The sequence below is a fragment of the Sinocyclocheilus grahami genome, unplaced genomic scaffold (assembly GCF_001515645.1).
Source record: "Sinocyclocheilus grahami isolate Dianchi unplaced genomic scaffold, SAMN03320097.WGS_v1.1 scaffold834.1, whole genome shotgun sequence".
NCBI lineage: Eukaryota > Metazoa > Chordata > Actinopteri > Cypriniformes > Cyprinidae > Sinocyclocheilus > Sinocyclocheilus grahami.
Genome location: NW_015506013.1, coordinates 394,523 through 450,668, shown reverse-complemented (window position 1 = coordinate 450,668; position 56,146 = coordinate 394,523). Strand labels below are relative to the sequence as shown.

Here is a 56,146-nt window from a genome sequence, read left to right as displayed (position 1 = left end):
GCCCGGGCCCAATGGGCCCCGACTTTTTTACGCCCCTCGGGCCGGGCTTCGGGACAATTTTCACGTCATAGTTCAGACGCGGGTAGGGCCCCGGGCCTGTTTTTGGCTTTTCCTTTTTTTTTTTTTTTTGTACCTTGCATACCATTTAAATTGTATAATGCTTTTGCCATTTTTAAAGGCTATAGTGTATTTTATGAAAATATAAGTTGTATAAAATAAATGAAGAAAAAAAATTGCACCATAAGATGGGAGAGGAAAGGCTGTCTCTTTTGCAACGTCATAAAGCTGCCAGGTTGTTACAGTTTACAGGACTTTGTTACTGTATGTGTGCTTTGCATAAATCTGCCTCATTGTCCATTGCTGTACAGGAATATTCTAGCACCCTCAATAAACATGGGCAATATTGCATTTTTTATTTTTTTTTGGTCCGTGCAGTGCCAAAAAATGTGCATTTCTGACTGATTATACCAGTTGTTGTGCATACTAATTTACTACACTAGTGTTCAAAAGTTTTGGGCCAGTAAGAGTTTACAATGTTTTAAAAGAAGTCTTATGCTCATCAAGGCAATGCCATTTATTTGATCAAAGATACAGTAAAAGCAGTGAAATATTAAAATTCAGATCCTATAGAAAGCATTCCTATATGCTGATTTAATGCAAGAATTTCAAGAAACATTCCTTTATATTATCTTTGTGGAAAACATGATTCTTTTTTGGGGGGCTGTTGGCTGGTTTGTGCAGTACAAATATTTCTAAAAAGTCTTCATGCATATTGCATGAACTCTGACTTGTTTCTATATAAATTGTTTCTTATAACTTCCCAAGATGCCAGGCTGTGAGTGCATAAGTCAAGCAGGTCATTAGTTGCCTGCGGCGTTGCTATTCGCTTCCATTCTCTCTGCCCTGTGCAGCATTTCAGAAGAAAGTCTTTATCAATTGTGTATCAGTTTAGACAAGGTTAAGATATTTTTATACTGAATATTTCATACTGCATCAAAGTTTTACTCCAGACTTCAGCTGCTCGCATCAAACTCTTGCTTTCTCGTTATTTTACAGGCTCTAAATGATTCACTTAGTTTGTACTGAGAATCACTGACATAGTTGGACATTTATTTGATCTCACTAAACCTGTCCAAAACATGTTTAGGTCACGTTTTCCCTCAAAAATATTAATACAATTAAATATTAAGTAATTAAATTTTGCATGGAGAAAATTCTCTCATTTATTTATTTGGTATTGATGTAGCTTAGTATCTTAATGTTAATAATTTTATTAAGTGATGTTCTTATTTTATTCAAGTTTTAGGCATCACAGCAAAAAATTCTGTGACAACTCGACGTTCATCTTTTTATTCCGATTTTTTAAAGATGTGTCAATTTTAACATACATGCTTGTCATGTTTCCAGAAAGCTTAGTCACAGAGTTTATGTGATGACTGGCCTGAGAATCAGTGTTCTGTCTAATAATAACCTTCTGAGTTTATCAGGGCCCTTGACAGATGGCATGGGTGTCGTCCGGGGCCACAGGGCCCTTCTTACTTAGTCCTGCACTGCCCATTGATGCTCTCTGAAGTCTATTAGATTTCTCAGCTGTCTTAGCAGCTGCTGCCTCTGTACTGGTTTTGGGAGGACTGCTGGGATGTCTGTAACAGTGGAAAAAGACAGACCCTCTGTGACAGTTTCCTGGAAACCTTGATAATAGCTTTAACTGGCAGCCTTTTAAACAGTTCCCAGTCTGCACTGAAGTCTAAATTGGAATGATAAAAAAAAAAATCTTATACTGGAAATCACATGGTCATAGAAATTCACTCATGGATAACCTGTTTAAAAGATGATGGTAAAGTGTATTATAATACATATTTTTGTCTTGTACATATTTCTGTTTTACCAAAGAGCTCGCAATGTTCCTTGTAGATAAAATGGCCTCATTGTGTCTATAATCTTCCTCACCATGTTCACCGTGACGGGTGTCCTACATCGTAAAATCATCTGTGTAAAATGCTGATTAATTATTGAATGTAAAATGCACAGCTGAATTGCTCTTCTAATGCTGCCCTGTTGTTATAAACGTCCCCTCTTTATCTCAAAACATTTCCTCCATCAGGCTTTGATAGGAAGACCCCATAGGAGGACCTCAGGATGTTCTGCAGACACTATTGTCCTCAATGGAAAAGACGACATTACTGCAGCAGTAAGTATGTGGTGTGATGCTGAACTAAAGTTTCACAGTGATCATTCCAGAAAGTTTTTTATTTTGTATTCTAGGAATGCCAAGTATAAAATGTCCATATTACAATATGATGGACGTGACTGAAATATACTACTGTTCAAAAGTTTGGGGTTGGTAAAATTTTGTTAAATGTTTTTGAAAGAAATTTCTTATGCATCAAGACTGCAATTATTTGATCAAAAAATACAGTAACAACAGTAATATTATGAAATATTGCAATTTAAAACAATTTGCTGACAAAGCTGACGTTTCATCAACATTACTCCGGTCTTCAGTGTCACATGATCTTTCAGAAATCATTCTAATTTGATGATTTGGTGCTTAAGAAACGTTTCTCAATGTTGAAAACAGTTGGGCTGCTTAATGTTTTTGTGGACCCTGTCATACATTGCTTTTCTTTGGTGGATAGATCAGTTTAATAAAAATCAAACATAAAAATGTTATGACATTCTATGACATTTACTTTATAGTCATTCTAAACCTGTTTGACATTATCTGTGGCATCTTTTATGTTCTGCAGAAAAAAGAAATGGACACCGGTTTGGAATGACATGAGAGTAAATTTTCATTTTTTTGGTTGGACTATCCCTTTAAGAATTTGGGGACTGTTTCTCTTGGGACTGGTCATTATCAGAGAGTCTCTCTGGCCTTTTCCGTCTATTATGCTGTGGTTGACTGATACACATTAAAATCTGCCACCTTCAAATAAACTTTTATTCATTGATTTATTCTTTTTTTTAATTGCTCGCAACATCACTGTTTGTATCATTGTTAATTTGCATAAATCTATACTAAATAAGTGTATAAACAACATGTACTGTAGGTATATAAATATCACACGTCTCTCTAGAATACTTGACTCGGGTGATAGTGTATCCGTCCTTTATTTTATGCATCAGACTGTTTGTAGTTGCACATTGTTGTTTGGTGGAATAATGTGTTAGAAAGAAATGTAAGGGATTTCTAAAAGCAGTTTTACATTTAATAGGAAGGAACGTAATGTGGCTTTGTGGTGGTCTGTGGTTTGGAACAGGCATTTAAGGACCGAACAAGCCTCTGCCATGCTCCTGCTCATTTTAAACACATGCTACAACATGGAAAGATGCCATGCAGGGCACGCTGAGAATGCCTTTGTCATTTCTTACCATTTAATTATGCTGATGACAAAGTATATTTTCAGTGAAAATAAACACTTCTGATGGGATTAGTTCACCAAAAAATGAACATTCTATAATTTATTTTCCCCTCATGTTGGTCAAAATGTTGGACTTTATGTGGAACACAAAAGAGGTTTAATAAGAAAAAAAGTATCTCTGGTTTCAACACGTATTAGTTTAGCCTCGAACACTGAATCCGCATGTTAGAATGATTTCTGAAGGATCATGCGACACTGAAGACTGGAGTAATGATGCTGAAAATGTAGCTTTGTCATCACAGGAATAAATCACATAAAAAAAAGACTAAAATAGAAAACCGTTATGATAAAATAAACATAGCCTTGGTGAGCAAAAGAGGCTTATTTCAAGGGGGGGAAAAATCTTACTAACCCTAAAACTTGACATGGCTTGTGTGGTATATTCAAAGTGTTTTGAAGCCATATCATAATGTGACGGACAAAAATGTAAAATATTCTTGTCCTCCATTTCAGGGTTTGTGAATTGGATCATTGAAAAGATTCGAGTAAGATTAAATGAATTGCTCAAGAATAAGATGTTGTTGACTTGCTCCTCAAAGCATCAGAGAAAGCTAGAGCAGATGTGATTTTTACAGTGAATGACTTGTTTTCAGTATTAGAATATAGTATTTGCGTGGACCATTCTTATTTTGTCCTTTTGACATGAGACTAAATGATGGCAAAATGGTGAGCTATTTTTCTAAGTATAATTGTTTCCCATATGCTCTATTGTGATGAAAAGCAAAGGTTAGTCATAGTGAGACATGCAAGGGGAGGGGAGAGAGCAACAGACTCACCAAAGCAACCAAACGGGGTGTGTGTCAAATGGCTCTCTGCGCAGTGTGATAAACTTAGTGGATATTTCTATTTTTAACACGCCTCTCTCTGCCCTGTCAACATAGACGGCTGTGTTTGCACCATACTGTTCATTCAAGCCAGTGGCCCCGGTGGAGCCTGTAAGAGCACAGCAATGCTGAAAGACCTTTGAGGGGTTGCAGAGTTTACCTGCAGGGCAAGTGGATCTTAGATGTGGACGTGGGCCGTGTCACTTTAAAAACCCCCAGAGACTTCACTCTGGGTTTAGCCGCCTGTCGGGACAGTTGTGGACTTTTGAAAAGGGGAGCTTTTACTGTGTACTGAGCTTTGTTCTGACCTTTCTGGTTCTTGGATGTGTGGACTCGAGGGGACAATGGCCACAATGTCCAGTGAAGGTGATGCTGGAGGTCAGCCTTCCACAACAACAATCAGCACTGTGGCCGTACAGGCTGGAACTTCCCAGATTGTTGTAGCAGTACTCAAGGTATTTGAACTATTCTACTTTACAATGCAAAGCTTTATGTAGACTGATGATATGAACTGTATGTTTGTCACTGAAATATAGTATATACATTTTGAATCATTTTAGATGCATTACTGTGCAGTTAATAAGAACATTCTTTGGTGATTGAGGTTGACTTCAACTGTAGTGTTAGTTTGTTTAGATCTATAGACTATATCATCTGTGGAACACAAAATAAGAAATTTAGCAGAATATACCAGCTAAAGTGTTGTTGTAGTATTATTTATATATTATTATAGTATTTATTTAGAAGTTTTAGCTTTTATTTTTATATTTTCAGTTGTCACTTGAATTTTGTGCCTTTGTAATGTTTTTAGTATTAGTGATTTTAGAACTTCAATTTAAACATTTTCAGTTAAGTTGCCAATGAAAAATTTTCATTTTAAAGGGATAGTTCACCCAAAAATGAAAATGTGATGTTTATCTGCTTACCCCCAGGGCATCCAAGATGTAGGTGACTTTGTTTCTTCAGTAGAACACAAACGAAGATTTTTAACTCAAACCGTTGCAGTCTGTCAGTCTTATAATGGAAGTGAATGGGAATCACGGCTTTGAGAGTCAAAAAACATACACAAACAAAACCAATTTAAACCCTGCGGCTCGGGACGATACATTGATGTGTAAAGACACGAAACGATCAGTCTGTGCAAGAAACTGAACAGTATTTATATAGTTTTTTACCTCTGATTCACCGCAATGTCCGAACTGTCCTGAGTGCGTTCTCAACAGCCGGCGCGTGACGCATTGTCGTCGTCTTCATACTTTACGGCAGATCGCAGGCTTATAAGTGCATTACCGCCACCTATCTCTCAAATGGACCATTGACACTCTATCTACAATGTGTGAGTGTCAATGGTCCATTTGAGAGACAGGTGGCGGACATTGCGGTGAATCAGAGGTAAAAAACGATATAAATACTGTTCAGTTTCTTGCACAGACCGATCGTTTCGTGTCTTTACACAATGTATAGTCACGAGCCACAGGGTTTAATTTGGTTTTGTTTGTGTATGTTTTTTTTTTACTCTCAAAGCCATGATTCCCATCCGCTTCCATTATAAGACTGACAGACTGCAACGGTTTGAGTTAAAAATCTCTGTTTGTGTTCTACTGAAGAAACAAAGTCACCTACATCTTGGATGCACTGGGGGTAAGCAGATAAACATCACATTTTCATTTTTGGGTGAACTATCCCTTCAAGTTTTTTATCTAATATTCTATTTTATTTCATTGTTATTTATATTTATATTCAATTACTGGAATGACCTTTAATAGTTTTTGTAATTTTAGTACAAATACATTCCTTCAGCTTATTTCAGTTAGTTGCCAAGGCAGCTTCGAATTTGTTTACTTTTCCATCTAATAGTTATAGTTTATTAATGTGTATAAAATATTTTAAATTATATATTTAATTACCAAAAACAATTACAGCACAGACCGATCGTTTCGTGTCTTTACACAATGTATAGTCACGAGCCACAGGGTTTAATTTGGTTTTGTTTGTGTATGTTTTTTTTTTTTTACTCTCAAAGCCATGATTCCCATCCACTTCCATTATAAGACTGACAGACTGCAACGGTTTGAGTTAAAAATCTCTGTTTGTGTTCTACTGAAGAAACAAAGTCACCTACATCTTGGATGCACTGGGGGTAAGCAGATAAACATCACATTTTCATTTTTGGGTGAACTATCCCTTCAAGTTTTTTATCTAATATTCTATTTTATTTCATTGTTATTTATATTTATATTCAATTACTGGAATGACCTTTAATAGTTTTAGTAATTTTAGTACAAATACATTCCTTCAGCTTATTTCAGTTAGTTGCCAAGGCAGCTTCGAATTTGTTTTCTTTTCCATCTAATAGTTATAGTTTATTAATGTGTATAAAATATATTTTAAATTATATATTTAATTACCAAAAACAATTACAGAGTTTTAGTTTTAGTTTAACAATAACAACACTGCCTTGTAAACTATTCCTTTCCTGATAATATCTTTGAATGAATAATACTGTATGGCTGCATGCAATGTTGAATTCACAATGTTGAACTCACGTCATTGCTTTATCCAAAAGCACTGCTACAATCATGGAAGGAAACTGCTCTCACCAGTGATGTTATGGGCACACTGTTCGGGGTATTCAACAGACTCTTGGTTTGGGCTATCAATAAAACCTTATTGTTTTTCTGTGAGGATTCCATGGAATGTGAATGTTCCATAATGTCTGACGCAGTGACTTAATGGGGAGGCAAAAACAGCTGTGAGAAAAACACAGAGCTCTGTGATGGTCCAAACTCCTGATGGCCTGAATTATTCATAAAGATTCTCTGTGACCGGTCATCCTTATGTCTAGTTATAAGGTTCTATTATTGTCTAATGCATGCTTGCTCCTGCTGTTGTTTCAAGGAATAGTTCAGCCCAAAATGAAAGTCTGCCGTTTTGTACTTTTCCTATACACTCCTAATATTGTTTATAGCTTATATGTCTGTGTTAGACTCCGAAAAGCTCCATAAATATATACAGTGCTTCCAATCCTCCAAGTTCAGTCATTTGACAGGAGAAAACAGTGAATTTAAGTTTTTTACTGACAATCTTCCCTCCCCGGAGCTATCAAATCTAATTTTTATTTACATATTACTCCTCTATATGTTGCAGGTTTGACATAATTGATTTGTAGGTGTAGTATTTATTCACCTCATTCCTTGTTTGTATGCTGGTTCTTCATACACAAAGCAGTTAATGCGTGTTAGTATTAAAAACCACCAGATGCCTGCAATAGACCCTGTAAGCAGACTTAATGTAAACAGAAATGATAATTAGCCATCAGTCCGCATACCTTAAACTGTATTTTTTGCAGTTGTTTAACAAACATTGACAGGCTGTGGCAGCTGTGGCAGCTCCACATTTCATTCACTCTCAGAATGGCTCTTCCCGTACTTGCAAATTGCAATGTGATTTTAAGATCAGCGCAATTTGCATGCCAAAGTTTGCATTGGGACTTGCAGTTGATCGGATGAGAATTCACTGAGGGAGCTTTGCATTGAAATCAAAGTGCTCTTTGGCCAGGGGCCAGTGGAGGACCTTCTTTTAGTCTTGTTTACAGTCTGTGAAATGCACTTGAGGCCGCGTGGATACAAGAGGTGCATGTGCAGAAGCACAGCCATACATTAACATGTTCTCGGGTGTGTGGATTGCGTGTGTGTGTGTTTAAAGTGTGGCGAGCTGGTGCATCTACAACTGACAGAAGCACAACCCAACCTTCTGGAGATTGGAAACAACCAGGATGAAACCAAAAAGCTTCTAGAGGAACATGAGCAGCTCCTTGCTAAACTTAAGGTAATCTCTACTGTACCAATGCAAAATAAAAATGTTTTGATCTTAAAGCCCAATAGTTGTAGGACCAGACAAAAGTTTGGAAACGCCTCCATTAACTGAATTTACATTTCACATGATCTTTAAATCCTTTTTTTATTTTCAAAGCTTATTCTGGAATGCTTACAATTTAGTTTTGTAGACAAATATAAATATTTCGTGAATACATTTTCAGCATTTATAACAGCTTTATCTTAAGCACAATGTCCTTCTCACACAACTATGAGGAGATGATTTATGGGATTTTCATAGATGTTTTTTGGTGCCGTTGTTGGAGGCATATCTGTTTAAGACCCACCACTCAGTTTAAAGGGGTCCTATTATGCTCTTTTCTTGATTTTGTTTTGGGGATGTACTAGAACAGGCTCTCATACTAGGTTGTTCAGAAAAACACATTATTTTTCACATATTTTGCATTATTAAAACACCTCTCTCTCCTCAGTCTGGCATGAACTGCTCGAATAGTTCCTGTATCAAATGAAGGCCCGCCTACTGAAATACGAAATGTGCTGTGATTGGTTAGCTGGGCCAGTGTGTGTTGTGATTGGCACCACTCGGCGCCTGGTCGGGACTCGGGAAATGTCATGCCCCTCTGCGAGCTTCAGAGTAACTATTGCGTCAAAATCAAATAAATTTGAGCGCAATTTAAACCCGGATGATTGTAATCACTCTAAGTTTGTCTGCCTTGGGAAAGCTAGCTTGTCTCTGACATAGTGATAACACTCGTTGCCTTCTCTAGTGCAGCTCAACCAGGTCTCGTCCCATTCGTCGGTATTTGTGATATTGCAAATCCCGGAAAATATGTGTTGTCGTTCGTTGTAGTTTTTGAAAAGTGATTTCGTTGTAGTTTTTGAAAAGTGATTTTTGTTAAATAAAATATCTCCTTTTGAATTGGACTTTGGGCTTTGTAACTTCGCAGATCTTTTTTATGCTCAAACAGCAACATTAGAGACTAACTAAAGTTGAAAAAGTGAAAATGCGTAATAGGACCCCTTTAACTTCGAAGGTTCTTCAATGTTTCATTTGAGCCTTTGAAATACAGTTGTTATGTATCTGCTCTGTTCAGTGGGATGATTCCATTCATGATGAATGTTTTGAAGTTGAATTATAAAGATATTTGCAGGTTAGAAATAAAAGACTTAATGAGGAGGAATTAATAACAGATGTTAAACGTTTTGTGTACAGTTTCATAAGACATTTTGTACACTTTTATATGGCCAGATTCAAATAGCTGGCGTTACATCAGACATATGCCACAAAGCAATGCTTTCAGACCTTACAAGGAGAGTTCCTAGCTGCATTGAACATGCTGTCTTCAAAATATTAATTCGAACATACAATCATATGCTACAGAAGCATTTCCGTGCTATATTTGAAAGTGAAAAACCATCAGAGCGCGCTATCTGACCAAAAGTAACTACAGGCTCAGAATGAAGAGTACAGCCTTTAATCAGAACAAAATCCTCTACCACAGCTAAAACATATTGCACGTTACCAAACATTTCATCATGTACTTATGTGCATCTCATCTGCCCACCAGACGTTTCTAATCAGCATGTGGGCTGCTTTTTGTTTTGAGTTTAAATAAAAGTAAGAGCTGTGTACACTTACATGCTAGGGTAATGTGTTATGTCTAATAATTGAATTTCAATTTTACACAGAAAAATGAAGGAGGCGTATGGGCTTTGCTGGAGGAGGCTGATAAAACAGCAGCTCAGAAGGAAGGAGAGGAGCTGGTTTATGAGGCCATGGCTGTCTCTCTCAGTGAGGCTTGGAAAACACTGGTGGCCCACCTGGAGAAGAGGAGATCACTCCTGATCTTGGCCTGCCGTTTTTTTGAGTGTGCTCTGGAGGTAATGTGGTTTCTTATAGTACCTGCTGAATTACTATCAGAAACTCGCTGTAGGAAAATTGCAATTGTTGTTTAATGCCTTATCGTAAGGAATCTAAAGGGTTAGGTCACCCAAAAATGGAAATTAGCTTGTGTTTTACTCACCCTCGAGGCATCATAGGTGTATATGCCTTTCTTCTTTCAGACGAATCCAGTCGGAGTTATATTAAAAATTGTCCTGGCTATTCCAAGCTCTATCATTGCAGTCAGCGGGTGTTGCAGTTGAACAGTCCACATGTCGTCAAATAAAGCGCGCGCATCCGTAATAAAATGTCCTTCACAAGGCTCCGGGGGGTGAATAAAGGCCTCCTGTAGCGAATCCATGTGTTTTTGTAAGAAACATATCCATATTTCAAACGTAATAAACACTTTTCTCTCACTTCCGGTATCTCATACGCGGAAGCCGTTCCGGCGGATGACGTAAGATGTCGGCGTTGCGTGATTAGTGATACATGCGGAGAGAGAACAAAACAACACCGGTCACGAATTAGAAGTACAAACCGAGGATTTGCAAAGAAAAACGTTGGAGGATTTCAATATAAACCAAGAGGAGACTAAAGTAAGGAAACTTTGCTTCCTTTGCTCCTATAAACAAACTTGCGAGACTAGCATATCTCAGATGCGCTCGCACTGCGCATAAGTGCTGCGTCATCCGCCGGAACGGCTTTCCTCGTATGACGGATACCGGGAGTGAGAGAAAAGTGTTTATTACGTTTGAAATATGGATATGTTTCTTACAAAAACGCATGGATTCGCTACAGGAGGCCTTTAATCAGCCCCCGGAGCCGTGTGAGGCACGTTTTTTTATGGATGTGCGCGCTTTATTTGACGAATTGTGTACTGTTCAACTGCAACACCCGCTGACTGCAATGATAAGAGCTTGGAATAGCCAGGACAATTTTTAATATAACTCGGACTGGATTCGTCTGAAAGAAGAAAGTCTTGTACACCTAGGATGCTTCGAGGGTGAGTAAAACACAGGTTAATTTTCATTTTTGGGTGAACTAAACCTTTAACTTCATCTTTTGGTAATGTGAAAACATACATTCAAGATGTCCTCCCCAGGCTAAAAAGTCATTTATTGATATGTAACTATCAAAACGTAGCATGGTTAACTGCAGGTGTATATAGTTCATCACATTAACAAGAAAGTGTCTCAGTACTGTACTTTGTTTTAATTGTGAACAGTAAAATGCAAAACAAATGCGGCAGCACACTGTTCCTACAAAATGCAAGCAGCTTCCTGTTGGTCAGCGCAGAAAATCCATGAAAAACTTGAACTCCTAATTCTTGATCAAGTGGAGTCTTATTGAAATGACACTATTTCTCTCATCGAAATTCAAAATTTGTTTGTTTGTGATGTGTTTTGCTTGTTGATTGTTTGTGTGGCATTAGTGTTCACATTTAGAGGCTGGCTGCCTGTTGGCTGTACAGAACAGCAGTGCATTTTTCTAACTTTAAAAGCCCATTGTTAAAATTTTGCAACATTTTCCAAACAAGACATGATTATTTTCATAACCAGTGGCTTTTAAAACTATTTAAATGGAAAAAAGTTCTGTCCCTGATGGTTAGACGTGCCACAGGGAGTGTACTACACTGTGTACTGTACAAAACAATGTTTTTGTTTGGAATTACAATGGATGAATTTTGTTTTTTACAGCTTTAAAGTTGGGAAACATGGTGCTATTTGATACTGGCTGAACATGCAATGTTGTGTATTTGTTCTGTTTTTTTATTTTGTTTTGTTTTTTTACAGTGAACAGCTGTTTCCGTTTATCTTCAGCAATCTGAAGCAAGTCAGTCACATTACTTTGATATCTGCTTCAGTTAGATATTCTAGATAAATGAAGATGATTCATCAGCAGCACAAAATGGTGGTTGTGCAAGTAAACTCACGCATGAGCATGTTTCAGAACAATATTTGTTTTGCTGATAACATTTCAACAGACATGCTTCCTGCTAAATTACCATTATGATGATGTGCATAGTCGACTGCATTCATCTGCTGAAGGTTGCTGCTGTCATTTATGTAACATGATGGAGTTGTCATTCACCAGAAGCTGGTTATGCAGAGTACACGCAGTGTTTCTGAGCAAATGTTGAAAGAAATGTGACGTACCAGATCTGAGATATCGGTCTTTTATCAGATATCGGCCTACACTGTTTGCATGTTTCTTGTTGCATACAAATTCTGTTAAATGCAATACATATATACTTTTCACTTTGATATTATGTTTTTTTATTTTGAAACTATTTACACTAACCTTGAAATGTTTGGGGTCAGTAAATGTATATACATTTTTTAAAATACTTTTATTCAGCAGTGATGCATTAGATTGATCAAAAGTGGCAGTAAGGACTTTTATAATTTCCCTAAAGATTTCTATTTCAAATAAATGCTCTTCTTTTTTTATCACAGAATCCTTAAAAACAGGTATCAACGTTTCCATAAATATATTTAGCAACCCAACTCTTTTCAGCATTGATAATAAAAAATGTGTTTGAAAAAATGTGCAACAAACCAGCATATTAGAATGATTTTTGAAGGATTGTGAAAATTCAGCTTTGCTATGACTTGAATAAATTACATTTTAAACTTCTTTTTATTTCAGTTTGTAGTTAGTGTTTTTAGTGTATTTTTGATCAAATAAATGCAGCCTTTGTAAGATTTAGATTAATATATTCATCTGGCCATTTTGATTTGAAATTTATATTGGCCTTTCAATCTTGCCACTTTTTTCAGCTGCTTTTGAAACTTTTTCAATTATAGTTTGCCATCAGGATAGATGAAGCTGAAGACTTTCAGAGTGTTGGTCAGAAATCGACCACTGCAGACAACATGAATGAACTGCTTCAGAGACACAGCACTATTAGAAGAGGTAAGAGCTTTGTTCCTTTGCATCAAGCTCACCATTGGCTTATGATGCCCTGGAACCCCTTAGCAGCACCCTAGCACCTGCCAAAAGCAGGAGACTGAGTGATGGCATAGGAGCCATGCAGATACAAACCTAATGAATGAAGAGGAATTGTTCTCAGATTAGCCTTTTGGGAGCTTATATCAGGAATGTTTGGAATTCTCACCACAAAATATCGTTAAAATATGTGAATAGAGGTTTTTGTTATCTGTCATAAACACTGTAAAATAAAACACACCAGTATATTTTACGAAGCTTGTGCTCTATCCTCAGGGATGTTGGAGAAGTCAATGCTGGTGTTGAATAAGAGTCGTGAGTTGCTGGGATTTTTGAAGGACTTCCAGTCCCAGCAGGCCCTGAAGTATGACAGAGCTTCTCACGGGGCCTGGAGCAGCTTTGGAAAGGTGGAAGGTTTAATGGAGATTCTGCAGGACAGACGCCGGCAAGTGGACCTTTGCATGAGACAACAAAAGCATGAGCTGGAAACGATTTACCGTATTCGACAGTGGGAGAGCCAGGAACAGGAGGTAAGTCACTCTTGCAAAGAAAAGTTCATTTATTATAGAAACTGGATGTATTGTGTCTTAAAGCTGCAGTCTGTAACTTTTTTTTTTTTGTTAAAAATGATCCGAAATCAATATTTGAGCAAGTACATAACCAGCCAGTGTTCAAAACTATCGCCTTACTTTAGCCTGATTCACAACGGTTAGCTTATAATAATGTTTTGTAATTTGAGTGGTACGGGTAGGTTTTCGCGGGAAATTCGAGCATGCTGCTGCGTCATTACGTTACTTCTGTAAACATAAAGAAGTTGTCCCAGCTACTAGGCTATCACATGTGAGGATGCTGCAGGTGGCAGATCGTTAGCCTTCTCACAGCAGCTAGAATAATTCAATGTCAAAAAATCATTTTGATGGCGGATTGTAATCCAGAAAGAATTATATGAGAAACAATTCATTGGTATGAAATTCGAATGGTATGACAATTAGAGATTAAACTGTACAGAAATTGAAATCTACACACACACTATACTCATAGTCATGCAATGCTGATGTTGTTAACATTAATAATCTGAGAATAAAGTATAACAATAATAATAATTTGTACGGTTTGATGTGATATGAGCTAATCGATCGTTAGATTAAATCACCATTGGTAGCACGATCTATTGTAATGCTTTTTTCCTCAGTTGGTCAGAACAAATGTGTCAGACTTGTTACTTACTTGTTCAGATGACAATATCTGGTGAAAATTCTTATTTGGGTCATATATTCCAAGACGTAGGCTAGAATCTGTGACTACTAAGTATAGGATTCACACCGGTGCGGTGACTGACTGCCACACATACTCCTCAAAACATTAGATTCATCCGCGCTGGAGCCGTGCCAGAGTACAACCCACGCAAGGAAGATAATTCCGCAAGTAACTGCAATTCCAGGTTTTCAAACAGAGAGGGCGACAAAGAGGCAAAACGTACGGACTGCAGCTTTAAAGGGGTCATATGACGTTGCTAAAAATAACATTATTTTGTGTATTTGGTGTAATGCAATGTGTTTATGCAGATTAAGGTTCAAAAACACGTCAAATTATATAATTAAAGGTCAAATTATTTTCCACATAATGTACATTATTGTTTCTCCTCTATGCCCCGCCTTTCGTGGGGGCGTGTTAGAACGAGCTGTTTTAGGTAGGAGTGTCTGACTCTTAACTTTTATAAAGAATATCTCTTTGGATCTGAGACTTTAGTCTTTGCAACTTTACAGATCTTCTTTATGCACCAAGAGATTGTAACACGTCAAAGCGAAAGGAAAAATTTCAATTGCATCATATGACCCCTTTAAGTAAATTCTCATAAAAACAAAAGATATGGCATCAGTTTCACCAGTTTAAGTGCACTATTATTTAAATGGTTAGGGTCTGTAAGACTTTTTTTTATTTTTTATGAATTCTTTATTCAGTAAGGATGCATTCAATTTACGAACATTTTCTATTTCAAATAATTGTTTTTTGTTTGTTTTTTACATTTCTATTCATTAAAGAATCTTGAATAAAAACATACTTACAGGCTGTGAGTCATGAAGCGCCAGACTGTCCTTGCAAAGTTGGAATTACCCCACTTTACAGAAACGGATACCGGCACTGTAGGCTATACTCTCCCAGGAAACAGTCCTCGTCCTCCATGAAATGCGCCTTGTGTCCTCTTTTGGAAGACCAAACAAAGTAGTTTCGCTTTCACAACGAGAAACACAGCGTCTCCACAACATGGCGGTGGCGGCAACAACAATACTACAGCGAGAATCAAAGTTACGCCGCCTTTCTTTGCGTGAACATTTGGGCGGCGTTATGCAAATCTTCCCACATCGTGACGTAGATATGTGGGGGCGTGTTAGAACGAGCTGTTTTAGGTAGGAGTGTCTGACTCTTAACTTTTATAAAGAATATCTCTTTGGATCTGAGACTTTAGTCTTTGCAACTTTACAGATCTTCTTTATGCACCAAGAGATTGTAACACGTCAAAGCGAAAGGAAAAATTTCAATTGCATCATATGACCCCTTTAAGTAAATTCTCATAAAAACAAAAGATATGGCATCAGTTTCACCAGTTTAAGTGCACTATTATTTAAATGGTTAGGGTCTGTAAGGCTTTTTTTATTTTTTATGAATTCTTTATTCAGTAAGGATGCATTCAATTTACGAACATTTTCTATTTCAAATAATTGTTTTTTGTTTGTTTTTTACATTTCTATTCATTAAAGAATCTTGAAAAAAAAAACTGTCTCCACAAAAATATTAAACAGAACCGTTTTCAACAGTGAAAATTTAAACACCAAATCGGCGTGTTAGAATGATGTCTGAAGGATCATGTGACACTGAAGACTGGAGTAATAATGCTGAAAATTCAGCTTTGCGTCACAGGAAAAAAAAATATTTTGAAATATATTCAAATAGTAAACAATTATTTAAAATTGTAATATTTCAAAATATCACCGTTTTTACTGTTGTTTTTGTTTTACTTAAAAAAAATAAAAAATAAAAAATAAAAATCATACTAACCCCAATTTTCTGAAGAGTAGTGTATGTTTGAAATCATGCTTAAAAATAATTGTATTTTCTGTGATACTACATATACACCGCCAGGTCCCAGACAACCGTTATAATGGCTCAAGCTACTTTAAAAATTCCTGATTGCTTTTTTAAAGATATCTACTACATGACAATAGCATCACAATCCTGAAAAAAATCTCTTAAGACAACATGAGTTCCACTTCAAGTATTTCACTGCCATTGTGTAATGGATACCTTAATGAAATACAGTATGACAAATATAGCTATCATAAGTTGCTTTTTGTGTTCATGTTAGATTGTCCACACTCTCACATGGTAAAGGATATTCAAGCATGCTCAAAGGCACTCAGCATGAAAACACGTTGATGACCGGCTGCCTTTTTAAAAATGTTGAACTAAAATAACTGGCCAGCATTCTTAGCATGCTGAGAAGGGACAGGGCACATGCTTGTGTTTGATATGATCCCTGTGGAAAACCCATTTTGCTTTCATTAAAGGGCACTAATGCTTTGCATATCAATGTTAAATTTAAAATATCATTAAATGTTAAACTGCTAATCTTCTTTTTTAAATCACTGTGAATCAAATCCATAAGTTACTTATTTTTATTATTCCGCTACATAGATATATTTTAATTGAATCGTTGTCAAAATACTTTTTTATTTCATTAAACCTGGAAATAAATAATGTTAAATGAAGAAAATATATTTAAGATCAACTAGCCTATTTCTATGTATAATAAAAAAGAAATTAAGAAAAAAGTTATGACAGTCTTTTATTCACGACAGATACAGTACTGCTGCCATTAAGGACATACCAAATAATAAAATGTTTTGTTTTGTTTTCTACTTTTAGCTCATATTGTTATGCTGATCATTTATAATTATAACTTTGAATTAAACTGGACAAATGCAAAGTAGAAGCATTTTCACTATTTCATATGTGTCATATGTGTTTTTAAACAGGTAACACAGTGGTTTAAGGAAAAGGCTACTTTGTTCTTGGAAAACAGTCAGCTGGGTTCATCTCGGTCAGAAAATGAGGACTTACTACGTGAATACAAAGAGTTTGAACAGAAATCCAAGGTAAGGGATCACTAGACTGTTCAATGAACAGATACAATATTCCTGGCTTAATATATTGTATAAAATATTAAACTCATTTTTCAAGATGAATTAATCTGAATGGTTTTCTTTTCTAAAAATATTATAATTAAGTAAATATATAGATGCATTTAAAATAATTCCAGTTCTTTGGTTTGAGTGGGGATATTGCCATTTGTGCTCAAGCATTATTGACTAACTGCTATGTAACTTGAAAAACTGATTTACTAAAAAATATTTCAGGTGTTTCAAGTTTTCCTTTCTGTAATCAAAATAATTCAAACAAAACATGTTGTGTTGTGCTTGATGTGTAATTGGTAATCGGTGTGTTTTTGTTTTTTTGTCCTCTTGTCCTTGTGTTTCTGCCCTGTTAAGTTTTTGCTAAATCACTTTCAATCAGGACATCATTTGTGACATAATTTTGGTGGGAAAACAACATCACAGACATAGTAAATGACAACAATGTAATCATTTCTAAAATATAATTACATAAATGTGTATGGTATTATATAGTTTTTAAAATGAACTTTAAGCCCTTCTCACTCTCTTACTCAGCAACAGCTACAGTAACATTATATCTCTATTTCTGTACTGTTAATCTTTGTGCCATTGTGTAAATAATTAATAAAGTGTAAGTGCCTGAGTTTGACAACAGCACATTACTGAACGTCTGATACTCTTATAGAAATACTTTCTAATAGTACAACACATATTCTTAAAATAAAATAATGAAATAAAATATAAAAATAAAATCATATATTTTTAAAGTTAAAAAGGTTAACTTCAGTAGGTATCTAAAGCTTTTTTATGGTTCATGTACTTCCTTTAGGACTGGGGTGTGCTGGTTGAGAGGTTGATACAGCAGGCGTCAGATCTGCTTTCCTCGAATGAGTACACACAACTTCAACGCTTGTCAGAGAAGAGTGAAAAACTCAAAGCTACACACAAGCATTTCTGGAGCCTCATGATGAATCGTCTGGCTCATCTGCAGGAGAGCAATGCCTTTTACAGCAGTGCTAAAAAAGTACGTAATATAGTAGCACTTCACATGCTTTGACTAAGTTGAGGTTTGGATAACTGAGCTGACAGAGCCCTAACGCTTGGTAAACACTTCAGCAGCTATATTTCTTCTGACCACACTCTAGTGACTTGCATGTCATTTGTTTTTGTGGTTGAAGGTAGTACCTCCTAGTGGAGATGTGTAATGTGAGTGATTTATGGAGTGTGTTGCATAAATTTATATAGCATACATTGTCATGACATCAATTTGTTTCCAACCCAAAAGATTAATTTGCCATGGGTTCCCTCAGGAATTGTATGTTTATTTATTTACTTGGAATGCTTTAAGTAAAATAAGCTCTGACATTAATATTACTTGCAGAAAATGTAACATTTTGTTCTACAAAGAAATTATTACACCGTGAACTTGTATTAATATATATATATACACACACACACACACACACACACATATATATATAAATATATATTTTTTTTAATTATTTTTTTCCAGGCATTTGAGGTGCTGGGTACCATAGAGATTGCTATAAAGGAACTGAGGAATCAACTTCTGCCATTACCTGAGCTGGCCAGGAAACATGATGAGTATTCACGGAGTATAAAAGACGCATCTGTCGAGCCTCTTCAGAGAGGTCAGCTGTTACTTCAGAAGCTCGACCCACAAAGGTGAGAAAACAAAGAGCAGATGCTACAGTGTGTTAAAAAATAGACCCTATCACAGCAGATATCCAGACTCTGGGATTTCAGAGGATTGATAAAAGGATTGAGATGTTCTGTGTAGTGTCAGGCGTCCATGGCGCGCATGTGTGTTTGTTTGTTAGTGCCCAAGTTGGAGGGCTGCAAAGGATGCTGGGATACATCAAAGAGAGAATCGATGCTCTGAGCCATGAGTGTCACGCCCACAGAGAGTTAACAGGCAAACGGCAGCAGCTGGTGTCTTCATTTGAAGAACTGGTGGATAAGGTATAGAAAAATGCGGTAATCTCTGTATGTAGCTGACAACATCTATAACACAGAATTAAGGGTGAATGTCATGAAACAATTTTCTGGCACTTTTCTAACAACAATAATAATAATTTTATAAGAATAATCAACATTTTATATATATATGTAACCCTGGACCACAAAACCAGTCATAAGTAGCACGGGTATATTTGTAGCAATAGCCAACAATACATTGTATGGGTCAAAATTATAGATTTTTCTTTTATGCCAAGAACCATTAGGATATTAAGTAAAGATCATGTTCCATTAAGATATTTTGTAAATTTCCTACTGTAAATATATCAGTTGTATTTTTGGTTAGTAATATGCATTGCTAAGAACTTCATTTGGACAACTTTAAAGGCGATTTTCTCAATATTTGGATTTTTTTTTTTGCACCTTCAGATTCCAGATTTTCAAATAGTTGTATCTCAGCCAATTATTATCCTATCCTAACAAACCACACATCAATGGAAAGCTTATTTATTCAGCTGGTGTATACATCGCAATAAATCTTAAATCAAAAATCGACCCTTATGACTGGTTTTGTGGTCCAGGGTCACATATATGTAATGTGATGTGTGATGTGATGTGACATGTGGCCAAGTATGGTGACCCATACTCAGAATTAGTGCTCTGCATTTACCCATCCAAAATGCACACACACAGCAGTGAACACACACACACACACCGTGAACACACACCCGGAGCAGTGGGCAGCCATTTATGCTGCGGCGCCCGGGGAGCAGTTGGGGGTTCGGTGCCTTGCTCAAGGGCACCTCAGTCATGGTATTGAAGGTAGAAGAGAGCGCTGTACATTCACTCCCCCCACCTACAATCCCTGCCGGTATGAGACTCGAACCCACAACCTTTTGGGTTATGAGTCCGGCTCTCTAACCATTAGTCCACGACTTCCCCTAATGCCATGAAATGTCAATTTCTTGTCAAATATTTCCACCCAATAATAATCAAAAATAATAATTCAACTATAAAGGATTAGAAATATAAAGTATTTATGTAATGCCATGAAATTATTATTTTCATTTGTCTTTATTTATGCTGTTAGAAACAAAGCAAATGCACTATTTATTTATTTGTTTGTTTTTTTATTGTATGTGCCTAAAATTCACCCTTTAACTTTTACTATTTTTAAATGCATTATTAGGTTATTTGCTATAAGTTGATAAATGTACCTTAATATTGTTGCTTGTTGAAAAGCGCATTTATATTTCATCATAATGATTCATCTCAAACTCCTGAATCTCCACAGATCTCTGCATGGATTAAGAGCAGCAACAGTGTCCTCTCTTCCAGCACAGAGCCTGGTTCATCTCTAACTGAGGCTGAGGGCACCCTTAACAAGCATGTTGAGCTACTCTCACAGTCTCAGGTGACTTCATACTTACCTAGACTGAGAATACAATATGATATGGAAATTTCAAAGTTATTTGACCATTTTATACAATCCCTAAAAAGTAAAAGTGCTATGAAGATCTTCTCATATTAAGATCTTCTCGTAGTAATCAGGTCTTTCTTTGAATGGTGTTTTTTCCCCTGCAGGATGCTGTGAGAGAATCAGAAGCTATAGTTGGTTTTATAAAGGAACTAAAGGGGCTGGAATCCTCAGATGCAGTTGAGTTGTCTAACAAAGCTTCACTTTTGGCAGAGGAGATGAAAACACTGCTCAGAAACATTTCATCTCATGTGGAAAGCCTTAGACCCTACGTGGACTTTCTGCGCAGTGCAGATGAGGTATGGTTATATATTTAGAACATATATTTATAGTATTGATGTATCCAGTCAGACTAAAACCAATAGTCCAATGATGATTATTTTGTGTGGTGGCACAGGTTGAGGAACAGATAAGGACGCTTGAGGAATGCTATAAGAATAGGCCAGAGGAAAATGAAGGAGCAGGTGCAACCATGAAGGATATGCTGGATGCTAAGTGGCAGTCATTGCTGCAGACGTTTTTCACCATGCAGGACCAGGGCAACAATTTTATTAACTCCTCTAACATGGTAAGAAACATTGTAGAGCAAAATTACTACTAGCAGTCTTTGCAAATCTATGGCAGTGTCTTGGGGTTTAAAACCGAATTTATTTTTATTGCAGACCAGTGGCAACCTGAATCTAAACATTAAAGCAGCAGGGCATGTTGTAGAAAAATATATGGACACACTGACCAAAAAGAAGTCTGAACTAGCAGACTTATGGACGTCCTGGCAACTGCATTATAGTCAGATGAAATCTGTGAAGAAGCAGTGGAAAAAATTTAAGGATCAACTTAAAAAGGTAACTTTAGATTTTGCTCATAAATACATCAGTTTACTGAAGCAAAAATAGTTATGAAATGCTCCATATTATTTAAGCATTTAAAAAGGATGCTTTTCAAAATATTAATAGCATTATATTGCCTGCAGGTTCTTCATGATTTAAAGGCAATGGAGGAGATTTTTGCTCCAGCTTCAAAGGTTGATTTGGGGGGTGATTCTCAGTCTGTGTCTAAACTACAGGATAACTTCAATGCTGTAAAGCCAGAATTCCTGGTAAGACTACACTTTTTGCTTTCTCGTTATTGAAAACGCTTTGTTTTAACAACTGTATAACTAACCTCAATTTTAAAAACTTCACAGCAACTGAACGCAGAAGTGGAATTCCTGGTTAAGACATCCGAGCTGCTTGGCTTGAAGGGAATACCGGTGAAAGAGAAGAAGGAGAGGGTTTCTGAGCTCATGCAGCTACATCAGCGTGTCAGAGATAAAATCAGAGAGTATGAAACCATTCTCAGTATGGCCAGTAAATTTCATCAGCTTTATCAAGAGGTAAAATCTCATTTCTGTCAGAACACTTTAAAGAATCATTTGAAAGGGTATTGTAATGGATTTCAAAACCAGAATTAGTATGCACTGTTAAAAGTCAGCCACTTACTCATTCTAATGGATTATGCGAAATAATAGGATTATGAGAATTAAATAGTGATGAATAAAAATTAAAAAAGCATTTTCAAACACACTGCTCACTCTCTAGACAACAGCTTTGCAGACCGTTTTCATTAATTTGGTCAATGTCATGAGTTGCATCCTGACAACTATACCGTACATTGTGACTAAACACTAGTAATAGTATTAATAATCATCATCATCATCATTATCGTCATTATTTAATAATTGGGTGCAATTGTTTTAAAAAATACTGAACGAGTGGACATTTGTTGAGTGTTTTTCTTTACCTCAACCACCTTGGAGAGCTAAAAAATAATATTTTAATTGTGTGTTTTTAATTTGTTAATTTAATAAATTTAAGTTTTGTAGACGAATATAAATTGTGAATAGTTTCTTATATAATTTCTTATCCTTTGTATTAATATTATTTATTAATTATTCTTTATATTATATTATATTATATACTGAAATTTGTAGCCTAAGCATACTTTTTTTCCCAGCTGGACACTGTATTACATGCAGAACCAGTGACTGTGTACAGTGACACCAGCCAGGCCAGGACTCAGTTGACTCAGCACCAAGAGAGGCACAGGCACATCCACTATCTGTACAAGCTCGCCCTCTCGCTGGGTGTAGATCTCACCAGCACTGTGCAGCAGTCGGTGTGTCAATTACTTCAAAATATTGCATGCCCTCATAATCTTCAAAAGATTTCATGCATTCTCTGGATTTCCTTACCCGAACCTGACAAATTTTATTCATATTTGTTATGCATAAATACATAATACTTGTTGCTTTGATTGAAATGGTATGAAACAAGTGCCATAAATAAGCATTCTTCTCCATTTCCCCCCTTTCTTTATGCTCCAAGCGTCTGCTGGTGTTGTCAGTGCAGCAGTTAAAGGAGAAACTGGATAAATTGGAAAGAGGAAGCGTTGAATGGATTGCTGAGGCCAACAAGTGTGAAGAGAGTTTGATGAGCATTGTCCACTTCTGCCTTTATAAGGAAGAGATTGGTGAGGTAAGTATCGTAAGTGTGTATTAGTTAGGGTTTGGATCAATCACTAATTTCTCGTAATTTCTCTTAATCTCATCTGAAGCACAATTCAGGAAAAAACACTGCCATGGAAAAACAATGTCATTGTGTCTTTATTTCATCATGTGATGTTAATAGTGGTCTTGTAGGTCCACTAAAATATTTTTGTGCCCTAAACAATCATAAATTCAAATCATAAGACCATTTTCCACTATCTCTGACTAACTCAAAGGGTCATTATTTGCTGCTGTGCCATTAAGAGTGCAAACGGCCCCTATGCGTGTGAAACGAGACTGTTGGGTCCAATATAGTTTTTAATGTTCACGGCCTCTTTTCAAAGCCTGCAATGCATTGTACAAAGGTGATGGGTTTAAATGTTCAAAAATAGTTGGACATGTTTTCAGATGTAATCTAAATCATGGTCATAATCGGAAAGATGTTGCAAAAGTACAGAACAAGCCATTCTAGCAGCTTAAGTTTCATACTCTTGTTTTCACTGGGGAATAAATGGCGTTTTGGATGTTAGTATGTTTTCATAGTACAAATAATTATATATATATATATATATATATATATTTTAAAAGATCACTGAAGCTTTGATTCCTTATGCCCTTATTGCCTGTAAGTTTCCTTAAAGATGTGTTAACTCTTTTTCCCAGCGCACTGATCCAGGGCTCAGAAGTTGGTCTGTTGTGGCTGACTCTCATTGTCTCTCTCCCTGAATAATTTATAGCTTGTCTGCCCTTGTTAAATTTAGTCTGAACTGCAGGGTTTGTCTCTCTCTGTGTTGACTGAGAGACTCAAATCCTGCCATTCGTCTCGCATCACTTCAGATAGCAGGAAGGATTCCTCCCTTATCACATACTTACTGCCCCACAGCCACAAAATCCAACAGTCAATCCCTAGGATTACACCGCACACCTCACAGGCCACAGAACATCAGATAGGTTTCCTTCCTTATATGACTTAGTTTCATGATGTCCTTTTTGATTACTGCACAAATTGTGTATGAGTGATATGCAGCCATATTTGTTTTTCGTCTTTTTTTGTTGTTTACTGACTTGTTGATTGCAAATAATGTTAATAAAAGTAGAATTTTATAGTTTGGTGAGAGATACCATAATTCATTACAAGTATTTTAGAATGTCTTAAAAACAGTCTGGTACTATTGTGATAATATTGTAATCGCTGTCTCCCTCTAGAGGATAATAATCATACTTTCCCCCCCTTTCTAAATCAATAAGCAGGGGCATTTAGACCAGTGATTCTCAACTGGGGGGATCAGAAGCCACTAGGGGGGCTCAGCAAATGTTTACGTGTGCCTCAAGATGACCGCATTTAAAATAAAGACAAAACAAGCATAAATGTAAGCTAAAATAGCTAAGAGTCAATATATTTATTTCAATTCACCCCATCAACAATTCTTTTATTTCAATAATTATAAAAGTGAGATTTCTAGACCTGGATTTTTCAAATAAATGAATCAACTCCATGGCCATTTTTATACATTTCATGAGCGTACTTTTTCTACTTATGCCAAATTTTTTAAATATATTATCAGGTAGAAATTGTAAGCAAAGTCCTTATGCTTAATCATTTCCCTCCAATAATAAGCCTTCAATATTGTTGTGTACAGTGGGGGTCATTGGAGTCAAAAGTTTAATTTAAGGCAATCGCTTGGAACTATAACATGTTGGAAGGATTTGTGAATTGTGAGGTGTGTCACATTCTGCAGATACTGTAGATGGAGCATAATGATGATAACTGAATTTATCAAATAGACACTCAAATATTATTTTATCTTTCCATGAGGAGATTCACACAAAGACATGGATTGTATTAAACCCATGCAGCCTGTGGGTCTCTTTATGCAAGTCAGTATTCTAGAAGCTCAGTGTCTATCTTGCTCTTCAGTAGAAGTAGAATTCAAAGCTTCTTATACATATCCGAGTTCCCTGTGGCATGTGATGTCATGCTATTGTGTATGACTGCTGCAAGACTTTAAATAGAGCAAGGACATTTTTTAAAGTAGCTGTACTTACAGTAAGTCTGGCACTACTTTCAAAGCTGTTTAATGAAATGAGTTGTGCATCAGTTCAACAGTTTGGTGTTGATTAGATTTTTATGCTCACCAAACAAAAATCAACAGTAGAAACTTGAAGGCATGATTCAACCATTTCTAATTCAATGTCAATGTGATTCACCAATATGTTGTCAGTCATACCAATCAAACCACCAGTCTGTTATAAATAATCCAGTTTCATAGACTACAAATGGATATTATTTTCATTGTAGTCGCATTGACCCATTTATATTTTTAGATGAGTTGATTTAGAAGTAAAATTTCAGTGCTGCTGTCTTGTTTAGCAGAAAATCTAAATGCAGTCAATACTTCCAGTGATGATTTCACTAGATTCGCCAGTTTGGTCTTCAGCAACATCTCATTCCTTGTTTTACAGATCAGATCATAAGGCCCTGAGAAATAGCTGCCAGCACAAATGTTAACTGAGCATAATTTAAGCAAGTTGTTTAGATGTTGACAGTCACCATTATGCCGTGTGAAAGTCTGAACTTTCCTCCATGCACATCCCTCTGTTTGGGCTGCAGCAGAAACTTCCTCTATGGCCCTCTGTTGGAAAAATCAAGTAAGACAGCTGTAAGGCCTCTTTAACTGGCTCTAGACGCTGCAGCTGTCCTTGACAATTGAGCCTGTCATTTGGAGGCACGACACCATTGGAAAAGCTCATCAGGCTGGACAGGCTCTGGATCTGCATTATAAATCATCCACTGCTCTGTCAATGAATCCCTCCAAAATAATCCCCCTGGACTCAGCCGAACCTCACTCTGCGCTCTACCCTCCACATACCTATCCACACCTAATCTTATATTTGATTACACTATTATATTTGGTAACACTTTTCCTAATCAGCATGTTAAAGAAGCTGGCATTGTGTTGTTAGAGAGGTTTTAAAGGGTTAGTTAACCGTATCATTAAAATTATGTACTCACTTTCATGTTTCACCTGTTTTGTATATTATGAGACATTTTTTGGGCAAAACAATTATGTGTATACTTTATAAATATTTCTAAGAAAAAAAGTATTGAAATACACTGACCGTCTTCCCCTCTGATGACGCTCTTAAATCTTTTCACATTTGCCTTCTGAATAACACATTCAGAAGGGTTTCACCTGTTTTGTATATTATGAGACATTTTTTGGGCAAAACAATTGTGTATACTTTATAAATATTTCTAAGAAAAAAAGTATTGAAATACACTGACCGTCTTCCCCTCCGATGACGCTCTTAAATCTTTTCACATTTGCCTTCTGAATAACACATTCCTTATACAAAGCCATTGTAGCAAACATTAAAATGTATTACTTTTGTAATACATTTGTACTGCTTTTGAGACACTTTCCCCATTTTTTTGAGCATGATCACTTGACAACTTTGAACTGTTTTTGTGTGGAAAAAAGGTTCCTGAAGATTCTTTCAAATTGCTTTATTTATGTGTGAATTATTTTCTTCTTTAACCATAGCTGTCTTTTGGTGGTTCTTTGCATGATTTTCTGTTGCTATATTAACATGTTTTTCCTGATTTTTTTTTTAAGATGAGAGAGTCCTTTAAAGATCTCAAAAAGAAATTCAACAATTTGAAATTCAACTACTTGAAGAAAAACGAGAAGTCGAGAAACTTAAAGGCGGTGAAAAATCAGATCCAGCAAATTGAGATTTACATTGAAAAGCTACAGGTAAGGAAGCTCTCTTTTAATCTGCTTGCAAGTTTTATTATTATATATGTTTTTATATTTGAGGATCTTCACTCAGCAGTGAGAGAATTATACAGACTCATACCCAGGGCCGTGGCAAGGGTGGTGCGAGGCCCTGTGCGAAGTTGACGTGCGAGGCCCTCTGCAATTTTGTGTGTGTGTGTGTGTGTGTGTGTGTGGTGGGGGGGTTGCTATAGTAATGAACGCAACTTTAACACGCATCTGATCAATTGTGATGCCGTGCTCACTTGACATGCTTGCGCACGAATCACGGTCACACACACGTTCATAAGAATTGTAAGATCTACTGCATAATAATGTTAATAATAATAATAAAGCAATTAAATAAGTAAATAAGAATGCTAAAATAAATTCTAGGTTTGTAGTTATATATGAAGAGTTCAGATGCTTCTTAGAAGCCTCTAAGTGCCATCTAAAATTTTCTTCTAAAATGTTCAGTTATTTTACTTTAATGGGAAAGAAAAGAAACTATTCATTGCCATTACACATAGGAGCCTGATAAAAATGCTCATTTTAGAAGAAAATTTCAAACGGCACTTAGAGGCTTTTGCATCTAAACTCTTCACATGAAGTAGTAATCAATTTACACTATTTTAAAATAATATTTTATTTTAAAATGTGCATTCACTCATATTCGTGTGTCTAATAGTCGAAAACGCAAATGTCTCTTGTCACGTTAATTTATGATTTACATGAATCATGGTTGCATATTTTCAATTCAAAAGGGCGAAATTTCATAAAAAGTTGAGTAGCTTGCGTCTATAGACTAGATAGTCTATTACTGTCAGTCGCTGAACATTTTTATTTTGTTTTCTAATACAGTACTACTTGAATCTTTCCACGAACTCTCATTGTGTTGTGACAGTAAGACCCGCCTTATTTGATTTGATTTGATTGATCTCAATAATTTTGACGTTGATGAGCACTGTTGGACCACTGAGACAGACCAGCCTAAAAGTTTAACTTTTTAAAACTTTGTCATCCTAACAACAAACAGCTTTACTCATTCTTATACACAGAGTCTTATACTGTCTATCAGCTATGACTATTTTAGTCTTTCAAAGGACAAAATGGGTGGAAAAACAGTAATAAAAATTAGACGTTAACAACATAAAATGCAGGCCAGGAGCGAGGCCCTCTAGAGGCGCGAGGCCCTGTGCGGTTGCACACTTGGCACAGCCCTTGCGACAGTACTGCTCATACCTGCAGGAGATTTATTGTTGTTGTTATATGTTTTGATGGTTGTCTATTTATAAAATGTATCCAAATCCCTCCCTGTTGTAGGTTTTGAAGAAGAAGCTGCAAGCCTTCACTCTGAAAGTATCCAGCAGCAGTGAGAGCCATTTAATTGGCAACAGCCTCAGAGAGATTGAGGATGCCTTAAATGCGCTGCAGAGACAAGTGGGCGATTTTGACAGGGCAGTGGAGGAGTACAAACAGAACCTGGACATGAATGTCAAGCTCCAGCAAGCCTTAGAGGAGGTGGGGTGCACCAGGAACATATAATGAGCCTGTAGGAGCTACTATCACAATTTAGCAGCAATTTTACTCGTTTATTTTATAATCCTGATGTGGAATTTCTGGAATTTTTTATTCATTTATTTCAAAGTTTTATATTAATGTTTACCCTCAGATGTTTCCATTTATAATGCTGCCAAATGAAGTAGAAAACTAATTAAATACGTTTTGCTCTCACAAATGTATGACTTTAAAGCAGTATCACAGTAAATGGCAGTAAAATAAATAGTCTATCCTCTCACCTTTCATTTTAAACACAGTATCAGTTCTGGTGCGACGAAGCAAGCTCCACAATTGTACGTGTGGGTAAATATTCCTCTCAATGTAAGACTAAGGAAGCAGTCGGCTCTCTCTACAAACAATTTGAAAAATTTGTGTGGCCCACAATACCACAGCAAGAGGAGAGAATTAGCCAGATCACAGAGCTGGCAGTACGGCTACATGGTGAGAAATTAATGAAATATTGCTTTAGAGGAATTTATCATTTACCCTTTTACTGAATAGAACAAATTACTTCATAGAGACCTCAGTGTATAAAAGTAATTGCAGCAACCCTTTAACATCCTTTATAATGTTCCTCTGACCCAAGCAGTAGAGTTCCTGGCCTCAAAGCATGACTGCTGTTTTTAATGTAGGTGCTGAAGAAGGAAAGAAATGCATGGAGAATACAATCAACAAACACCATGAAATTGTAGAATCAATAAAAGAACTATCAAATGGGCTGCTGGACCTTGAAGCCAAACTTCAGGTGATAAAAATGTCAAACATAACAATTTTATTTGGTACAAATAATCTGACAGTTGTATACTTCTATTAATATTTGTATATGAATTATTTATGTAGTTGGAGACTTTGAAGCAGTCTCTAACACCTGAAGACAACAACAAACGAGACACCATTGATACGGTAAAAACCAGTAACACTTTGACTTGCAATTGCAAAGATGCCAGAAATAAAGTACGTTATCTTTTATATTGTTCATTTAAAATTATTAATTCGGTAAATTACAATTAAAGTTCAATTTCAGTCAAATATAGTAAAAATAATCAAGCTTTCCACCCTGTCAAGATTGTTATTTGATAATCTTATTTAATCTGTCAACGTAATTACTGTATGTGAATATTTGATGCATTTGATCTGAAAGATTCAGTAGATCCGAGTCATTAATCGATATTGATTCATTAAACATATTCGCAGAAATGAATCACACTTACATACAAACTCTAACACCATATTTGCTGCTAAAGTTTAAATTGGAGACAAATCACAAGACAAGGAGCACAAAATTAGGGTATTTGACAGTTTTAAGGAAACATAGTAAACAAAAAAAGGGAGCATTTAAATCATTGCATTATTCAGTGTTGTTTAATTTGATCTAATCAGCAAAAACACTGCAAATGTATCATGAATATTCAAAAAAATCACCCAACCATAAGCCATAGTTTTTTTCCGTTTCTATTTCAGCCTGAACCAAAGGAAAGTGGACATACCCCTGAGATGACAGGCCCACACTGTACTAAAGAGATGCCTGTCGGCAAGAATCCGGAAAACAAGAAACCTCAGCTTCGCAAAACACGAAGCCAAGATCTGCCTGACAAATATCATCCAGAGCATCAAAAAGTGCTGTCAGAGACCAGGTTGTACACACAGGAGGCCTTTTCCAAGACCAGCAAATTGGAGACCATCACAAGCAAAGCTACTATAGAGAGGAGAGAAAAGATGCACACCTCTTTCTCTCATTCTCACACCATTAATGTAAGCCATTCCCCTGCAGAGCGGGATAAGAGGAGTCACATTCTGCAGCAAACCAAGAGAGACTCACAAGAAACCCCACCTCCTCCTCCACCTCCGCTGGATCCAGGCGTATCACGTCCCAGCATCATAGACATTCAAAGAGAGCTGCAGTGTGCTGTTCAGAAGACCAGCTCTGAGGACAAGTATCAGGCATGTAGTAGAACTCATCCTTTTCAATCATATTCAAAGGTGAGCTTTCTTTTGACACAGAGTCATTTTCTATTTATTTATTCAGCAAATTTCAAGTAGGTAAGATTTGAATCATTTTATTAGGCAAAGAATAGTCCTATTTTGAAGTGCTACTAAATTTCATAGCGAGGCAAGTAAAAATGTTGGGATAATATGAATGTGTTACAGGGTGGAACATTTAAAACCAAAATGGCTACATTCAGCAATCAACAATATGACTTTTGTGACACAATTTGAAAATTCTGTTTGTGTTTGTTTTGCCATTTAAAATTATAGTTATAGTTAATTACAGTGGAATATGCTTATTTGGTGCTCAAGCAACCAAATAAGCATATAATTAGAAATATTTTCAGTGTTGTTTAATTTGATCTAATCAGCAAAAACACTGCAAATGTATCATGAATATTCAAAAAAATCACCCAACCATAAGCCATAGTTTTTTTCCGTTTCTATTTCAGCCTGAACCAAAGGAAAGTGGACATACCCCTGAGATGACAGGCCCACACTGTACTAAAGAGATGCCTGTCGGCAAGAATCCGGAAAACAAGAAACCTCAGCTTCGCAAAACACGAAGCCAAGATCTGCCTGACAAATATCATCCAGAGCATCAAAAAGTGCTGTCAGAGACCAGGTTGTACACACAGGAGGCCTTTTCCAAGACCAGCAAATTGGAGACCATCACAAGCAAAGCTACTATAGAGAGGAGAGAAAAGATGCACACCTCTTTCTCTCATTCTCACACCATTAATGTAAGCCATTCCCCTGCAGAGCGGGATAAGAGGAGTCACATTCTGCAGCAAACCAAGAGAGACTCACAAGAAACCCCACCTCCTCCTCCACCTCCGCTGGATCCAGGCGTATCACGTCCCAGCATCATAGACATTCAAAGAGAGCTGCAGTGTGCTGTTCAGAAGACCAGCTCTGAGGACAAGTATCAGGCATGTAGTAGAACTCATCCTTTTCAATCATATTCAAAGGTGAGCTTTCTTTTGACACAGAGTCATTTTCTATTTATTTATTCAGCAAATTTCAAGTAGGTAAGATTTGAATCATTTTATTAGGCAAAGAATAGTCCTATTTTGAAGTGCTACTAAATTTCATAGCGAGGCAAGTAAAAATGTTGGGATAATATGAATGTGTTACAGGGTGGAACATTTAAAACCAAAATGGCTACATTCAGCAATCAACAATATGACTTTTGTGACACAATTTGGCTCCTCTGAAAATTCTGTTTGTGTTTGTTTTGCCATTTAAAATTATAGTTATAGTTAATTACAGTGGAATATGCTTATTTGGTGCTCAAGAAACCAAATAAGCATATAATTAGAAATATTTTCTAATTATTATCAATGTAGAAAACAGTTTTGTTGCTTAGATATTGTGTGTTCCTTATACACTTTAAGGATTCTTTGATGAATATAGTTTAAGAGAACAGCATTTATTTGAAATAGAGATCATTTGTAACATTATGAATGTATTTACTGTCACTTTTGATCAATTTAATGTGTCCTTGCTGATTAATAAAAAATGACTGACCCCAAACTTTTGATAGTTTAAATTATACATTTACACATGAATATTATATACATTTTTTTAAACAATTTACATCAATATCTTGATGACACAGTCACTTTAGAAATATTTTTAAATGATTTCTATTGCTTCTGTGGACATGTAAAATGCATATTCTATGTTTAAAGAATCACTATAATCGCATTAAATATTTTGTATTTCAGTATAATATATCTAGGCTTGCAAAACACTTAATATTTTAAAGCAGATTTTTGTCTTTAGTGGATTTTCTAATGGTGCTTTTAAATGCTAAATAACAAAATAATGGCAAGCAAAATTATATTACAGGGAGAATTACAGATTTTCTTTACTCTTTATTTGTGTACGTTTTGTTTCTATAGACTTCTGCTCATCATTCTTTAGAGGAGGAATATTTGCCTCATGGGACACCAGAGCCAGCAGCTACTGTACCTGAAGGTGACTTCCAGCCTGACCATCTTACTGAGGAATCGCTCTCCAATGATGAGTACGAATGCACCTCCCCAGATGACATCTCCCTACCTCCTTTATCTGAGACTCCAGAATCCAACATTATTCAGTCAGAAAATGACCTTGATGACGGCTATTGCGTGAGCTCTCACAGCCTTCACATTAACCAGCACAGCCATCAGTCCCACTCTCAGCATAGCGACACGCTACACCAGAGGCAGCGGGAGTGGATGTCGAGTCAGGCCGAGAGCTACCCATCTCCCACCACTGGCCTGGGGGCTAGGTTCAGAACAGAGTCGTCCTCTTTTGTTCAAAGCCCCCTCACAGTACCTGCCCCAAGCCTTGTTTCAAACACCATATCCAGCATTTTAAAAAGCAAATCTGGCAACCCACCACCAAGCAGCATCACTGAAACGCTTTACTCAGTGCATGAGAATCATACCGAGATGCAAAAGTGTGTGCATGATTCTAGTACGAGTCCGTGCCACAGCGCTCGGCCCAATAACACGCATGCTACCCCTACCCCATTAACCACAGAGCAGGACTCGGATCTCTGCAAGCCCACAGCCATCCGAGAAGAGATCAGGTGGGCATCTTCCAAAAAGGTTATGGGAAAACTGGCAGGTGGCACAGGCCCTAACTTCTCCAAACCCTTGCCTAATGCCACAGTAATGGAGGGCTCTCCGGTGACCCTGGAGGTGGAAGTCACTGGATTCCCTGAGCCTACATTAACCTGGTGGGTAGCTTATAACAAACTTGACCCATAAATTAAAACATTCTTTGCTAATAGGAGGAAAAACTGGCCATTGTTTATTAATATAATAGTCTACATTAATATATTATTCTTAATGTCTTTTAATAATATATAGTTAGCATTAAATATTGAACATATTAAACATTTAAATAATATAATATTTACTAAAGTTCAGTAAGGTTTTTAGAAATTTAGAACGAAAGAAACTTTAACTTTATATAGCAATGAACTTTATATTACAATGATCAAAAGTGACAGTAAAACATAAAAAAGTACTTCTTTTGCACTTTCTATTTATCAAAGAATAACAAAAAAAGTATCATAGTTTCACAAAAATACTCAGCAGCACAACTGTCAACATTGATAATATTAACTGTCAACCTTGATAGTGTTTCTTACTTGATCCCCAATCTGCAAATTAGAATGATTTCTGAATGATTTCATATGACGCTTAAGACGTCTTTCTTTCTTAAGACATCATTCTTGATCAAATAAATGCAGACTTGGTGAGCAGAAGAGACTTCTTTCAAAAACAACAAAATCTTACCAACCCCAAGCTTTTGAACGGTAGTGTAATATAAAGAGATTATTAATTATCTGAATGCTATTGCATCCAAATGGGTGGCAAATTCTCATTATACAACATTTTGTATAATGAGACAAAATATTCCAGTTTTTAAAAACTTAAGAAACTTTTAAAAACATCCATCAAAAAGCATGGTATTTGTACGTCAGATAAATTAACAAATATATACATATATATTTTTTTCTGCCTGCATGAAGCAGGTTTGAGGAAAGTTGATGTTTTCTCCATTCATTTTTATCTAATTTCATTTGAACTTTTTTTCCCCCACTGTCATGCATATATTCCATGTATACTAACTTGATAATCCACATTTCCTTTTGCTAACCTTTCCTTTTTATGTGACTTCTGTAGGACCTTCAACTTTAACATTACCTCTAATTTCTAATTTTTTGCTGTGGTGTGATCGTGTAACATAATAATTCACTCTTTGTTCAGGTTCAAGAATGGACACAAACTGGCCAATGATGAGCACATAGCACTATCCCATAAAGAAGGCAAACATGCGTTGTTCATTCACAGCTCTGCAGTGAGAGACTCTGGGCAGTATGTGGTCACTGCCTCTAACTCAGCTGGCACTGTCACGTCCAGCTCCACGCTACAGGTCAAAGGTAACAGCAGCCCTGACTTAGATGTTCTCAAACTGGACTGGCACACCTGCTTTGGCACCCTCTGTTTCCTCTTGTGGCTTCTCTATCTGCTGTTGTTATAATGGACACTGCCATTAACATAAGGAAAACACATGGATGTGGACTTCACTTTTGAACTTTTTTCACGTCACATAACCACTGGTGTGTGCAGAATTAATCGTCTTTGGTGACTGCACAAATGTAAGAGCACATGGGTAGTTGATATGAATTTTCATCTAAAACTATTCTAAACTAGCAGTTTAATAATTATTTTAGAATGCAATTCATTTATAATGCATGCAGCTCTTATGATATTGTTTAAGATAAGACTACATTTAAATATTTGTTGTTTTAAAAATGAATCTGTAGGACTGTCACACTGTAGGACCTTTCAGTGAACTAGTGAAGGCAAAAAGAGTTTTGAAATGGTGGTTAGGCACAGGACCTAAATATATACTTTATATACACAGTCTACTTTCATATACATTTCAACTTAAAATTTTGTTGTTTATTGTGTGTGTGTGTGTGTGTGTTTTACATGGACACATGCATCAACTACCCACAGATTTGTTAATTTTGGCTATGAACACTGAAATCACTATAATAATGTTTTGCAATATTCAAATTCAGCATGAACTGAATTATTTTGTATTTTTCCTATTACATTATGGAAGTAGCAGTGGATCTGCGTGCAGTTCCCTTTGTGATGGTAATGAAGCCTTGGTCTGCTCTGCCGTTATTTATAGTTGCAGTTCTGAAATGTTCAGCATTTTACAATTAAATTATTTATTTTTAAAGAGTTTGAGTGTTCTTTTTAAACAAACCTTCTAGATCTAAATGAAATGGGCCAGAAGGGAAAATTCAGGGATCATTTACTCTCCCTGGTGTCTGTTCAAATCTAGATGAAGATATTTTGAAGATTTTAATTTTTTTTGGCCATTAAATGAAACTAAATGGGGTCCGAAACAATCAAATCTTATAATGGACACTGCCATTAACATAAGGAAAACACATGGATGTGGACTTCACTTTTGAACTTTTTTCACGTCACATAACCACTGGTGTGTGCAGAATTAATCGTCTTTGGTGACTGCACAAATGTAAGAGCACATGGGTAGTTGATATGAATTTTCATCTAAAACTATTCTAAACTAGCAGTTTAATAATTATTTTAGAATGCAATTCATTTATAATGCATGCAGCTCTTATGATATTGTTTAAGATAAGACTACATTTAAATATTTGTTGTTTTAAAAATGAATCTGTAGGACTGTCACACTGTAGGACCTTTCAGTGAACTAGTGAAGGCAAAAATAGTTTTGAAATGGTGGTTAGGCACAGGACCTAAATATATACTTTATATACACAGTCTACTTTCATATACATTTCAACTTAAAATTTTGTTGTTTATTGTGTGTGTGTGTGTGTGTGTTTTACATGGACACATGCATCAACTACCCACAGATTTGTTAATTTTGGCTATGAACACTGAAATCACTATAATAATGTTTTGCAATATTCAAATTCAGCATGAACTGAATTATTTTGTATTTTTCCTATTACATTATGGAAGTAGCAGTGGATCTGCGTGCAGTTCCCTTTGTGATGGTAATGAAGCCTTGGTCTGCTCTGCCGTTATTTATAGTTGCAGTTCTGAAATGTTAAGCATTTTACAATTAAATTATTTATTTTTAAAGAGTTTGAGTGTTCTTTTTAAACAAACCTTCTTCTAGATCTAAATGAAATGGTCCAGAAGGGAAAATTCAGGGATCATTTACTCTCCCTGGTGTCTGTTCAAATCTAGATGAAGATATTTTGAAGATTTTAAATTTTTTTTGGCCATTAAATGAAACTAAATGGGGTCCGAAACAATCAAATAAAATAAAAACTGAGAGACATTTTTAGAACAGAATTGTGATGACAGAAGTTAGCTTTTTGGGTGAACTATCCATTTGGTGTTAACATTTGTTATTTATTGAACTTTTCATGATTACAACAATAAAAGATAGGTAATTTAACATTGTTAAACACACAGCGGTTCATCTAAAACTTAATCAATAAGCCTTATTATTTTATACAAACAGTTAATATGGCATTGGTGTTCAAAGTGCTTCATATCTACGTTAGCTTGAAAATGTGTGTGTGTGTGTAGTAAATAAGGACTGTTGTAGTCAGGGTGATGCCATCTGACTTTAGCATATGTGACCCTGGACCACAAAACCTTAAGTCGCTGTGGTATATTTGTAGCAATAGCCAAAAATACATTGTATGGGTCAAAATTATTGATTTTTCTTTTATGCCAAAAAATCATTAGGACATTAAGTAAAGATCATGTTCCGTGAAGATATTTTGTAAATTTCCTACTGTAAATATATCAAAACTTAATTTTTTATTAATAATATGCATTGCTAAGAACTTCATTTGGACAACTTTAAAGGTGATTTTCTCAATATTTTGATTTTTTTGCACCCTCAGATTCCAGATTTTCATTACAGATAATTGTTGCATCTCGGCCAAATATTGTCCTATCCTAACAAACCATACATCAATGGAAAGCTTATTTATTCAGCTTTCAGATGATGCATAAATCTCAATTTCGAAAAATTGACCATTATGACTGGTTTTGTGGTCCAGGGTCGCATATGTATCTTTGGTTGCAACTTGCAAGAGAGCCAAGTAACTTAATCTGAGGTAGGTGGTGACTGAGGTAAGTGTTGTACTGTATATTCAACTTGCATATTACTACCAGCTAGACACATCACAATTAACTTTGTTAAATGCGTGCAAGTTGCTTGTCAGTGCTGTTTTAATATCCATATGCTCTTGAGTTTCATTTCCGGGTGGTCTGATATTTCTGTTGATTCTAAGTACATTTCCTAATAATATTTCCCATTGATAAATACTCACAATATTTTCTCTATTGCTAGGAAATAAATTTTATTCAGAATAGGGCCTAATCCCCAATGACCCTTTGACGTTTTGGTCCATTTTGGCTAATATATATATATATAGAGAGAGAGAGAGATAGAGAGACAGAGTAAAAGCCCCAAAACTTAAAATTTAATTTCATGGGGTAATGGAAGTTCTCTACTGAAGTAAAGTAAGGATGACTATTAATCAGTGGCATTTTGCTGTTATCACACAGCATAACTTAGTGTTCTCAGGTTACACCTTTGCTTCCCTGGTATGTCGCCCTACTGAGAAGGTGTCCGAGGTGTCATTCTGCACCCCAGCTGATTCCGATACAGCTGTCTCACAGACATGGGCCCTGTACTTTTAACTGGACTTTAGTATTCCTTACTTTTTTTACTTACTGCTTTCCTTTTCCAACAGTAAATGATAAAGGCAGCTTTGAAAAACCAACACATGCTTAATGAGGCTCAAGCTGAAGCAGACAACCTTTTTTGAATTATAAAAGCTTTTTTAGCCTGTATTTGTTTGAGATAGTAATGTTATCGTTTCTGCTTAATCTTTTCGGTGCAGTAAATCATAATGTAACCTGATTTCCTCAGTGCACAGGGTCACTCCACCCTTCCCCTCCAGCCCGGATGGGCAAAATGTATTAGTGGAAGAAGACCTCTCAGCTCACGCTGCACTTATCCTCAAATGCTCTGCAAGAAAGATACTAAGGTTGCAGCATGTGACAAGAGCCAAGTGAGTCAAACAGTGTAAAGTCTGAGACCACTAGCATTCTGCTATTGTTTCATGTTCACCATACTTTTGAGAATGACATAATGGAAAAACATGGACACATGGAAGAAAATGTGTCCATATACACATTAAAATAAATAAATTGTGTATGTTTTTTTTTAACAGAAGCCAAAACCATTATAAAGGTCACTGATTATTGAACATACTGTATAAGAAAGATCTGGAAAACCCATTATCACTCATCACTGGCACAGATGCTTTTTAGAGGAAAAACTTTGCATATCAGAAATCTTTGTGAATTATTCATAATTATAATATCTGTAACACTACACTCTAAAAAATGCTGGGTTAAATACAACCCAGTGCTGGGTAAAATAGGGACAAACCCAGCAATTGGGTTGTTTTGACCCAGCGGTTGGGTTAAATGTTTAACCCAACCTTCTGGGTAGTAACCCAACCGCTGGGTCAAAACAACCCAATTGCTGGGTTTGTCCCTATTTTACCCAGCACTGGGTTGTATTTAACCCAGCATTTTTTTAGAGTGTACTGATAACTTGGTATACATTGCCTTGCAAAAGTATTCCGTATCCAATACCGATATATTGTCATATACACATTCTTAACAAAAATAAAAACAGATGTGGCTAAGTTGATGTTCAGTGCTTGTTGCTGAAAGTGGACAAATTTGCCAAGGCCATCATGAATCGTTACTATCAAATAACTCTCACATATGATTATCTTCAAGTATTTGTGTATGAGTTATGAATGAAGACAAATTAGCTACATAAAGCTATATAAATTGTTATAGTTATAGCTGTATCACATTTTGTCATTAGATTGTTGTCTCATGAAAGTTAACACTTGCAATGCTATCACTATAGTCATGCATTCCACTCATACGTCAGTGCCTGTCTTTAACATGGTCTCCTCTGTCAGTTTTAGTTCACTGCAAAACCAACTTGGTCCCACAATAATGGTAAAGTTCATAATCAACATCAGCTTCTTTTCTGATTTTCAAAGCATTAACATGATCACTTCTACCAGATAAATTAAAGAAAAACAGATGGGTAAACACTGTCTGTGATCTGGGCTGGAGACCTTTATCTTGTCCACCCAGAGCCTGAGTGAAAGTGAAAGCCCTGCTCGCCCATTTGGTTCTTCACTTCTTGAGGATCAACATGTTACAGTGACTGATTAATTTATGAGATAAAGCCAGTGAGGATTTCTGTCTTTATGAGGGGCATTTTCCTGTTTCTTTAGGTGTGGGGGTTTCAGCCACCCTGTGATAATGGGTCCTGCGTTGTGTTAAGTAAAGTGGGTGACAGGTGTGAGCTGGGTTCCATCCTATAACTATAATTCATTCTATGCCTTCCTTCAGGGTGCCATCCACCATGTCAACACAGGCACCAACATTTACACAGCCGCTTCAGAGCGTTGTGGCACTTGAGGGTAGTGCTGCAACGTTCGAAGCTCAAGTTAGTGGCAAGAATGTTTCCCACTTTGCCATATTGCTGATATGTGTTCTTCTTGACTCTTTTATGTCAGAGTGTACAACATGTGAAGGAAGTTAAAGGAATGTTTGTATTTACTTAATACTGCAGCTTTACATGAATAGCAGTTATGAATTTATCTGAATCAGCCATTATTGTTTGCTCTTAAATTAGTTTAGAAATTAGTTTTATTTCATTTGAATAAATGCAATTTAAAAAGTGCAAAATTGACATTAAGTTTAGTTCAATGTGTCACTGTCCCTCCAACTAAAATGCGGTAGTATTTGTGGGAGGCATGTACATTATTTATTGCAATATGCAATTTTTAAGCATCCAGTGGTGTATAAAGTACCTGAAAGCCATACTCAAGTAAAAGTACAGATATCTTACCAGAAAATGACTTTGGTAGGAGTTGAAGTCACTGTTTAGAATATTACTTGAGTAAAAGTCTTAAAGTATGTGTTATTTATTGTACTTAAGTATGAAAAGTATTTAATTTTTTTATCTTAAACGTACTTAAGTATTGAAAGTAAAAGTACAAGTAAATGCAAAAGAAGCAAATATATATATAAAACATTTTCATACACAGCTTGACTAGCAAGATTGTGTTCAGTTTGAACTCTTTCTTCCATTTTGTATTTTTGGGTAAGAATAAGAAGCACTTCTTCCAGTACTTTGTCTTTCATTCCAAAAAAAGAAACATTTCAACATCCAAGAAAACATTTCTGGAATCTGCATCTGAAATAGCATTTAGATATATTTACACAGTTTATGTATCTCGGAGGGGACATGGATACATTTAAACTGCAGTTACAGATGCATAAATAGGCCTACTATTTAGTTTTTAACATAAAACATTGAATACTGATATTTGAAATAATTTAAAACATGAAAAAAAAGTGAAATTAAAACCGCCAGTAGGTGACAGCAAGTAACCGTTAATGAGTGAGTCATTGAGATTCAACCGATTCATTCAAACGACTGATTCATTCAGAAACAAAGCATTTGACTGTGTTAATGAATGAATCACTGAATCATTTATTCAACCGATTCGTTCAAAAAGCTGATTCGTTCAATAAGTAAACACCGTCCATTGCTCAGAGACGCAAAACAGTGCTGTGATCTTTGTTTGGAACTATTTTGGTTGACAAAATTAAGCAAAAACAAGCAATATTATGTCTAAAATTCACTTATTGCTTTACTGAACTTGTATAAAATGATTATTAAATGTGTTCTGATATCTGCAGAAAAATTTTACTCTTTGTGTGATATAGATTGTTAACTATATTAAATTATATAAACATAAAAAGCATATAGAAGATTTAGAATGTCTACAATTTAGAATGCCTTGAATTTTGAGTTTTAATAGACTAATAAATCAACGTGTGTGCACTCTGTGTGTGTGATCTGATGATATAGTCTACTTGGTAATGTCAGCTTGGTAAAACAGCCGCACACAGTGGAAGATTTTCTGTGAGAGCCACCAATGGTGCTGGACAAGCCACTAGCACTGCTGAACTGCTGGTTACAGGTAACAACACAACATGTAACTGGATTTTAGCTAAATGTTCCTGCCAAAATACTACTAAAAATTAGTGCTACTGCAATCAAATGGTACTCTGCATTGCTGGACAATGATTACAAGTCTAATTTGTTCAAATTAGAGTCATCAATTAGAGGCACTGTATTGACAGGATTGAAATATGTTGGGTTTGTGAGTATCTAACCCCTTTCATAAATCCTTGAACTCCAGGAAGTCAAAGCAAAAGGGTTGGGGTGGGGGTCTCAAAAGCACAAGTAAAGACATTGTAGTGTAGAGACAAGATTTTTTTTTTTTATTATTTATTTTTATTTTGTGGAAAAGGTGACCAAGTTGAACTCCTTGTCAATGCTTGAGACGTGAGCTCAACGTTCAAACACGTCCATCGACCCGCTAGCAGGGCCGCTGCTGGTCAAATGGGTGCCCTAAGCAGAATTATATTGTTGTGCCCCCTCCAGTGCTTGACGGTACCACTTCATCCTCTTTTGTAACAAATTTCAGCATTGACCCTGCATTAAATGAAGCAGAATATATTAGTCACTGAAGAATTACTGAGTGCACTTTTAAATAAACAGTTATTGTTAGTTAAAAACAAACAAGTAAATTAAGAGCAGTCAGTGTAATAAAACATAGTTTTAACAACAAAAACAAAAAAAAGACAGTTACCTCCTATGGCTATGATTTTATTAATACAGTTGTCTGATTGTTTTTTTTTGTCTCAAGAATTCAGAAATCACACAAAAGAAAATTAAGCAGTTTTACTACGATAAAACCATGGTTAATTTTTTTAATTATAGACGCTGTAGCATTTCTATCGTGAAAAAGTGGCCAAAAATGAAAGATTATGTGGATATTTGAATTAAATGTTTGGTCAATATTAAACAAGGATTTGATCGTCTTGCAAGTGTAACAACAGCAATTACCAGGCCTTTGGCGCCCTTTGCAGGCATTTGTAATATGTAATGTACATACAGTAAATTGTTTATTTTGTATTACATTGTGTATTTCTATCTGTGTCATTCAATGAAACCATATTATTATTATTAATGAACCAATCATTATTGCCTCATTGTTTTTAGTGAATTTTAAGCCGTTTTAAAGGCTGTTGTTCGCTTAGGTCTGTTTTTATTACCACAAAAAAATATTATCTGAATACGTCTGTAAATTATTATTTGAAGTAACTAAACCATTGTTAATTTGTGGTTACCATGGCTACAAGAACCAATATAAAGGTTTTTATTGGTAGTAAAACCTTGGCTAATTTTTGTTAGGGAACATGGAATCTCAGAGGTGGTGGTGAAATTATTACCGACATTAAAACACGCTACAGGAAGCACATGCTTCATTTTGGGCCTTTTTTAAAATTTCTCTTTTCTCGGCGCCCGACTGCTGATGTGTTTTCCCGGGCATAGTTGTCCATCAGTCAGCTGCAAACGCTTTTATATATATATATATATATATATATATGTTCATGCTTATATTTTTATGTATATGTTAATATTAATACAGAACAAAAGTTTTTTTTTTTGAGCAACTGGGATGGTGCCCCCCTGGGACGTGGTGCCCTATGCAAACTGCGTACTCTGTGTACAGGGAGCGGGGGTACTGGCTACTTGTTCTGATTTTGCTTAAATGTTATCAGGGAAGTGACAGTTTATCAAATCGACATAGGGTAATCTCCGCTATCAGACCACTATCAAATTTATCAGTAATATTTTAATGGGGCACGTACAGTACATTTGCATACCCATCGCAATTTCGCAACATGTCCTGCTCGGGCTTGCCAATTTAATGGCAGAGAATGGTGACTTTAGTGTTTTTTTTTTATTTTTTATTTTTTTAAGCGGATACATATCTGTCATAAAATAATCCTATGCATCTCGTGCCGTATATTCCAAGCATTCTGAACGTATACTGAGGGTTTGGTGAGAAAAAAACGAAATGGCAAGTTATTATATTTTATGAAAATCCTGCGTGGCAACTCACGCTGCGCACAAGTGCATATCCTTTTGAGATATCAATTATAATAAATTTTAATAAAACACAAGATTACATTATATAACTCTAACAGTAGGCTATTTAATATCTGTTGTTCTCTGGTTGTCAGTCAAAATGACAGTTCTTGCAACATAGGCCTATATATACCCAAGCCAATTTATTATCCTTTCCTTTCTTTCTTAGTGTTTAAAATATTTATTTTGAAACGAGTTAATTAATTTCTTAATTTAACAAACAGACTTACTGGGTGAGCAGGGTAGGCTAAGACAGCTGTCATATCATACCCTGCCATGCCCAGCTGATGCAAAGAATAGAATTTATATCTACACAGAAGAAAGCCCTGTCTAGACTCTGCCCCGGTACGAGTTGTGTCGAGCTATTCATTAGCCTGTTTGTTTGATGAAAAAAGATTAAATGTAGTTGCAATAAATGTGTTAAGAATCCATACAACTGCAGCAGCGGAGGACTATTATTCTGCTGCATGATACTGCAGAAGAACTGATGACGGCACGGTTTGATCTTCGGTTGACCAATCAGCAGAAAGGGGTGTTTAATTCCCGCCCATGTGTAGAAATAAAATATTCAAGCTGTTTATTCATTTTCCACCAAAGAACGAAAAATGAAAATTTAAGCTGAATTCTCGTTTTTCGTTTTTTTGGGAAAAAACGAAAAAAGGAGCTTTTTTCTAATTTTTCTACTTTCAATATTAAATAAAAAAACGAATGATCGAATGATACACAGATTATTTAACTTTGATAATGTCCATTTGAATTTCAAACTCTCTCTCTCTCTCTCTCCATATATATATATATATATATACTGTATGTGTGCATGTATATTTAAATTATATTTACAGACTTTAGATTTATTACATTGAAGTCAGTCATATCAGTGACTGAAGAAGCTGTTTTATTTTCCACAGAGCAAGTCGCCTCCTTATGGGGGCAGCCATGTTGACACGACCAGCCATGTTTCCTTGTTTAATGGAGTTAACATGGAGTTTACTACTACTGCTAATGAATGAATGAATTAAAAATAATATTTATTAAGATGTATCCTACATATGTCATTTCTTTTAGGCTTTTTGCTTTAAACATTCTACCCTAATATAAAGTTCTCCTACAGTGTGACAAATTAATTTTCTAGTATTTTATGTAGTCTTTCAGTTAATGTGGTCATAAAATCAGCATTTTTAATAATTGTGAACTGTTTGCAAAATTCTTTTTTTTCTGAATGCTTTTCGATGGGAATAAGATGTATATCAATTACCCAGCTTTCATTAATGCAAAGGCTATGGTTTGTGATTCATGTTCCCATAACATGTTTTTCCATTTCATTTCAGAGCTATGTCTCCATCTACCAGACTGTCTGTTTCCCCAATCAGACCAGTCAAATCCCCTGTGATGACCCGCAAACAGTTCATGCAGGCCTCTGAGGTCCTGCCCCCGTGGAAACAGGAGGGGTATGCTCCAGAAGCCAGCTATACCCGCATGATTGCCAGAGCAAGACAAGTCCAGATGACTTTTACCCATGTCCAAATGGAACAGTGCTGGGAAGGCTCTGTTGCTGTTCAGCAACAAGCTGGTGCTGTCAAAGAGATAAAGAATTTCCCATTAGGCAAACTTGCTATTAATCTTTCTGCACGTTACAAATTACTTATTCAGTGGTGTCAGCACTGCCTTTCCGCAAGTGTTTATCTCATGTGAATGTTTATTTGTCAGTGAAAATACCTGTAATGTAAACTCTAACAACATTTTGCAACCCAATTCTACTTGCATGTAAAAAGGAGCAGCAAAACATGGATGAGAAAAATATTGCTGTTGCCACTGTGGTGGCGGCAGTGGACCAGGCTCGTAGTCGTGGGCCGCTCAGTGGCTCTCTAGAACAGCCCAGTGTGGAAACCGCCATAACTGCAGTACACATTACGACTCAAAATGAGACTCGTCACCCATCCAAATCTCATAATCCCATTTTTTCCCCCATTGACTCCACAAAGATTTTTATAGGACGACAATAACAGATTTTGCTAGGTCATTTTTTCCACACATTATTTGATCCTTACCTGCCTTTCCAAATGTAAATAATTTTTTAGACAACAATTTAGATATTTCTTTCTACATGTTCATAGATATCATGCAAGGGAATCCAAGAGGAATCCTTCACAACTGTGACAACCACTAGTGAGAGATCCTTGGAAGAGATCTCATCAACTGCGGAGGTAGAATCTAGGAGAATAGTATTTCAGTTGGCCACATTTCTAATGCATTTTATCCTGTTTTCCATTCACTTCACTTTGTTTTTCAGAGAGCACCTTCTGTTTTATGTTTAAGGGCAACATTTGAAAGGTTGTATTTCAAGTCATGGATAGGTTGAGTGATTAAATTGGATTGGATTCACTGAAATGAACATTGATCCTACTGACTTCAACATAGTCAAGAACAACAACAAAAATGATTACAAATTACTTTGTCTTTTCTAAATCTTTTTAAAGTAGTGGATGTTCCAAATGCAATAAAAACATCTAAAAGTAGAGTTAGAGCAGTATAAATGTTATTCTTTGGGTGGATTTTAAATGCAATCCATGTAAATGTTACCCTTGAATCAATGGATCTTTTATTTCACACTTTTCAACACTAACATTTAGTAGACAACTCCACTGGATGGTGTATTTTCCAGGTGTCATCCCATATTTTCTTTTCAGTAGTCAAAATATGTATTTTTAGATGGGAATGGATTCTACCTATACATGTGCTCTAGATATTGATCAGTGATTGCTCTTGCTAGGGTGATGGGGAAAAAAGCTGAAGACGTGGCCACTGTGCTTGCTGTTGTTGATCATGCACGTATACGAAAGCCCACGCATGCTGAAGGGGCTCAGTTGAAAGAAGAGACTGATATACGACTTCAGGAAATGCTAGCAACCAAGCAACAGGTTACAAGTAAAAAAGAGCTGTTGCTAATTCCCACTGAAATGCCAACTTCTGCTACAACTTCTACTACTGAGAAGAGTGTACATGTCACCCACAGAACCTGAAATGTGAAAATTATTTTTTTTGTGTATTTGCATTCAAATATCTTCTGTTGATTTGTAATAGATTCAAAGAACTACTGAGGTTAGCTCCAAGGTGGAGACTGACTTTGCACCATCCCCAGTTCCACATTTCACAGTATCAAAAGTTACTGTACCAAAACCAGATCATAGGTATGAGGTAAGATTTGGTGATTACAGGCAAGCCGTGAAATCCCCCTTTTCTAAGGCACATGAATTTCCAGATACTTAGGAAAGAGAAAATGAGAAAGAAAACTGAAAGAACAAAAACAAAGTTGTACGAACCATATGAAATAAATCTGAAATGTATTTTTATTCAATTTTTTCCCCCTGCTTGCCTGAAACAGTTTTTAGAACTCAACAATAAATGTATGCACAGTGGGATCCAGAACTCTTGAAACCACTATAAAAATATGGGATATAAGTTTTAAGAATTTTGGAAAATGTGAAAATGAAGACATATTTAATATTTTGCACAGTTTTTATGTAATTAATTGCACAAATCATCAAAATGTCATATTTATACGCTTGCAGTTTATGCAGCTTGACTCCTACTATCATTATAACAAAAAGGGGACATACCAAGACATTCTGAAATTAAAGTACTTTCAAGTTTATTAAATTATATGCAATGCAAAATATGCATTTTCACTCGTGGTCTCAGAATTTTGGTGTCACTTTATATTTTAGACTTTATTTTAACATTTTATCATTATCCTTTAACAAGTGTCGCCTATCCAGACCAATCTAAAAAAAATTATAAACCCACCTTCAATACCTCACATTTAAGCTTCATAATAACTTTCACCATAACACCCATCCGTTAGTTTGTCCATCAACCTCTTATTAAACCATCAAATATTAAACCGTCAGATATATGAGTTATCTGAACTTGTTAACAAATACATTTTTGCCCATCATCCTTCTAAAGGTTCCCTGACTCTTCCCCTCTGTGTGGCTAAACAATGTGATCGTTTTTGTGGTATTCTGTGGTAATGTTGCTCTTCTTGGGTTGGTCAGGTTTCAATAGCAGGTTCTGCTATTGCCACTCTACAAAAAGAGTTATCCTCAACAACTGCAGCTCAAAAGATCATCAAGCCTGTCAAGCCTCCCAACACATAAGATTGTGGAGACTCGTGTGACCCCAGAGCCAACTCCTCCTCCTTTTAGAGACACTGCTGAAAGATATCAGGCTCATTTTGAAACAGAGTTACACAGAAAGATAGGCTTTTCATTTGCTGGGGAAGAATGGGACACAAAGGTTTGTAATTTGGCGTGCTTTCCACTTGTAAAGCTAACATTTGCTTTAATAACACTGGTTGTTCATCATATAGAGTCTTGTGTGGTTGGATTATCACTTACTGAAAGATTCTTCAAGGCCTAACCATTTTCTTTACAAATCTCATCTGATATACAGAGGATTTCTTCTCATCATCATCTTCTAATTTTTATAAGGTTTTTTTGTTTCGTACTCAGACAAGCTCTTTTTTTCTTTTTTAACATACTTTCTGCCACTTTTTGTTTTTTTGATTGAAAAAATTGTGTGCCAGAGTCACTCGGTAAATATCAATTTTTCCTGCAGGTTGTTGAGACTGCAGCACCATTTTCTTTACAAATCTCATCTGATATACAGAGGATTTCTTCTCATCATCATCTTCTAATTTTTATAAGGTTTTTTTGTTTCGTACTCAGACAAGCTCTTTTTTTCTTTTTTAACATACTTTCTGCCACTTTTTGTTTTTTTGATGGAAAAAAATTGTGTGCCAGAGTCACTCTGTAAATATCAATTTTTCCTGCAGGTTGTTGAGACTGCAGTGATCCCCTCAGCTATCAAAGAGCATGTAGTGCCCCCTACCTTGATAGCAGTAAGTGTTTTATTAGCGTTTTAATGAAATTCTGATTTATAGAATCCCTTGAAGAATCGCGAGAGAGTCTGTCACTCTGGAGTGCCAGGTTTCAGGCCACCCTACCCCAGCCATTATGTGGTTCAGAGAAGATTACAGAATTGAGCACTCCATTGACTTCCAGATCACTTATGAAAACAGCTATGCCCGCTTGGTAATTTGAGAGGCCTTTGCTGAAGATAGTGGCCACTTCACTTGCACTGCTACCAGTGAGGCTGGAACTATCAGCACCTCATGCTACCTGCTTGTCAAAGGTAAACCTTGAAATAATTTTATATATTCTAGTCAAATTTCTTTTGCGGTGCTTTTTGTGTGTGTATATCTGTAATAAAGCTATAAAAATATGTCTCCTCCCTCCCCCTTGACTTAAAAGTAGTTGGAAGACCTATGCCGGACACTGGTTCCACAATGGTAAGTTTCTTTTAAATTACACTGCTGTTCAAAAATAAATTTTTTTGAAGAAAGTAATACTTTTATTGAGCAAGGACATATTAATTTAACAGTAACAACATTTATAATATTACAAAAGATTTGTATTTTAAATAAAATGTGAAGTTGAACAAAATGCGTTTTTTTATTTGTTTTCCTTCTTGCTTTTTGAAAATGGAACAAATGGCTTATTGTTTTTAATTATCTTTACCAAAGGACAACAAGTGGTCAATGACTACACCCACAAGATTGTGGTGAAGGAGGATGGTACTCAGTCAATGATTGTGGTTCCTGCCATGCCTCAGGACTCCGGAGAGTGGACAGTTGTTGCTCAGAATAGAGCTGGAAAGACAACCGTATCTATGACTCACTGTGGAAGGTAAACTATTTGTTTTTGTTCTAAAAACTATGCTAGATCTAGACTTGGTGGTGTGGCAAAACTCAGATTGTGCAAACTCATGGCTTACATGTTACAGCAAAGGAAAATTTGGTCCAACCCCAGTTAATTGAAAAGCGAAAGAATATCAGTGTTAAGGAAGGAAGTTTGGTTGAATTGTCAGTAAAAGCCATTGGAAACCCCCTTCCTGACATTGTCTGGCTGAAAAACAGTGGCATCATCTCTCCACATAAATACCCTCACATCAAGTAAGTGACTTGCCTTACAAATAATTGTTTAATTATGGTCTGTTTTGTTGTACTAATCTATGCAAACATTAAATGCTAAATTTGTATTTTAGAATTGAAGGTACCAAAGGACAGGCACATTTCCAGATTCCTCAGACTACTGGCTCTGACAGTGCATGGTACACAGCCATTAACAAAGCTGGCAGAGATACCACTCGCTGCAGAGTCAATGTGGAGGTTGAGTTCACCGAATCTGAACCAGAAAGAAGACTCATCATTCCCAAAGGAACATATAAGGCTAAGGACGTTGCTCCACCAGAGATTGAACCATTGCATCTTCGCTATGGTCCGGAACAGTGGGAAGAGGGTGACCTCTATGACAAGGAAAAACAACAGAAGCCACACTTTAAAAAGAAGCTTACTTCAGTCAGGATGAAGCGATTTGGACCTGTGCACTTTGAGTGCAGACTGACCCCTATTGGTGATCCAAATATAGTTGTTGAGTGGCTCCATGATGGCAAGCCACTGGAAGCTGCTAACAGACTTCGTATGATCAATGATTTTGGCTTTTGCAGTCTTAATTCTGAAGTTGCTTATTCTAGAGATAGTGGTGTCACAAAATTGTTACAAAATATTATTACTTGCCTATAAGACCCTTAATGGGTTAGCTCCTGCATACCTAACTAGTCTTCTACCACGCTACAATCCATCACGCTCCCTAAGGTCGCAAAATTCTGGACTTTTGGTAGTACCTAGGATAGCAAAGTCCACTAAAGGAGGTAGAGCTTTTTCGCATTTGGCTCCCAAACTCTGGAATAGCCTTCCTGATAATGTTCGGGGTTCAGACACACTCTCTCTGTTTAAATCTAGATTAAAGACACACCTCTTTGGCCAAGCATTCAAATAATGCATCTCATAATCTTTTACTGCAGTTATATCTAATCAAATGCACATTATTATTCTTTAGTTTGGGTTAAACAAATCAATTTTGCTTGGTTGGAACAGCAGCTACGCTAATTATGTTTGTATTTGTTTCTCTGTCTTTTGCCACGGGTAACTAGGATTTACACAAGCTTCAGTCTGGATCCAGAACACCTGAGAAGAGATGATGCAACCCTTCAGAGGACCTCAGATGATGCCAACCATGAAACAACATACACCATACTACTAATACATACTACCACATTTTGCTATAAGTTTGATTGCATCATATAATAATTGCTGTTAATATTGTTCATCGTCTGTTTTATTACGTCTTAAATTGATTTTTCCGTACTGCTGGTTCGTCTGGTCAGAGGAGAACTGGCCCCCCGACTGAGCCTGGTTTCTCCCAAGGTTTTTTCTCCATTCTGTCACCGATGGAGTTTTGGTTCCTTGCCGCTGTCGCCTCTGGCTTGCTTAGTTGGGGACACTTCATTTCCGGCGATATCGTTGACATGATTGCAAAGATATTATTTAAACTGAGCTGGATGTTGACATCACTGAATTCAATGATGAATTGTCTTTAACTGAAAAATGAGTGTTTACTATTGTCACTTTGCATTATCGACACTATTTTCCTAATGCTGTTCAGTTGCTTTGACACAATCTGTATTGTTAAAAGCACTATATAAATAAAGGTGACTTGACTTGACTTGACTCATTACTTGCAGAACTACCAACAATTTTGGTGCTGACCAGACCTCGGCTACACTAATTGTGAAGGATGAGAAGAGTCTAGTGGAGGATAGTCAGTTGCCAGAAGGTAAAAAAGTACAGAGAATAGATGAAATGGAGCGAATTGCTCATGAGGGTGCACCCTCAGGAGTAACTGGAGATGACATGACAGAGAAGACCAAGCCAGAGATTGTCTTGCTCCCAGAACCCATAAAAGTATTCGAGGGGGAAACAGCCAAATATCGCTGTAGAGTGACCGGTTACCCCACTCCCAAAGTTAACTGGTACCTCAATGGACAGCTCATTCGAAAGAGCAAACGATTCAGACTACACTATGATGGCATTCACTATTTGGAAATCACTGACTGTAATCATACGATTCTGGAGGATTTAAAGTATTGGCTGAAAACCCAGAGGGTACAGCTGAGCATGCTATAAAGTTTGAAATCCAACAGAAGGAAGACCTCCGGTCAATCTTGCACCGTGCTCCTGAAAAGACTCCGGAGGCACCTGGCCCTGAACCTGGCAGAGTATCTTTCCCAGAACCCATAAAAGTATTCGAGGGGGAAACAGCCAAATATCGCTGTAGAGTGACCGGTTACCCCACTCCCAAAGTTAACTGGTACCTCAATGGACAGCTCATTCGAAAGAGCAAACGATTCAGACTACACTATGATGGCATTCACTATTTGGAAATCACTGACTGTAATCATACGATTCTGGAGGATTTAAAGTATTGGCTGAAAACCCAGAGGGTACAGCTGAGCATGCTATAAAGTTTGAAATCCAACAGAAGGAAGACCTCCGGTCAATCTTGCACCGTGCTCCTGAAAAGACTCCTGGCCCTGAACCTGGCAGAGTATCTTTTGATGTTGTGAAGGTAGATAAACCCACAGAGGCTTCACAAGCAAAAGAGGTTGTCAAACTTAGGAAGGCTGAGAGAGTTGTTCATGAAAGATCCACAGAAGAGACAGAAGAGCTGCGAAGCAAATTTAAATGCAGGACTGAAGAGGGCTATTATGAAGCCATATCTTCAGTTGAGATGAAGTCTCGCAAGAAGGATGAATCTTATGAAGGAATGCTAAAGAAGAGAATAGAAGAACTTCTGCACTGGACCAAAGAGGTGCCTAAGTCAGAAAAGAAGAAAGAGGAGGAGGAAGGCAAACTTAAAATTCTACAAACTACAATCAGACCTGAGAAAATTACTCTCTCTCCTAGCATGGAGGCTCCAAAGATCTTGGAAAGAATTGAGAGCCAGACAGTGTCCCTGTCTGATGAAGTTCGCTTCCATTGTAGGGTTGTTGGTAAACCAGATCCAGAGTGTCGGTGGTTCAAAAACGGCATTTTACTTGAGAAGTCAGATTGTATTTATTGGTATTGGCCAGAGGACCATGTCTGTGAATTAGTAATCAGAGATGTCTCAGCTGAGGACTCTGCTAGTATTATGGTCAAAGCCATTAACATTGCTGGTGAGGCCTCGAGCCATGCTTTCTTGTTGGTGCAAGGTATGTATTGTCATTTATAAATCAGTGTTACTCCTATGATCACTGTTCATGTAAAAAATTACTTTAATAAATTCTCTGTGGATTTTTGCAGCCAAGCAGCTTGTATCTTTTACCCAGACACTGGAGGATGCCTGTGCTAAAGAGAAAGACACAATGGTAACCTTTGAATGTGCCGAACAATGCCGAAATTTCCTCAGCCATGCTTTCTTGTTGGTGCAAGGTATGTATTGTCATTTATAAATCAGTGTTACTCCTATGATCACTGTTCATGTAAAAAATTACTTTATCTAATAAATTCTCTGTGGATTTTTGCAGCCAAGCAGCTTGTATCTTTTACCCAGACACTGGAGGATGCCTGTGCTAAAGAGAAAGACACAATGGTAACCTTTGAATGTGCCGAACAATGCCGAAATTTCCTCGGATGTTAATGCTTTGAAATGGTACCAAAATGACAAGCTCCTTGTGGCTAGTGAGAGAATCCAGATGTTTGCCAAAGGGCCCAAACAGAGACTAGTTTTGAACAGGTCCTTTGCTTCTGATGAAGGACATTATAAGATGGTTGTTGGCAGAGTGGAAACAGCTTGTAAACTGACTATTGAGAGTGAGTATTTCTGTTAATGAACCAATATAATGTCTGTCTTAGTGTTTGTTTAAAGTTAAGTTTTATGGGTTTCCATTATTAATGAACATTTTATGCCTTACAGAGGTCAGTATCATCAAGCACATGCAGGACTGTGTGTGCACTGAAACTCAGAATGTCACCTTTGAAGTAGAATTATCCCACGCTGGTATAGATGCCTATTGGACCTTCAAGAATCAGCCTCTCAAGGATGGACCCAAATGCAAAATTGAGTCCAAAGGGAAGCACTATACCCTGACCATCATCAACGCCATGAAGGATGAAGAGGGCCAGTATATATTTGCAGCAGGCGAAAAAACTTCCAGTGCAAAACTAACTGTATCAGGTATGATTTTTGTCATTTGTCAAATATCTGTCAAGTTGATGCACAGATATTGCCCCACGATTATGTTTTTCTTACACTAGGTGGAGCTATAAACGGACCACTCCATGATGTGACTGTAGCAGAATCCCAAACTGCTGTTCTGGAGTGTGAGGTTGCAAACCCCACCTCTGAAGGCCAGTGGCTTAAGGATGGCCACTCTGTTAACTTTAGTGACAATGTCAGGAGTGAGGATATAGGTGCAGTTCACTTGTCTTTGTTATCACAAGACCACAAGATATTAGGGAGTACACCTATCAAATGGCAAACTCCAAGACATCTGCCAACCTAAGGGTTGAAGATACTTTTACTACCATGTTTTGAAGGCAGGATTCCATTTCCATACTGAACTTATTTTCCTTTGTATGTAACTGATTGCAAATGTGTCTTTCACAGCTGTGAAAATTAAGAAAATGCTGACGAACCAAACAGTCACCGAAACCCAAGAAGCAGTGTTTAGTCTTGAACTCACTCATTTAGATGTGAAAGGATCCCAGTGGAATGAGTGGATCAAGAATGTAATAGAAATTGTCCCTAGTGACAAATATGAGATAACAGTAGATGGATTGGTTCATACTTTGAAGATCAAGAACTGCAACTCCCAAGATGAATCAGTCTATGGATTCAAACTGGGAAAACTCTCTGCTAATGCCAGGCTGAATGTTGAAAGTAAGTTTATTATTTGCAAAATTAAAGACAGTTTGTATTTAGCAGAGAGAAAAACTCTAATATGCAATTGAATTCTCTTGCAGCTGTTAAGATTGTGAAAAAGCCGAAAGATGTGACTTCCCTGGTCAATGGAACTGCCTCTTTTGAGCTGAGTTTATCCCACGATAACATACCTGTTAAATGGATGTTCAAAAACCAAGAGCTGAAACCTAGTGCCAATATTCAAATAATGTCTGAAAGAAAAGCACATAAGCTGGTCATTCAAAATGTTGATGAAAGCAGTGAAGGAGAGTACACAGCTGTAGTTGGACATTTATAATGCAGTGCATATTTACATGTTGAATGTAAGTATCATTTTAAAGAAGTCTCCAGCCTAAACTTGTCTAATGTCTAAAATACTCTGCAAACTCCATGTAATGATTATTTTTAGCTTTGAGAGTCACAAAGCCCCTGAAGAACATTGAGGTTCCAGAGACCCATGCCCCCCCAGATTCTCCTTGTGCCCTCCCCAAAAATGTCCAGCCAATAAAAAAATAAATAAAAAAATAAGCATTAAACACTTATTATTTGTACTATCTAAATAAGGATCAGTCACTTTGTTCAAAGGAAAAATTTACAATTATGCACATAATGACATTTGAACTCATAGCCACAAAATCGTACTATAAATAATAATAAAAAGCTAACCGTAATATCCAAGCAGAAAACACAACAGTGCATTTCTGTTCAGTGAAGTATAAAATTGCCTTTATTACAATCACAATCACCTGCTTGCCTGTAAGCCTACTTAGTATATCCTATTTTTAATAAACTGTATGCTGAATTTGTTTTTGTGAGTGTCTTCCTTCATTAGCCTTCATTGGCATGAACGGCTCGATTAGTTCCTGTATCAAATGAAGGCCCGCCTTCTGAAATACAAAATGTGCTGTGATTGGTTAGCTGGGCCAGTGTGTGTTGTGATTGGCTCCACTTGGCGCCTTGACGGGAAATGCTCTTACCATAGCCGCCTGCGAGCTTCAGTGTAAATATTGAGTCAATATCAAATCAATTTGAGCTTGATTTAAACTCGAATGATTGTAACCACTCTAAGTTAGTCTGCCTTGGGAAAGCTAGCATGTCTCCGATATAGTGATAACACTCGTTGCTAGGCTGGCCATATGCACCGTTCATACAGGACACGTCCCGGCCAGGATTTTAATATTGCCTAAAATATACAGGTTTTGGCTGTTTGCACTGTGCAGGTCGATCGTTGTGTAACATTCATGAGAGCTATAGAGAGCAGAGCAGATGGCTCCTTGAGCCACAAATTAGCTCTTGCACCTACTTTGGTGTCTTTTTTTTCCAAGTCAAACGAACGAACAAACACGTGCGCATATTTGCATCGTTTTAAACGTTCCCTGTAGATCTCACCATCTCACGCGCAGCCACACGATTGGTCGATTATATACAATACCTGCATGTTATTGGTCAAACTGCTTTGGATGTTTTATGCAATATTAAAATCCTGGCCAGGACGTGTCCCATATGAACGGTGCATATGGCCACCCTACTCGTTGCCTTCTCTTGTGCAGCTCAACCAGGTCTCGTCCCATTCGTCGGTCATCATCACAAATCCCGGGAAAATATGCGTTGTAGTCCAAAAGAGTCGTTCGTTGTAGTTTTTGAAAAGTGATTTCTGTTAAATAAAATATCTCCTTTTGAATTGGACTTTGAGCTTTGTAACTTTGCAGATGTTTTTTATGCTCAAACAGCAACATTACAGACTAACTAAAGTTGAAAAAGTGCAAAAGCATAATAGGACACCTTTAAATGTTTTCTTTATAACGGTTATGGGAGGACGCTTAATTCATTGCGTTGCGTTCTTATTCTGTACCATTCTGCTTGCCTGCAGCCGTAGGCTACATATATTTTTTATTATCTGTATACAGAATTTGGTGTTCATCCATTATAAGCCGCATTAAAAGTTTTCTTTATAATGGTTTTCTATAGTAAGAAAATGCTTGCAATTCAGAGCGTTGCCTTTATATTCTAGGCTCATCTGCTTAAGTACATATTTTTAATAAACATACCGAAATTTGGGCTTTTTATATGATTGTCTTCGTCCATATAGCTAAGCCACATTAAGTGTTTTATTTAAGCTAACGGTTTTCTATGAGGGAGATGGCAATGCTTAATGTGAAACTTTAACCGTTGCGTTCATTCTGGGCTATTGTTTGTCTGTAAATAGGCTATTTATAAATAAGCTGTGCTGCACCTGCAGGACTTGCACGTCCATGTCTGTCAACGAACATTTCCG

General features: G+C 36.6%; 1 protein-coding gene across 1 annotated transcript; it reads left to right on the top strand.

The window, feature by feature from the left end:
- The first annotated feature begins 4,366 nt into the window (after nucleotides 1-4,366).
- ccdc141 (coiled-coil domain containing 141) lies at nucleotides 4,367-35,153 on the top strand. The gene is made up of 26 exons (XM_016247420.1): nucleotides 4,367-4,704; nucleotides 7,955-8,077; nucleotides 9,775-9,966; nucleotides 12,775-12,883; nucleotides 13,193-13,446; nucleotides 16,951-17,070; nucleotides 17,918-18,112; nucleotides 18,602-18,774; nucleotides 18,930-19,071; nucleotides 20,363-20,482; nucleotides 20,653-20,844; nucleotides 20,943-21,113; nucleotides 21,208-21,387; nucleotides 21,516-21,641; nucleotides 21,729-21,917; nucleotides 22,538-22,699; nucleotides 22,909-23,058; nucleotides 26,687-26,827; nucleotides 28,151-28,348; nucleotides 28,645-28,828; nucleotides 29,020-29,132; nucleotides 29,228-29,290; nucleotides 29,849-30,224; nucleotides 31,190-31,344; nucleotides 32,281-33,104; nucleotides 34,144-35,153. Exons 1-26 carry the CDS (start codon nucleotides 4,573-4,575, stop codon nucleotides 34,415-34,417), a joined length of 5,058 nt encoding a protein of 1,685 aa, XP_016102906.1. The 5' UTR covers nucleotides 4,367-4,572; the 3' UTR covers nucleotides 34,418-35,153.
- The last annotated feature ends 20,993 nt before the right edge of the window (nucleotides 35,154-56,146 follow it).

Bases quoted from the DNA above. Each gene is read 5' to 3' on its own strand.
- ccdc141 (XM_016247420.1), top strand. From the start codon at position 4,573: ATGTGTGGACTCGAGGGGACAATGGCCACAATGTCCAGTGAAGGTGAT. The intron at 21,114-21,207 runs GTAAGAAACATT...TTTTTATTGCAG, and splicing joins TTATTAACTCCTCTAACATG to ACCAGTGGCAACCTGAATCT. The intron at 28,829-29,019 runs GTGAGAAATTAA...TTTTTAATGTAG, and splicing joins GCTGGCAGTACGGCTACATG to GTGCTGAAGAAGGAAAGAAA.